Source organism: Apium graveolens, chromosome 3, assembly GCF_009905375.1.
Source record: "Apium graveolens cultivar Ventura chromosome 3, ASM990537v1, whole genome shotgun sequence".
Classification (NCBI taxonomy): Eukaryota; Viridiplantae; Streptophyta; class Magnoliopsida; order Apiales; family Apiaceae; genus Apium; species Apium graveolens.
Window position 1 is genome coordinate 154,841,044 of NC_133649.1, and position 72,089 is coordinate 154,913,132.

The 72,089-nt window shown below is 34.3% G+C and overlaps 4 protein-coding genes and 1 non-coding gene across 8 annotated transcripts in view; 2 read left to right on the top strand and 3 right to left on the bottom strand.

Annotated features, from left to right (window-relative positions):
- Nucleotides 1-18,177: 18,177 nt before the first annotated feature.
- LOC141715804 (small nucleolar RNA R71) lies at nucleotides 18,178-18,284 on the bottom strand. The gene has a single exon (XR_012572553.1). It is a non-coding gene; the product is annotated as a small nucleolar RNA R71 (small nucleolar RNA).
- Nucleotides 18,285-34,053: 15,769 nt separating this feature from the next.
- On the top strand, nucleotides 34,054-44,105 carry LOC141712871 (ubinuclein-1-like). Its single transcript, XM_074515975.1, has 13 exons — nucleotides 34,054-34,405; nucleotides 34,926-35,012; nucleotides 35,178-35,270; nucleotides 35,560-35,636; nucleotides 36,531-37,086; nucleotides 38,855-38,954; nucleotides 39,057-39,166; nucleotides 39,327-39,413; nucleotides 41,037-41,162; nucleotides 41,337-41,474; nucleotides 41,561-41,606; nucleotides 42,283-42,386; nucleotides 43,401-44,105. Exons 1-13 carry the CDS (start codon nucleotides 34,181-34,183, stop codon nucleotides 43,863-43,865), a joined length of 2,214 nt encoding a protein of 737 aa, XP_074372076.1. The 5' UTR covers nucleotides 34,054-34,180; the 3' UTR covers nucleotides 43,866-44,105.
- A 3,676-nt stretch (nucleotides 44,106-47,781) lies between these two features.
- LOC141712872 (1-aminocyclopropane-1-carboxylate oxidase 5-like) lies at nucleotides 47,782-49,448 on the top strand. Its single transcript, XM_074515976.1, has 3 exons — nucleotides 47,782-48,008; nucleotides 48,313-48,539; nucleotides 48,673-49,448. Exons 1-3 carry the CDS (start codon nucleotides 47,907-47,909, stop codon nucleotides 49,292-49,294), a joined length of 951 nt encoding a protein of 316 aa, XP_074372077.1. The 5' UTR covers nucleotides 47,782-47,906; the 3' UTR covers nucleotides 49,295-49,448.
- A 1,175-nt stretch (nucleotides 49,449-50,623) lies between these two features.
- Nucleotides 50,624-51,232, bottom strand: LOC141714658 (secreted RxLR effector protein 161-like). The gene has a single exon (XM_074518163.1). It carries the CDS (start codon nucleotides 51,230-51,232, stop codon nucleotides 50,624-50,626), a length of 609 nt encoding a protein of 202 aa, XP_074374264.1.
- A 5,021-nt stretch (nucleotides 51,233-56,253) lies between these two features.
- LOC141712874 (uncharacterized) overlaps nucleotides 56,254-72,089 on the bottom strand; it is a 16,325-nt gene continuing 489 nt past the window's right edge. Inside the window, exons 1-15 of one of the 4 annotated variants that reach the window (XM_074515980.1) lie at nucleotides 71,071-71,281; nucleotides 70,671-70,910; nucleotides 70,460-70,527; nucleotides 70,291-70,325; nucleotides 70,124-70,202; nucleotides 69,934-70,012; nucleotides 69,058-69,141; nucleotides 68,847-68,977; nucleotides 68,541-68,594; nucleotides 67,518-67,677; nucleotides 61,205-61,424; nucleotides 60,459-60,566; nucleotides 59,218-59,343; nucleotides 59,003-59,054; nucleotides 56,254-56,631 (exon numbers count right to left, since the gene is read on the bottom strand). In XM_074515980.1, the coding sequence (XP_074372081.1) occupies nucleotides 56,479-56,631; nucleotides 59,003-59,054; nucleotides 59,218-59,343; nucleotides 60,459-60,566; nucleotides 61,205-61,424; nucleotides 67,518-67,677; nucleotides 68,541-68,594; nucleotides 68,847-68,977; nucleotides 69,058-69,141; nucleotides 69,934-70,012; nucleotides 70,124-70,202; nucleotides 70,291-70,325; nucleotides 70,460-70,527; nucleotides 70,671-70,833 (1,512 nt within the window). In that variant the 5' untranslated portion in view covers nucleotides 70,834-70,910; nucleotides 71,071-71,281 and the 3' untranslated portion in view covers nucleotides 56,254-56,478. Of the gene's footprint in view, nucleotides 56,632-59,002; nucleotides 59,055-59,217; nucleotides 59,344-60,458; nucleotides 60,567-61,204; nucleotides 61,425-67,517; nucleotides 67,678-68,540; nucleotides 68,595-68,846; nucleotides 68,978-69,057; nucleotides 69,142-69,933; nucleotides 70,013-70,123; nucleotides 70,203-70,290; nucleotides 70,326-70,459; nucleotides 70,528-70,670; nucleotides 71,302-72,089 lie in introns of those variants that run through there. The other 3 variants (XM_074515979.1, XM_074515978.1, XM_074515977.1) reach the window with 3 other exon arrangements.

Below are 72,089 nucleotides of genomic sequence, written 5' to 3' on the forward strand. Positions count from 1 at the left end.
CAGAATATTGTCAAAGAAAAACTTGGAACCAATTGCCAAACTAGATGTACAAACAAATTGTCAAACCTAATTTGAAGGTACTAAAAACATTTAACAATTATCCTTAGACCAAAATTAAACCAAATCATTGAAGAACATAATTGTCAAAGCAAATCTTGCAACTTTGTCCAACCTAATTCAAAGGTACAAATAAACATCTTTACAAATTTAAAGACACAATTCTAGCTCAACTAAGCCACAAACTGAGCATAGAATTTCACTATAAGCAAACAGGTTAACATGTTATAGGAAGCGTCTGACTAATTGATATAATCATGAAAGCTGAATCATCCCTTCTTCCTCCCACATATAACTATTGTTTTCTTCTTTGAGTTCATCAACAGTTTTGAACATTGTGGAATCTAGCTCATTCTTAAGTTCTACTTCTATGGATCCCTCATTTTCATCATCATTTTGGTCATCATACTTTTTAGGTATTTTAATACAACTGACCAGAATTTTTCAAGAGGGTCATCAATGTAACAAACTTTCTTTACATGCTTTTCTAACACCAAGTGATCATTAATAAAACCTAATTTATTTAAATTAACAATTGTATATCCTAAATCATCTACCTTCACTCCTTTGTTCATATCTTCCCAATTACACTGAAATATAGGGACCCAAAAGTGATTGTAGTCCAACTCCCAGATACTTGTGGTTACTCCATAAAATGTATGTGAAATATGCTCGATGTTCTTATCCTTAGTATGCACAACATTATATCAGCATGAACATAAACACCCCTGCATTGAACTTGTCGCATCCCATGACGTTTCTTTGTGTTGTAGTTAACACCATTGATTTTATAGCCACTGAATGTAGGGACATACTTGTTCGGCCCTTCTACAAGCCATATTAGCTCCTTAATTACCTTACTCGTCACATCAAGCAATTCTAATGAAATCTATCCATAAATGAAAAATACTCAAGTAACTGGACATGTGCTTGATATCTTTATATTACAGAAAATAAAATGTCCAGCTAATACCTTATTTTGAAACCAAATAAGGAATGTTTCATTTTGCTTGTTCTTTATCCATTCTTCATCATTTTCATGCAGTGGATATCTCGTCATCGAAAAAGTCATTTGTTCACAATGAATAAAATCAATATCAGGTTTTGTTAAAAAAACATAAATTCAAGGAATAAAAGATGATGTAATTTTTTCTTACTTGAGAAGGAAAAGTCGAAAATTTATGTAAAGTTACTTACTTGAAATATGGGGTTAATTCACTACTATTTTGGATAAGACACAAATGTGCTTGGTGCAAGTCCTTGTTGCTCGGCTTTATCATTATTGCACCAGATAAGGGTCTGGATTTCTCATTGTTCTTATCCCTACCAGGTAACTCAACTGTTGGTTCTTTAAAATTAACTACACCCGACGACCTCTTTAGCAACATAAGCCTCAGCGATACAGCCTTCTGGATGAGCCATGTTTCGTACATATCCCTTGAACGTCTTCATATATCTCTCAAATTGATACATCCAACGCAGGAAGATAGGACCACAAAGCTCAACCTCTCTTACAAGATGAAGTGAAAGATGGATCATTACATTAAACAAGGAAGGGTAGAAGTGATTTTCTAGCTGGCATAAGGTTCCCCCCAATTGAGACTGCATTTTTCCTAATTTATCGACCTCAATGACTTTACTTACAAATTGCCTTGAAAAAAAGACAAAATCTAATAATTGTGCACCTAACATATTTTTGAAGTATTGATCAAAGTGCGATGGGGAGCAAGTGAATGCAACATTATGTGGCAGTCGTAATTTTATTTAGAACAAGTAGCAGAGTGTCCATCGATACAATACCCTTAATGTTTGAACAAAAACCATCAGGTAACTTCATTCAAATCGAGGATGGGCAGACAATATTCTTTTCTTTATGCAATAAGTTCCAAGACGCCATCGGTAACTTCTCCTTTTTCCTGGGTTTTTTTGGTCTCAGCACCATTCTTATTCCCATTTCAGCCATATCAATAAGGACAAATTCCCTATCTTTCGTCTTCCCGGCAATATTTAACAATGTACCGGTTAAAGCCTCGTATATATTTGTCTCTATATGTATCACATCGAGTGTATGACGAACCGGCAAATACTTCCAATACTCAAGTTGATAAAAAATAGATATTTTTTCCAAATTGGTCGAGGTTCCCCTTTCTTCCATCGAGGATGGCATTTTTTTTACCATAAACATGGTCCCTTAGTGATAGTAACCTTTCGAACACATCCTCTCCAGTTAAAGGAATATGATCTGCCAACTTCTCCACAGTGTTATCAAAGGCTAATATTTGCCTTTGATATGTATGATTATTGATTATTGGGCAACCACTTACGATGTCTCATAACCACTGTCTTTTTATAATCATGCAACCTGGTAGATTATACTTCATCAACACAAACAACACAAGCATTATACCCTTTAATAATGTTACCAGACAAGTTTCCTAAGGCTGGATAATCACTAATTATCTATAACAAATTTTCTCTTAGTATGAAGGACTCTTTCTTAAATGCATTGTAAACTTGTTTCCCATACCACAATTTTTATAAATCTTCGATAATTGGCTAAAGGAACACATCTATATCATTTATAGGATGATTTGGTCCGGATATTAACAATCTTAGCATAATGTACTTTCTCTTCATACAAAGCCAGGGTGGGAGTTGTAAAGTGAAAGCAAAATTGGCCAACAAGAGTAATCACTTCCTGATCCATGGAAATGATTAAATCTATCGGAGGATAAATCTAATCGAAAGTTCATAGTCTCTGAAGCAAACCCTATGCCACCTTTGATCGACATCCTTCCATGTTTTTGGTTCAGCCGGGTGTCTAATTTTACTATCTTTTTTCTAGCTCAATTTCATGCCAAGTCATGTTCTTTGCAATTTGAACTGCATTGAACAAATTAATCAACCTTGGTAGTAACGGGATGTACCATAGAATCTTAGCAGGGACCCCTTATACTTCTTCTCCTTTCTCGTTTAAATTCCATCTAAAGGTGGCACAGGATTCAGCTAAATCGTATCATCTTCATCCCTCTCTCCTCGGTATAAGAGATAATCATTCGGACACAAATGTATTTTTTCATAATCCATGCCTAAAGCACATAGAGTTTTTTTGGCTTCACCTAAAGAATAAGGCATATTGTTGCCTTCTAGAAGCAGTGACGCAAGCAAAAGAAGGACATCAAAGAAGCATTTATCAAAAATACCATGTTTTGCTGTTAAATAATACAACTTGACTAAAGCTCTCATCTTCATAAAACTCTTGCATCCGGGATTAAGGAGTTCATTTTCAGTTTAAATATGATTAATAAAATCAGAGAAATTTGACAAAAATCATCATCGTCGACACTATCCTGCCCCATTCTCATGTTTGTTGGATCAACTGATGATTATGAAGTGTCATGTTCTGAAACTACATGACTCTGTACTTAATTTGACTCTCCGTGCCATATCCAGCACATATAGGTTTCATCGATACCATGTTGAAAAAGTTATTCTTAACAATCTGAGCCAGCCAACATTTAGAATGAGCGTAATTTAAGCATGGACAACTAATTTTATTTTTATTATTCCCATTCAGCAATACAAACTTTATCAATTCTTTCACTCCAAATTTAAATTCTTGTGACCTCCTATCTGCTTTCAACCATTGTCTATCCATTGTTTGGTAGCATGGTTTTTTTATGCCATAGGATAATGGACCGATCTATTAGCCGTTGTAATAATACATAAAAATAAGCGCTTTTTACAGAAACCACTATCTTACAACATCAAGTTTTTGACAAACACTGACTACTAAATAAGGATAACAGTTTTGCACACAAGTCGTGGTAAGAAAGAGTATAAACAAATGTTTTTAAAGTAAACCATTATCCTATAACATTCACTTTTTTGACAATCTCGTAGGACTATAAGAAATGATTTTATACACTTGCAAGATGTTTCACAAGAGAAACAATTGACATGATAAAATTTACATTGTTAAAGACAAGTATAAATATTAGTAATAATTTATGAAATAAAGTACTACTGTCGTCGTTTTAGTATCTTGCATCGTATTTATAAATACACTTATATGTTCATCAGTCATTACTTTTGAAGTACATTCGATAACTTTATATATATCAAACTGGTACTTATCAACTTTAACAATATTACATGGAGATAAGATGCCGGCAAAAAAGTGAAGCAAGCCATTTAATGTCGACAAATTTGAATATACTACACGTACGTATATTTATCAGTTGTTACTTTCGAAAAACATTCGACAACTCTATATAAAATAATCGGGATTTGTCAACCTTAACGATATCACACGGAGACACGATATTGGTAACAATGGCGAAAGAAGCGAATTAATATAAAAAATTTTGAATATTTCACCTTTCGCCACAATGTTTATTTGATATAGGGGTTTAGGGTTTAGGGTTTGGTAGCATAGTTTTTTTATGCCATAGTAAAACGGAACGGTCTATTGAACGTTGTAATAATACGTTAAAACAAATGCTTTTTACAGAAACCATTATCTTACAATATCAAGTTTCTAACAAGCACGTCTACTAAATAAGGACAACAGTTTTGCACATAAGCCATCGTAAGAAAGAGTACAAACAGATATTTTCTAAGTAAACCATTGTCCTATAACATTCACTTCTTTGGCAATCATGTGAACTACAAGAAATGATATTGTACGCTTGCAAGACATGTCACAAGAGAAACAATTGACATGATAAAATTTACATTGTTAAACACAAGTATGAATATTAGTAATAATTTATGAAATAAATGACTAGTGTCATTTTTTTAATATATTACATCGTATTCATATATAATACATTTATATATTGAGCATTCATTACTTTCGAAGTACATTCGCTAACTTTATATAAATGAACAGGATTTATCAACTTAAACAATATTACATGGAGACAAAATGTCGGGGAAAAAAAAGTGAAGCAAGCCATTTAATGTCGATAAATTTGAATATACTATACATACGTATATTGATCAGTCGTTACTTTCGAAAAACATTCGATAACTCTATATAAAATAATCAGGATTTGTCAACTTTAACGATATCACACAGAGATACTATATATGTAACAATGACGAAAGAAGCGATTTAATATCAAAAAATTCAAATATTTCGCCTTTCGCCACATTAGGAAAACGATATGGACAATTACTTATTGTAATAATATGTAAAAACAAGCCTTTTTACAAAAAGTCTTATGACATAAAATTCTTGTTAATGTATGAAGGTTTTATATGAAATTTTTATTAATAATGAAATTACTTAGAAATCAATAAAGAAAGAGTTCAAAATTTTCAAATCGTTAAAATATTGATGGATGCAATCGTAATCGTTGTTTCAGAAATATTTCATTTTCTCTTTATTTTCTAAAAATTGTTAGTAATTAATTAAAAATAATTAAAAATAACCGTTAGATTAGGTAGAATACAATCCAAGCCTTCGATTTCCCCCCCCCAAAATTATTTCACTTCCCTTTTTTTCATTTTTGTTCCCCCTTTTGTTCCCCTCTTTATATTTCTCGCTTTTAACCAAAGACTTTTCTATTCTCTGTATTCAAACCAAAACACTCTTCTATACTGCTCCCTCCTAATCGAAGCAAATCCAAGTTACTAATATCTAATCTATTCTTCTCTCTATTCTTGCATGTTTTTTATTAGATTTTTTTATGGTGCTTTATGATATAGTTGTTCAATTACATTCATTATGGTTTGTTAGTTTTTATGTTTGATTCTGATGTTATATTTGGATTTTTGTTCTAGCTCTATGTTATTCTGATGTTTTGTGTTGGAAATAATTGATGATATCAACATTTAAGACTATCAGAGTTTATGATTAGAGTTTAATATCAGAGTTTTTCTACCAGCATCTTTCAAGACTGATTTCCAGGAAGTAGTTGATTCTATCTAGAAGACTTCGATTTGTAGAGAGATATCGGTATAGGACTTTACTTATTGTAGCAATCAATAATTGGATATTTATTAGGATTCCTTATTCACTTGTAACATATTTTCTAGATTGATTGTGTAACTGTGCAGTATATAAGCATATATTAGGTTAACACTATATGTGTCGAGCATTGATATATCATACAAATAACCTGACAGCTCTCAAGGATATGTGTTCATTATTTATGAGAGTATTGTAATCAGTTTTTATTCAATAATACAAAAATTGTTCTTATGTATTGAGTTCTTAATTCTGATTTGATTGTTTAACTGTATTCACCCCCTCCCCTCTACAATTGAATTTAAGGCCTAACAATTGGTATCAGAGTTTGATGTTGATACACAATTAGTTTAAGATCTAGAAAACAATCATTAATGACAGACAAAGAAACTCAACCAAATCCCCCCACCACCAACAGCCACAAATCAAATCAACCATAATATGAGCAGATATGAGGTCATAAAAGTTTCAATCTTGAAGATTAATGAATATCCAATCTGGAAAGTCAAGATGGTCTTGTGTCTAGAAGCAACAGATCCTGGATATCTGAACAAGATTAATGATGGTCCCCAAAGGCCCATGAAACTAGTTGTTAAATCTCTGGTCAAGAATAAAAGATGGTTGACAAGGACAAAAAGGATTATACTCCTGAGGATCTTTCATCAATTATGAAAGATGCAAAAGTTAGACATTTTTTTCATAGCAGTCTCGATAGTGTCATGTCCAATAGGGTGATTGGATGCAAAATTGCCAAGAAAATTTGGGACACTTTGGAGGTCAAGTGTGAAGCCACTACTGCTATCAAGAATAATAGAAGGACAATACTCATTTAGGAGTATGAACACTTTGACTCAAAAGTTGATGAGTCCTTGACTGAAATATATGACAAGTTTTTGATGAATGACTTGTCATTGGTTGACAAAGAATATGATCCAGAAGATTCTAACTTAATGTTTGTTCTTCCACTCCCTGAAAAGTGCGACTTTAAAGTCACATCAATTAGGGAAAATTGTGATCTTAAAGACACATCCCTGGATGAGATTTATTGGATGCTGAAAACTCAAGAATTTGAGATGGAGCAGAGAAGCAAGAGAAAAGGGCCAAGAGCAAGACAATTTGCACTAAGGGTTGAAGAAAAGCCAAGGGAGAAAGCTAGGAGAAAGATCCATTCTAAAGGAAATGCTATTATTGCAAAGTCTAATACTGAGTCATCAAATACTGATGATGACTCAAGCTCTGATAATGATTCAGACTCTAAAAGTGATCATGGAAATGATGAAGAATTTCTATAGATGGCTGCTCTCTTAGTGAAAAGCTTCAAGAAGATGACCTACAAAGACTTCAAGAAAGGAAAAAGGTTTTCCAGGAAAGGCTCTAGTTCCTCAAACTCTGACAGGAGGAACTACAGGAAAAACTCTAATAAGGAGTCAAGATCTGGGAAAATTGACAAGTCAAAGATAAAGTATTACAATTGTGATGGAGTTGGACACTTTGCAGCTGATTGTAGAAAGCCAAAAGCTGAGAAGAAACAAGCCTTGATCACAAAGAAGAAAAATTGCGATGATACATCAGAATCTGATGAGGGTGTCAACTATGCTCTTATGGAAAATGCTGATAGTGAACTTGAGACAAATAATATGAAGGTACCTCAAACTACTTTTTCTTTTGATATTGATGATATTTGTGAACTAAGGCTATTTCTTAAAACTCTGCATGTTAGTTATAGGGATAAAACACTTAAAATTCTAGGATCAGAATTGAAAACTCTGATTTAAAGAAAAGAAATGATCACCTAGAAGCTGAGTTGGTTTTATGTTAGAAACTCAAAAGTAAAGAGATGATACTTTGAATGTTAAAGTTAAACTATTAGAAAAGCATGCTTATCTTGAAAAGAATTAGCTAAAGAAAGAAAAGTCATCAAGCTTTGGACTAATTCAGGAAAATCAACTTAGGGTTTAATAGAAAGTGGTTGTTGGGGATCAGGATTAGGTTATGCTAACAAATCTAATTCTGATGAATTAAATGAAACAAAAACTGAGAAGGTCAAACCAATAGATGCTGATAAAAAGGTAAAACTGAACAAGTCTCTGTTAAAATTTGTTAAGTTTAATTTAAGTACTGATGCTATTAAGTCAGTTGTTGTGCAAGACATGCCTGTATTTCAACAAGACTAAGTCATATTGACAACCCTAAGTAAGTTGTATTGTTATCTTAGTTTGTATTTATACTTGTAACATTTTAAAATCTATAAAAAAGGAGAAGACTGGAGACTTTTTCCTGAAATAGTATCAAGCCTAAGGATTCTATCTGGAAGAAGATCAAGATGATCACTGCCTCAGAAGAATTTTGAAGAAGCTTGGAGTTGAATAAATCTGTTTGGATAAAAATACTCTAAGTCAAGATCTCTACAAGTCACATATTTAGTGTTATAGAGAAGTCATTCGAGAACTCCAAATGACTTATCGAGAAGTCAGGAAAGCTATTAGAGAACTCAGAGAGATATTGACAAGTCAAGAAGATATGAAGGTTGGAGATATCGAAAATTCTTTTCTTCACTAGAGAACTCAGAGTTATCGACAAGTCTACATTCATCAGAGAACTCTGAGTTATCGATAAGTCAAAGTCCACTAGAGAACTCAGAGATATCGATAAGTAACATTCATTAGAGAACTCTGAGTTATCGGTAAGTCAAAGTCCACTATAGAACTCAGAGATATCGATAAGTCAAAATTCACTAGAGAACTCTAAGATTATCGACAAGTCAAAGTGAAGACATGATGCTGAGAGATCTCGACAAGCCAAAGGTTCATTCGAGAACTCAGAGACCTCTATAAGTTAAATTCACTAGAGCAATAGAGATCTCGAGAAGTACAATATACTTATCGAGATGTCAAGATCTCTATATGCCTAATTGGAGATCTCGAGTGATATTCTCAAAGTACAAAATCACAAACCAGTTCAATATCCAAGATAAATAATCAACAAACAATCCAACCAGCTGGATTGACAAGTCTACAAAAAGCAGCTTGAAGGATGTTGTAATACCCCCAAATCCGGGGTCGGGGATCCGGGTTGTCACGAGTTCCATTTCCCTTAACGATACTCAATCTTAACAATCAACCAACTACTGCGTACTGTGACCCCACGATATACACACACACACCACAAGTTATAGTCTCAGAGATGAATACCAAAAATAACACAAGTCATTTTATTCCACAATTATAAGCCATTACACCTCAAAAGGGTTCTGAATAAATTTACATATTCTTTGCCATTATTACAATTCATAAATATACATAAGTCTGGTACATCAAAAGTTGAAAGCCTAGCCTATTGGTAGACCCTACCTCAGCTACAACGGCATCAACGCCTACAGGAAGCTGCGGAACATTTCCTATCCGCTCGCGAATTGGGAGCTTGATCCTGTTCATCTTGTCTATCTGTTGTTGTATGATGAAAGAAGAAAGCAAGGGTGAGCAACAAGCTCACCGAAATAATATGTATAATGGTTAACAATATATGAGCATTCTCATAGCACTCATGAAAGTCTTGGTCAAGAAGAAATGAACCAAGTTGATATCTTAACGCGACCTAAGTCGCAAAATATTCAGTATATATATATATACCTATATACTTTTCACAATCTTTGAAATCCTCTAACATGTATAATATACACAGAGTTCCAATTTATAATTGTATAAAAATATTGTTGCAAGGTGATCTCCTATATCTAACCTTGTCTCAACATTTTTCTTAAAACCTTTGTTATTCATAAGATAATCATTAACTAGATATAAGTTGAAAAGATGAAGTTACAAGATACTCCAATATACTTAAATCTTTTCCAAATACTGCTTGAACTACCACCGTTTAATGTATAAATAGTTCATCCCATAGATTAAGCTACAAGACAAATCTTGTATAGAATCAATCTTTGAAATATCATCAAAATAAAATGAATTTACGAGATACTTCATTTGATGCAAGCATCATTTTGGAAACTCGACCCTGCCAACACTCAACAATCTCCCAACCGTAGCATTTCTATCGAAGTGCTCTGGGTAATGTTGCAGAAATATCCAATTGGATGATGAACTCATTACGGGAGTTTGCCGCACCCGGAAGACCACTTACGATGATCAGTCGCAGTAGTGCAACCCCACCATTTTCTACATGTAGAGGAGAACAGTCGGATTTACTTGTCAATCGAACACTGGACTCCTAAGGAATGGACCGTCTTAGCGGAACTTCCGGGCCATTTGGGCCAGTATAATAAGGCTGGGCCGGCGCCACTCGACCCCTTACGCCACTCCTAGTTCAGATGAAATCTATGACTCTGGAATGCAAAGTTCGTCCCCACTTTCCCCAAGTAGAAACTTGTTGATACGGCTCCACCAAGAAGTTGTATCTAGTTGGAAAGGAAAACTCACCGATATTTCCCAGGCGGTGCCTGTTAATGGATTAACTTATTCCAAGAATTTTACTTCCCGAGTGTTGGGTAAGTAATCAAAAACTCTTGTATCAAAACAGCAACCTTGTTGCGAATATAAAATATACCACAGAGTCGGATCCCTCAGGTTTTGAGCGAGTATTTAAAATCTCCTTCGAAAGGAAGATCTTAAATATAAAAATGAGTTTTGGGATCCGCCCTAACTTTTAAAATCATTTTGAAGACTCGAAAACATTTTTAAGAATGTTTGGAGTAATGCTGATTTAATGAAATAAATCAGTCCCGACATATTAGAAAATATCTGAATATTATTATTTAAATAATATTCCCATAAGGATAATCCTTATAAAAATAATTGAAGTAGAAGTTTTAAGACTCATACTTGAAATGAATAGTAAATAACCAAAGATATACTTATACGAAAGTACGATCTTTATTTGAATAATCGAAAATAAGTTTGATTATCGAAACATTATTCTTTAATAAAATAAAGGATATTATTTAATAAAAGGAGCGGAGTCATAAGCCCTCGAATGAATATTCAAAATAATATTCATTTAATAAAATAAGCGGAGTCATAAGTCCTCGAATGAATATTCAAAACAATATTCATTAAATAAAATAAAGTTATCGAATAAACCTTATTCGATTAATAGTTTGAAAACTATATCTATATATATATATATATAATATACTCGGGAACATCGACTCCCGGTTTAGAAAATGTTCACCTTTGGGTCCCCTATACTAAGGGTATAAGCAACTACTGCTTATCTCTAGCATAGGTATTATACAACTTATAAGCATTTGAATCAACAATTAGATATCAAGATTACGAAACTAGGCATGCATAGAAACCATATCAGCATGCTCCAATATATCGCAAGATTTGCTAATAACCATCATGCATCTATGACAAGATAATGCATATACATATATACATCACAACAACAGTATAACGGGTAGAAAACTTGCCTGAGTGCTCCCGGATAGACTTAAGCTTAGAGTTGGTCCGATAACCTATGAACAACAACATAAGTCAGAATTAAACCCCGGTCGCTTAAGAAACTAGACTTTAACCAATTGAACCCTAACGTTCGTTTTTGCGCTTAATGATTCACTTAATTCGCTCGAGTACCCTCGGCTCCACCATTTTTAATAAATTAACCATTAAGAATTTTAAGGCGATTCTTTCACGAGTACCCTACCAACTGCATAATACACTTTACATAATTGTATTAGTCATTTAAGGGCCTTAACCAAGGTTTCAAAGTAAGGCGAGGGGTAATGGTTTGTTCGCGAAACGCCGTTACTTAAAACGGTCGTTTCTCCTAAACCGTACATCGGATTCAAGCGAACCACATATCAAAACGAAGCTCGTAACATGAAATATCTAATCATGGCAATGGTCAAAACCTAACAGTGAGTTCACGGGTCCTGATGTTAAGAACAAAAGCAGTCTAAGGTAAATCGGGCATTACGACGGCTATGTTTACGCGATTACCAAATTTAAACCATTCCAATCAATTCACAATTCAACCCACAATCACCACTACAACCAAACTTCATCCTTTCTTTACTACAACAGCCCCAACAACTCAAGATTTCCAATTTATACTACTTCTCAATCATGAAATAAGAGCTTACTTAAGTTCATTAACTAATTATCAAGATTTACCATTCCAAAAACATTACAAAACCAACCAATCTCTAAATATTCAATAACCATGCTTCTCATGAACTATACTACTCATAACAAGCTCTTAACATTCAATAACTATGCTAGGTTAAGAGATTATACCTTCCTTGTGAGTAGGAGTAAGTAATGAGCTTGAAACAACCTTGGAAAATCCTTACTAAAGCTTTATCTAAACAAAAACACAAGATCAAAATTTCAAGTTCTTGAAAAATACTATTCACTCTCTTCTTCCATGAATTATAGGAAGAGATTGTGAAGGAATTTGAAGCTTAGATTCATAGGATATCTATATCTATGTACAAGGAACCTTAGATAATTACCTCACTTAATTAACAAAGCTTGGAACTTGAATTTGAGTTTTTCTTTCTTTGAAATGGACAAAGGCCGAGAGCTTCTTGTTGGATAATGAAGGTCAACTTTGTGTTTTGTGTTTTTGATTTGTTTTGCTTGGTTGTTTCCTTTGTTTTGATTAATTAACCTTTTAACCATGGTAAATTTTGTGTGTTTTATAATCAACCAACATTTCCTTCCCTTTTGGTCATGCTTATGTCATCCTCCTATGTCATATTCCCACACTTGTTCTCTTCTTGTTGGTGTGATGACATCATAATCACTAACCTCTTTGATTAACTCCTAATTACTTGGCTAATGATCGCTGATCTGTTATACGGTTCACTTAACTTTCGTTCTCGTTTATCGTTTGAGGGATCATACCCGGGATCTTATTACTTGGGTTTCCTTAACCTTTCTCAATACATTATATTCCTTTTATGATCCTTTCTTATAATCCTTGAATTTAAATCCTCTTTATCCTGTTATTTTTGGGAAAAATCAAAGTGTTCGAATTTGGATTCTGACGATCTTTACATACACTTATATACCATATAGAGTACTAATAAGATCTCAGAATAACAATAAAAGAACCTCTACAAAGTGTGGCATGAAAAGTTTTTTATTCAGCATAATCAGCAAAATCACTATTCATAAGGGTTACAAAAAGTCCAAAATTTTGTGGTTATTACAGATGTGCAAGATCAATGGTGAAGATTAACTGACAAAGAAGATCAAGATAATCATAGGATGCCAAAGATATGTTAAGCCAGAAATAGAAGGATCACTTTTCCTAAAATGGAAATGACAAGTGACAGTTTAGTAAAGGTTAATAGCATGTCTTATTGTACACTGTCTAAACCAGTAGTTAACTGAGTTATAAACTTAACACTGGTCTTTTAGTCAGTTGTAACAATCTAGATAGAAAATCTTGTAATTCTCTCAAGATTAAGCTAACTCTTTAAATAAAGAGCCTAGAAATTTTGTAGCAAAACATTCTTGATTTTTAATATAAAAATTAAGTGAGTTTTGAAAAGATTGTGTTCTTGTTTATTGCATGTTTATTTATTGCATTAACACATCTTCTCTACAAGATTAAATTTACTTTGTTCAACCAAAAACATTCAAGAAAAGTCTAAGAATATTAAAACACATTCCCCCTCGTGTGTTATTCATTTCCTAACAAGTGGTATCAGAGCAAAATCTGAAAGTAAACAGATTCAAGATCTTGGAAGAATGAATACACATAAAATCAGTAGCATCAAAATTCCTACTTTTGACAAAGCTAACTACACTCTATGGAAGAAGAAAATGATGTTGTTCATAAGAATAGTCAATCCACTATATGTTCAGATTCTCAAAAATGGGCCCTTCATTCTTATGGTTACAGTGGATGAATCTACAGATGGAGATATGATAATTCCAGCTCATTATGCTCCCAAGGACCCTGCAGAATACACTGAGCCTGAGAAGGAGAAAGTCTCCATGGATAGTGGCTTGCAGTTAATCTTAATTGAGTCACTTGATAATGTAATGTATAACAACATTATCAACTGTGACACTGCAAAACAGATCTGGGAAAAGATAGAGATATTGTGTGAGGGAACTGAAGAAGTTATGTCAAACCAAAGAAGAATACTGATTTCACAGTATGAGGGTTTTATGGCAAAGCCAAAGGAAAGCATTACTGATGTGTTTTAAAGATTCAATAAGCTGATAAATGACTTGTAACTTCATGACAAATACTATGAAGCTGACGAAGTGAACCTAAAGTTCTTGTTTACTCTCCCTGATCATTTAGAACAGAGAATCTCAGCAATCAGGGAAGGGAGAGACTTGAGCAGAATAACACTAGAAGTTCTATATGGAATTCTTAAAATATATGAACTAGAAATAATTCAAAGGAAATCATTGAGATCTGGTCAAGGACATATTGTAGATGGCTCAAGTGCTTTAATTGTAAATGAAAGCCAGACATCTAATGATGAATCAAGATCTCAAACTCCAGTTGCCTCAACAAGTGAGCAAAGAATAAATGATTCACAGGAACAAGTCATTCTGGAATTGGAAAAAGATGAGTTCTATACTCTTAATGAACTGGATGAGCTAGATCAATGAATGACCTATTTAGCTAGAAAATTCTCTAATATTAGAGTAAAGAAGCCAAGATACTTCAAGAGTAAAGGACAGTCTTTCAACAAAGACAACAGCTGGAAAGAAAAAGGGAAGTACAATTCTGATAGCAAGAATGGCTATAAAACTGGATCTGTTGACAGTTCTAAGATAAGGTGCTTCAATTGTGATGAACTAGGCCACTTTGCTATAGAATGCAGGAAACCCAAGAAGACAAAGAAAGACAAAGCTTATCTTGAACTGGAAGCAAAGTATGAAGCCCTTCTGAAAAAACAGCAAAGGTTATAATTTCTCACTTTTTTGCAGCAAAGGTTATAATTTCTCACTTTTTTTGTTTTTGATACAACTTTGTGTCAACTGCTAGCATAGGGGGTTAAAAGAATTTATTTATTTATTAGTGAATTCGTAGAAGCAATTTGACTTACAGTGAGGATGACATATACGCGATAGAGACCGACTTTGCCAATTTTTTCATGAAACGTTATTCATGTTAAGTTACTATTTAGTAAATTTGATGAAGTAGTTTAAGTTATTTTCATGATGTTTACGGTAAGGAGTAGTATTGAACTTTATGGTCCTTGAATTTGGATGTTAATATCTATGTAGTGATGTTAGACCTGGGATATTTTATGTAATGATGGTAGGGTATTGTATTTGATATGTTTAACGGATGGTTTGCTTATTTTATTTGGTATGTTTATGGAAGTTGGTGAATTGTGAAATTTATCAGATGGTATTATTTTTTGTATATATCTAATGGTATAGTCAAATTTTAAATGATTTGGCTTTTGGTTTTGTAATTTGTATTTGCAAAGGCTTTATGTAAATGGTTAAGGTCTAAAACCATTGCAATGTTTAGTAGACAAGGGTTTAGTAAAAGAAAAATTTCTATTGTTAAATCTATACTAAACAACACTTGCCACAAAATTGAACCATTGTACCAACTACATTCGACAATAATGTTTTCATAAGCATACAGTTGTATGAAATAACCCTATTTAATTGATTAAAAGTATCAAACCATTTTGCCACATTATTTTGCGCAATAGACCGAATTATAAACACCATTGTATGTATGAATGCTAATAGCACTCTAGGATCATTACAAAATAGTTCTAGTTAAGCTTCTGTTAAGTGGCATTTATGACACTTTATTATGCTCTAATAAGCTTTGAATTGATGCATTTATACTCAAGTTGTTAAGTGTTTTAATGTGTTTTCTAGTGTTTTTGCATTTCAGGCAGTATCTAGGTAATCAGGTGAATTAGCATTATTTTGGTGCTAATTTGGTGTCCAGGTGGTGTTGGAATAAAAGCTCGTGGAAAGCCAACTCGAAGCAGAAGGAAAGAGATGAAATCTGAGTTTTTCCCAGAAGGATGGTGCGGCCGCGCTGTGATAGCGCGCGGCCGCGCCATGATTCCAGGAAGGCAGCGCGCCCGCGCTGTGATAGCGCGCGCCCGCGCCGGGTCGTTTTTGAAGAATCTTGTTTCTACTTTGATTCTAAAATGGAAGACTTCCATATTGTTTAGGGCTGCTATATATATTCAAATAAGGTCGTTTTTAATAGAGAGACGTACCAGAACGCAAGGAGAGCCGTAAGAAGACTTCCATATTGTTACTGTTATGCATGATTCATAGATAATTTTACCCATCTTACTTGCCCTGTATAATCATGATAGATAACTTGTGCTTTAAACCTTTATGTTGTCAAATTCTACAGACATGTAGGGTCTCAATATAATTGGTGTCTATTCAGCTTCTATCTCTTTTGTGGATGTCTGTTATTATGTTCTTTGTGCAATGAAAGTTGGCGATTAGCAATTTCGTGTTATCAGATTAGTGTCATCACCATTGTATGTTAAGGTTAAGAACAATAAGGCTATTGAACGAAGTATTTAATGAACTTAAAATCCCAAGTTTTTCTCATATAATTCACAACAATCTTTACTCTCTTAGTTATAATTATTAGTATAAATCGTAGTATAAACAACCCAAAATTGTTATCATTTTAGCATTGGATAATAACCATATCATCGGTGCATAGGTGCATAAATTACATAAGTTAACCAATTCAGTCTCTGTGGGAACGAACTAGAAAAGATTCTATATTACTTGCGAACACGTATACTTGCATGAAATATTAGCGCGTGTTTAAGCCTAACAAGTTTTTAGGCGCCGCTGCCGGGGACTGCAGTGTTAATTTTTAGTTTATGTGTTTGTCATCAGTGATCGTTAAAGTTCATTGACTCGGACATTGTTACTTACATACTTTTTCTTTCTAGTTGTATTTCAGGTAATCTAGCGATTGTTTATGCAAACACGTTCATGAGTTCATAGGAGAATTCTGGAAAAAGACGGGGGAGAAGTAGTAGTTGAACGTAGGGAAGATTTTGAGGAAGAAGAGAAAGTAGCTGAAGAAGAGAAATTTGAAGAACCACCTTTATTAGAGATGGAGGAGCAAGCAGATAATTCTAAGGCTTTAATGGACTTTTCTAAGCCTAAGATCAATGACATTCAGTCAAGCATCATCAGGCCAGCCATCAAGGCTAACACTTTTGAGATCAAGTCAAGCACGATTCAGATAATACAGAACTCAGTTCAGTTTGGGGTGTAACACCCCAGTCCCACATCGAGGAGATTTGGGACTTATGTTCATTTTATAAGGCAAAGTACTACTACTATGTGCACCAACAAATCATGATCTTTTGGGGGCCTGTGGTGGGCTAGTCGTTAACCAAGTTGGCTACATTTGGGACAGTAGGCTTCGGCTTATTTTCGGACTCCTAATCGGGACTTGACCCGATTTTCGAAAAAGGCTCGGGATTTGACCCGGGTTGTCACATATGGTATCAGAGCCGACTCTCGAAAGCTTGATGCATCAAGTTGCTGGAGGTGGGGACACGAAGGCTGGTGGTATTATCCCACAATGGCAAGAGGTCCGTATATGGGGACACGAAGCCAGTCGGTATTATGCCACAATGGCTAGAGAGGAACGATCCGGACCTATGGGCTGTCTATTTCGGGCATGACGAGGACGTAAGGAATTTAAGTGGGGGAGTTTGTAACACCCCAGTCCCATATCGAGGAGATTTGGGAATTCTGTTCAGTTTATAAGGCAAAGTACTACTACTATGTGCACCAACAAATCATGATCTTTTGGGGGGCTGTGGTGGCCTAGTCCTTACCCAAGTTGGTTGCATTTGGGACAGTAGGCTTCGGCTTATTTTCGTACTCGTAATCGGGACTTGACACGATTTTTAAAAAAGTATCGGGATTTGACTTGGGTTGTCACATGGGGGTAATCCTACTGAAGACCCAAACATGTACATCAGGGATTTCATCGAGATCTGTGACACATTCAAGTTCAGCGATGTGTCTGAAGATGCAAATAAACTGCGACTGTTCCCATTCTCTTTGAGGGAAAAAGCGAAGTGTTGGTTACATTCTCTACCACCGGGGTCTATCACCAAATGGGAGGATCTTGCTAAAAAATTTCTCACTAAATTCTTTCATATGGCGAAGTCTGCTGCAATCAGGAATGCTCTTACTCAGTTTGCTCAGCAAACTGGTGAATCTATGTGCGAGGCTTGGGATCGTTATAAGGAGATGCTAAGGAAGTGCCCACACCATGGCATGCCTGATTGGATGATCATAAACTGTTTCCATAATGGTCTAGGTGCACATTCTAGATCAATGCTTGATGCAGCATCTGGTGGAGCCTTATGGGACTAAAAGCTACAATGAAGCTTATGAGTTGATTGAGCTAATGGCAGCCAATGAATACCAGAATCCTATGCAAAGAATGTTGTAAAAAAAGGTAGCAGGAATTCTGGAAGTGGATCAAGCTACTGCTATAGCTGCTCAACTACAAGCTTTGATGATGAAGGTGGACTATTTGGCAAATTATGTTAATCAGATTACTAGCATTTGTGAACTTTGTGCGGGAGCACATGAAACTGAGCAGTGTGTTATTTCTAGAGAATCAGCTCAATTTGTGAGCAACTTTCAGAGGTCACAACAAGCTCTAGCCACTTATCATCCGAATAACCACAGTCATCCTAACTTCAGTTGGAGCAATAATCAGAATGCGGTGCAACAATGTAATCAGCCATATACAGCAAGGCAATATAACCCTCTTGGTTTTCAGCAACTGTAATATGCCCCGAAGCAATAACTTCAACTTCAGCAGCTACCGCAAGCTAATGAAAAATCTGAATTGGAGGAGTTGAGACTCATGTGCAAGAGCCAAGCCGCTCTATCAAGACCTTGGAGAATCAAATTGGGCAAACTGCGAATGCCTTACTTAATCACCAACCTGGCACACTTCCAAGCGATACTGAAGTTCCAGGAAAGAAGGAAGCTCAGGAGCATATTAAGGCAATTATATTGAGGTCTGGTAAGGTTGTGAATCCTGAAGTAGCTAAAACTCCAATTCTTGAAGAGGAGGCTGATGAAGAAGAAGTGCAGAAGGAAGCTGAAGTGGAACCAAGGAAGACTACTGTTGATCACACTCCTCCTAAGGGTAATACAGGGGAGAAACAGATCTATCATCCACCTCCTTATCCTAAGAGGCTGCAGAAGAAGAAACTGGATAAGCAGTTTGTGAAGTTTCTGAAGGTGTTCAAGAAACTTCACATCAATATACCTTTCACTAAAGCTCTTGAGAAAATGCGTAGTTACGCAAAATTTATGAAAGGTATTCTCTCTAGGAATGTGAAGCTTGATTAATTAGAGACCGTTGCTCTCACGGAGGAATGCAGTGATGTGCTGCAACGGAAATTGCCTCTGAAGCTTAAAGATCCTGGAAGCTTCACTATTCCTTACATCATTGGAAAGGTGTCGTTTGATAAATGTCTATGCGACTTGGGAGCTAGCATCAATCGGATGCCATTGTCAATCTTCAAAAATTTGGACTTGCCTGATCCAAAGCCTACTTACATGACTTTGTAGTTGGCCGATCGTTCTATTACTTATCCGCGAGGTATTGTGGAGGATGTCTTGGTCAAGGTGGATAAACTCATTTTTCTTGCTAATTTTGTAATTCTTGATTTCGAGGAGGATAAGAAGATTCCCATAATCTTGGGAAGACCTTTCTTGGCGACTGGCCGAACCTTGATAGATGTGCAGAAAGGTGAGCTTACCATGCGAGTGTTGGATCAGGATGTGACTTTTAATGTGTTCAATGCCATGAAATTCCCTACAGAAAATGAGGAGTGTTTTAAGGTGGAAATGGTCGATACTATGATTAATTCTGAACTCGATCGTTTGCTAAGGTCCGATGCCTTAGAGAAGGCCTTATTGGGGAATTCTGATAGTGAAGATGATGAGGGTGATGAGCACTTGAAATATTTGAATGCTTCTCCCTGGAAGCGAAAGATTGACATGCCCTTTGAATCTCTTGGATTAGAGGAGTTAAAAAGTTCTCTGAAATGCCTCAAGCCATCTATTTAGGAAGCTCCTACTCTTGAGCTTAAGCCTTTACCTGAGCACTTGAGGTATGCATTTTTAGGTGAAGAATCTACTTTGCCTGTTATTATTGCATCTGACCTTTCAGGTACTGATGAGGAAAAGTTGTTGAGGATTCTTAGAGAATTCAAATCGGCAATTGGTTTGACTATAGTAGATATCAAGGGAATCGGCCCTTCTTATTGTATGCATAAAATTCTGCTAGAGGAAGGAAGCAAGCCTACTGTTGAGCAACAGAGAAGGCTAAATTTGATCATGAAAGAGGTCATGAAGAAGGAAATTCTCAAGTGGATAGATGCAGGAATTATCTATCCTATTTCTGACAGTTCATGGGTGAGCTCAGTTCAATGTGTGCCAAAGAAAGGTGGTATCCACTGTGGTGGCAAATGAGAAGAATGAGTTTATTCCGACACGAACAGTCATGGGGTGGAGAAAATGTATAGGATTATAGGAAGCTGAACAAAGCCACAAGGAAAGATCACTTCCCTCTTCCTTTCATTGATCAGATGCTTGATAGATTGGCTGGGCATGATTACTATTGTCTTCTGGATGGCTACTCAGGTTATAATCAGATTTGTATCACTCCAGATGATCAAGAAAATACTACATTCACATGTCCGTTTGGCACTTTTGTATTCCACAGAGTTTCTTTTGGACTATGTGGAGTGCCAGCCACTTTTCATAGATGTATGATGGTTATTTCTCTGACATGATTGGGAATAACATAGAAGTGTTCATGGACGATTTCTCAGTCTTTGGAACTTCTTACGATGAATGCTTGCATAATCTGGGTTTAGTATTGAAAAGATGTGTCGAGACCAACTTGGTTCTTAATTGGGAGAAATGTCATTTTATGGTGCGCCAAGGCATCATTCTTGGGCACAAGGTTTCTAGCAAGGGTCTTGAGGTGGATAAAGCCAAGGTGGGGGTGATCGAAAATCTTCCTCCACCCATATATGTTAAGGGAATTCACAGTTTTCTTGGTCATGCGGGTTTCTATAGGCGTTTCATCAAAGATTTCTCGAAGATTTCGAAGCTGTTTTGCAATTTGTTAGAGAAAGGCGTTCCTTTCAATTTTGATGATGAGTGCCTTGCTGCTTTTGAGATATTGAAGAAGAGCTTAATTACGGCACATGTCATAACTACACCTGATTGGTCTGAACCACTTGAAATGATGTGCGATGCAAGCGACTATGCAGTTGAAGCAGTTCTTGGGCAATGCAGGAACACCATATTTCATGTAGTCTACTCTGCTTGTAAGACTCTTAATGGCGCTCAACTGAATTACACCACTACTGAGAAAGAACTTTTGGCTATCGTCTATGGTTTTGAGAAATTTAGATCATATCTCCTTGGGACGAAGGTGACAGTTTTCACAGATCACACTGCAATTCGATATCTCGTCTCGAAGAAGGACTCGAAGCCAAGGTTGATTCGATGGGTTCTTTTACTACAGGAGTTTGAGTTAGAGATCAAGGACAGAAAGGGGACTGAGAATCAAGTCGTCGATCATCTCTCACGTTTAGAGGATCCAATTGCTATTTTACGAGATAAGTCTTTGATTAATGAGTCTTTTCCCGATGAGCAGTTATTTGGAGTGCAAGCAGAAGAGCCGTGGTTTGCGGATATTGTGAACTACCTTGTGAGTAATGTCATGCCTCCAGAATTGACTCCGGCTCAAAAGAAGAAGTTTCTACATGAAGTGAAGTGGTATATGTGGCATGAACCATTTATTTTTCACCAAGGAGCTGACCAAATCATAAGGAGATGTATTCCTTACAGCGAAACGGGGGGGATCTTGCGAGATTTCCACTCAACGGCTTATGGAGGACAGTATGGTAGGAGAAAAGACAGCATCTCGTATTCTTCAAGCATGGTTCTTTTAGGCCAACGTTGTTTAAGGATGCTCATCAGTTCGTTTTGAATTGTGATCGATGTCAACGAGTGGGGAATATGTCTAAAAGGGATGAGATGCCGCTTAATGTGCTTCTCGAGGTCGAAGTCTTCGATATTTGGGGAATTGACTTCATGGGGCCATTTGTTTCATCTGGTAACAATCAGTATATCTTGTTGGCGGTTGATTATGTGTCCAAATGGGTTGAAGTTAAGGCGTTGCCAATGAACGATACTAAGGTGGTGCTTAATTTTCTTCACAAGCAGATATTCACAAGATTTGGAACTCCAAGAGTCATAATCAGTGATGAGGGGTCATATTTCTGTAACCGCAAGTTTACTGCGATGATGAAAAGGTAAAATGTGAATCATCACATTGCTACGGCTTACCATCCTCAGACTAATGGTCAAGTCGAGGTATCTAACAGAGAGATCAAACGCATTCTAGAAAAGGTTGTATGTCCATCGAGAACAGATTGGTTTTTGAAGCTTGATGAAGCTGTTTGGGCTTATTGAACAGCGTACAAAACTCCGCTAGGGATGTCACCGTATCAGTTGGTTTATGGTAAGGGGTGTCATTTGCCGATGGAGCTAGAGTATAAGGCATATTGGGCTTTGAAGAAATTGAATCTGAATTTGGATGCAGCTGGAAAGAAGAGGATGCTTCAATTGGATGAGCTCGATGAGTTTCGACTTCAAGCTTATGAGAATAACAAAATATATAAGGAGAAAGTCAAGAGGTGGCACGATCGGGGTCTAGTACTTAAATCATTTATACCGGGGCAACAAGTTCTTTTGTTCAACTCCCGTCTCCGTCTTTTTCCTGGAAAGTTGAAGTCAAGATGGTCAGGGCCGTTTATTGTCAAAAATGTGTTTCCACATGGAGCGGTGGAGATTTTTGAGAATGATCCGGGCCAAGCATTCAAGGTTAATGGTCAGAGATTGAAGCACTACTATGGTGACACGGCAAACCGTGAGGTGGTTAGTGTCGTTTTATTGTTCGTTTGATCTCAAGTTCTACGTCAAGCTAACGAAGTAAAGCAAGCTCTTCTTGGAAGGCAACCCAAGTTTGTTGTATATTAGTAAGTAGAGGAAGCAAGAAGAAAAGAGAAAATCATAAAAAAATCAGGAAAAAGAAAAAAATGCAGGGCCAACTTCAGAAGCCTGGCGCGCCCGCGCCTATACTAGCGCGCGGCCGCGCTGATTTCACAGAAACACGGTGTGCCCGCGCTGTTACAGCGCGCGGCCGCACCGGTTTGATAGAAGTAGCGTGTGCCTACGCCGTCCCAGCGCTGCTGGCCGCGCCGTGTCCCGACTTTGGAAAAAAATAAAAGGCAGTTTAAGGGTGGAACGGGAATTTTGTCCCAAAATCAATTCCGAACCGAATTTTACTCCCCCACATCCCATAATTCCCTCTCCCAAATCAAACCCATTACTCCCATTATTCCCATAATCAAATCCCACTTCTATTTCATATATAATTCTCTTTTCACCACCTATATATACATACACCCCATACACAAACTTCTTCACCAATTCAAAACTTCTTAAACACAAATTATCTCTCAAACACAACTCTTATTCTCTCTAATCAATTTCTATGGCACCCAAGAGACAAAGAACATAAGTTAGCAGCAGCACCACCGATTCATCAAGTGTGGGTGGTGTAAGGCTGAGCTTCTCTACTAACGAGGCTGAAGCGAAGTATACTAGGCTTCTTTCGAAGCCAACCATCAAGGAGCGAGGCTTTATGCCATCCGGGAAGGATGGTCAGCTGTTGGAGATGATTCTTGAGATGGGCTGGGTTCCTATTTGCGAGGCACCTGCTGCTGTGCCTATGAGTGTGGTTCACGATTTCTATGTGAACGCCAAGGCCGAGAAGAATGGCTTCACTGTGGTTCGAGGGAGGACGGTGGAGTATAGTGCAGAGGCTATCAGAACTGCGATTGAGCAGCCCGCAAGGAAGCCTGGGCAGGATACCTGGAACCATAAGACTCCAGAGGACTTTGATCTGGATCTTATTGTTGCTACTCTGTGCCAGTCCGACACTCACTGGAAGATCAAGAGGGGCACAGTCGCCGAGTATTCTACGTTCCCGGCGTCCAGCATGAACAGGTTTGCCCGTGCATAGAACGCTTTTATATATGCTAACATCATGCCATCTTCGCATGTGCATGAGATTACTGTAGAGCGTGCACGGCTGTTATGGGGCATTCTGCAGGGTGATTACATAGATTTGGGGATGGTTATCTATCAGGGGATTCTGAAGTTCTTGAGGAGGAGCACTACGGGGTCTATTCTGTATGCGTCCGTGGTGACGAAGTTGTGCGTGGTAGTTGGTATGCATTGGCCCGCACATGAGCAGTTTCAGCTGCCGAGTGCTCCTATCGATAGTACTACATTAGCTATGATGCATGAATGGGATGGAGGAAAGCCCGATCTGAAGGGGCTTGGATATTCTTTTGACCACCTACCTGGTGGGAGACCAGCTGCTGGTCAAGAGAGCAGGACTGCATGGAGATCTCATTTAAGAGATGAAGGAGGACCATCGCAGCAGGCGCAAGAGGAGGATGAAGGATCTGATATGGGATTTGGCTTGAGCATGACGCAGTACAGGCGTCTGGCGAGGAGGATGGATGTGATACATGATATCCATAGTAGGTTTGCACTAGACCTCACCCAGGCATTGGGGACAGGTTTTAGAGCCACCGGTATTGACATCTTGTGGCCAGTTTTTGGTGAGGATTCCGTGTATCCACATCCGGACACACCTGACACTCCACCCGTTGAGGGTGAGGAGCCTGACTCTGATTAGGTATGCCTGAATTCCTGACTATTACCTTCACTGAGGACAGTAAATATTTTAAGTTTGGGGGTAATAGTTAAAGGAATAGTTTGTGTGAGTCTCATATAGTTTGCATATTCATGATAGTTTAGTTCATATAGTTTGCATATTTTGCCATGTAGTTTTTATTTATTTTTGGTAGCTTTTATGTTAGTTTGTTCATATAGTTCACGCATTTGCATTATAACATTATCCCTTAGATAATTTTCTCCAGTTGACTTGTGATATTGATGCCAGTGTAGTGATGTCGTGTTTAGAGATGTTAAGTCATTTTAAGTTGATTTGCATGCTAGAGACACTTGTATTTCACTAAGTCTTATAGGTTGCTTAAGTGCTAGATCATGATCATGGTTTATTTTTTTGTCAAGGTTTAATCGCTTGTTTATATTTAAAATTTAGGATATTCTCTTAATAAGAAAATAACATGGATTTTTAGAAATTGGAGAATAATTGGATTTCATTGCTATTTGTTGTGGCTAGGTGTCAAATGGTTAGTAGCCGGCTCATATTTATATGAGTAGTCTAGGGTTGAGCGAGATGGAGCGAAACGCACTCGTTCAGAAATTGAAAAAAAAAGGAAAAAAAGAGAATAAATGTTATATATAATTGATCACGAGTGAGATCTTTAGTACTCGAGTTATTAAGTTCTTAGGGGACTTTGTGCCTATTGACCTAAGCCTTTTATAGTCTGGGATCCGCTAACCTAACGCTCGCTACATGGGTTCTATTATATAAGTCTTTTGTGGACCTCACTTATTGCACGGTCAAATAAGTATATATATGTTGTTTTGTTTTGAATAAATGCATGAATCCGTATAAAACTCCAATATAAGAATTGAAGTATTATAAGTTATTTTGAGTCTAGCTTTTTATTTTATTTATAACCTTGCGATTGCCTTGTTGAGTAGTGAGTCATGATTATCGATCTAGTTGCGATATTATATCTGTAAGCATTTTCACACACACACGTCTCTAGTTTGTAAATTGATTTGTATGATTTGATTGATCTTCATGCGAGTAACTGCATTTGTGAATATGTTTCTTGTTGAGTGGTTGAGTTATTCCTATTGGAATCGTTGCATTCATATAGTTGCATTCATGTATTTTTATTTCTTGTTCTTTGAGTCTGTTTATGCTTGAGGACAAGCATCGATTCAAGTTTGGGGGTATGTTGAGTGGCATTTATGACACTTTATTATGATCTAATAAGATTTGAATTGATGTATTTGTACTCAAGTTGTTAAGTGTTTTAATGTGTTTTCCAGTATTTTTTGCATTTCAGGACATTATCTAAGTAACCAGGTGAATTAACATTGTTTTGATGCTAATTTGGTGTCCAGGTGGTGCTGGAATAAAATCTTGTGGAAAGCCAACTCGAAGCAGTAGGAAAAAGATGAAATCTGAGTTTCTCCCAGAAGGACGGTGCGCTCGCGCTGTGATAAGCGCACGGCCAGTGCTATGATTTCAGGAAGGCAGCGCGCCCGCGCTGTGATAGCGCACGCCCACAGCCGGGTCATTTTTGAAGAATCATGTTTCTACTTTGATTCTAAAAGGGAAGACTTCCAGATTGTTTAGGGCTGGTATAAATATTCAAATAAGGTCATTTTTAATAGAGAGACGTACCAGAGCGCAAGGAGAGCCGTAAGAAGACCGTTTTAGCACAGATTCAACGAAGATGAAGGAGATCTTGTTTTTACTTATGAATCTTTGTTCTAAGTCGTAACTTGGATGCTAGTTTTCTTATTTGTGAACCTTACTCTTGTTTCGTACTTGGTTTTATTCATTCATTATAAAGACTACATTTATTAAACCATGCTTTCATCAGAACCCACGTTGATGATGAGTCTGATTATGGGCTAATCGTTATCGTGGGGTTCTAGCGGATTAATTTATGGATTTCTTTAGTTAAATTGTTTGTATGCCTTAGTGTGTGGTGATTGTATGATAACTTAGTATTGGTTGTGCTTATTCGTCTTATAAGAGTCGCGAACTTGTAAGATAGCGTGTTAATTCTTAATGAAGCGACAGTGAATTTAAGGATTTAGAACTTGTCATGCTAGCATAGGTTCATGTGTTATTGTTATGCATGATTAGGTAATTTTACCCATCTTACTTGCCCTGTGTAATCATGATAGATAACTTGTGCTTTAAACCTTTATGTTGTCAAATTCTACAGACATGTAGGGTCTCAATATAATTGGTATCTATTCAGCTTCTATCTCTTTTGTGGATGTCTGTTAGTATGTTTTCGTGCAACGAAAGTTGGCGATTAGCAGTTTCGTGTTATCTGATTAGTGTCATCACCATTGCATGCTAAGGTTAAGAACAATAAGGCTATTGAATGAAATATTTAATGAAGTTAGAATCCCATATTTGTCTCATATAATTCACAATAATCTTTACCCTCTTAGTTATAATCATTAGTATAAATCATAGTATATACAACCCAAAATTGTTATCATTTTAGCATTGGATAATAACCATATCATCGGTGCATAGGTGCATAAATTACATAAGTTAACCAATTCAGTCTCTGTGGGAACGAACTAGAAAATATTCTATATTACTTGTGACCGTGTATACCTGCGTGAATTATTAGCGTGTGTTTTAGCCTAACAGCTTCATACAATATTTTGGTCATGAGAAAAACTGTTGTAAACGATGCTAAAACACAATACCTAAAACATCAAGAACTGTTGTCCATACAAGTTATACATTACTTCTTTAATGGAAATCATTATGAGTATATACGAACTAAATACATAAATTGTTGTAGGAGTCGACTCACATAACACTATCCCCAGCCATTGTGCTTACGTACTACAACAGCAGCAACAAAACTGTTGAGGGTCGGTCCCATTGTGTGAATACTCTTAGACAAAGTTTGTATTTAATGTTGTGTTGTGTCTTTGTTACAATGGGCCAAAATCATTGTATGAGGGCTAATCACACCGCGCCCCCGGATAGACAACAGAAATATATTCTTTCAGATAACGGTTGAAAAATGTTATCTGATGCAATAATTCTTGTAGTGTTTTGTCGTTAGTTAACAACGCACGACGATTTTTTTTATCTTAAGTTATTTAGTATTTAATTGCTAATGTGGGCCCCGGTACTTTAACTTACGATAAAATGTGAATTCGTGACAAATATCTGAACTTTCTACTGGAGCAAAAGTGTTTCATCGTAATTGGTATGACAATTTCAATGCAAAAAAATTATCGTATATGCACTGATTTTTTGTAGTGTAAACAAGAAGAAACATGTTAAGAATGGATCCCCAAACCTTCTTGACATTAAGTGATATGTTGGAAAGATAGGGTGGCTTACAATCCACAAGATGATTAAGTGTAAAAGACCATGTCGCCAAAATAATTTATATATTAACACATAATGCTAAAATTCTGAAGTAAATTTTTGGTATCAATGGTGTAATTGTTTCGGTTACTTATATAAACTCTTTCAATAGTTATCAATGTCACTCTGGATTTGAAAAAGAAAGAGCGCCCATCAAGGAGGTTAAATAAATAATTTATGACCTTTATAAATGAGTCAATTAAGTACACAACACTACTCAATTTAAGCGAGTTGAATAATATTGACGGGTACATTCGAATATAATATAAAATATAAAAAAGTTTGTAATATGATATAGAGTTACTTGTAGGGGCGTAATTCGAACCGAGTCGGCTTGTATTCGACTCGATAAAATGGGTCTGACTCAACTCGAACTCGTTATCGAGCTCGAGTTTGAACACATTTTTGGACTCGATAAAATACTTGAGTATAGACGGGGTTTTTGAGCTCGACTCGATAAACTCGAACTCCAACTCATCTCGAACTCGGACTCGATTACTTTAATTTTCTATTTTGTAAATATACATATGTTTGCTAGTTTATGTGTCTTCCAATTATCTAGTAAAATTAATTCTATGAATTAATTTACTAATTTTTTACATATTTACGAGAATTATTATATTTGGTAAAAATTTTAAAGGAATTATTTGTTATAATATATGTATTTATTCCAACTCTTAATATTGACTTCTGTATTTGAACTTTAGTTTCTTCACGTAATAATACTACTTCTCAAATAACTATTTTATACTTAACGATCAAATTATATCAACTCCTTTAGGCTAATTATGTAGAGAATGTAATACCTACTTAGTTATATTTGTACATATTTATTAATAACTCGAACGAGAGACGTTCATATACTTACATTTAAATATTCAACTAATTTTATAAATTATAATAAAAAAAGATATATTTTAATAAATAAGACCGTTAGACTGATATTTATTAAATGTTATTAGCATTATTGAAATGTATCTGATATCTCAATTACTACTTATCAGATAATATAAAATTACTAATAATTCTTGGTTCATGGTGTCAATTTTGAAGAAGTAAAAAATAATTTTGTTCGTTATAAAATAATTATAATTTAATGTTTTGATTATCTTCATATGTTATTTAAGATGTTTAGTTTGTAATAAACATAAAACGCATACGAAAAGTATGTATGAATAGAGGATATTAGAAAATTATTTAATTTTATTAGAAAACTAGAGTATTGAAAAGGTTAACTATGTTATTCTGAAATTATTTTAAACAAAATGATATTTTTTGGTTGAACATAAAAATAAGATATTACAATCAAATAAGTTTCGTGAAATTGAAGTTAAAACTCGATAATAACCCTAATAGGCTCGAAAATGTGGTAAACTCGACAACTCGTTAAAAAACTCGAAAAATTCAAAATCTCGATAAGCTCGAAACTCGCGAACAACTCAAACTCGACTCATTTATTTTACGGGTCAAGTTCGAACATAATATTCTGGCTCGATTATTTTTGGGTTCAACTCAGATCGATAAAAAATGCTTGAATTCAAATTTAATAAGTACAAACTTGACTCGGCCCGAGTTACACCCCTAATTACTTGAGTTGATATCAAGTTGGCGCCTTAAGCAGACTCATATATTAGTTAAGACTACTATTGTATTTGAAGGGTACTAATATATTTAAAATAATTTCAAAATTTATTCCAACATTAACTATAAATGTTTTTCCATCTACGACAATCAACAATACTTGGATACTCACATCCTTCCATATATACAAGGTCTAACCTTCATAATAAATTAATTCACGAACTCGATTATAAAAATATTATTAGATATGTATGTGACTTATGCAGATGAACAAAACTTATTATCGAAAATTTTATTACAAACATCAACCCTCACAATGTAGTTCAAATTTTGAGAGGCCAAATTTATATTGTTAATCTTCTGTTGGAAATAATGTGCCGCTAGAAGCCAAAAAGCTGTCAGGCAACACCCATATTTTTCGTATATTTTATCCATCAAAGTGTTAGTTCGCTGGATCTTCCGATAAGATTTTATCTTATATTTATTACTATAAATATTTCAGCCCTAATATTTTTTGACAATACCATTTGGAGTCGTCCGTAGGAAATGATGCATCTCAATTATGATAAACATACGGAAAAATTTAGGAGATTATTCTGTAATCTGAAATATCACCATAACCCTGTAAATTAAGAAGTAAATTTAACCTAAATAGCATTCTTAGCCTAAGGACCGACTGGCCCTCTCATGAGTACTAGCTGAGGTCTGACTAATCTTTTTTTGGGTGCAACATTATAGCATATGGAAGCTATTTACGGGATGAACGTTTCTTTTCATGATCGAATAATCTTATTTATGAAGTTATTGACCGACTTTAACAATAAATAATATTTCAATTATATATCCAACTATTTCCACTATGTATTTTTATGATGCAATAAAACGAGCGCCGAGGTGATATGTTACATAATGTAGCAGATACTATTGTTGACTCTCCATACTCTACCAAAATTGAAATAATGCATACATCTCCATTGAAGGAATATGCTATTTATCTAATTATGATTATACTTTTTTGATTTAGTTTGACATTAACAAAAATGCTAATTCATGATCAGTTGCATTCAAAAAGGTAAGTCAAATTTTGATAAAAGTGATATACCTTAAAATATAAAGATTTATCTAAAATATGCATATTTATTAACATAAAGAATTCACCAACATGTGATACAACTATTTTCTTTAACAAAAAATATGTGCATGTATCCCTTCTTCATACTTTTTTATTTATTCTTCTATACTTACAAAAAATCTTCTCTTTAACAGATTCTCAAAATTCACCTAAATCTCCTCTCAATATTGATTTTCATTTGGAATGTCCAATATTCTCAAGTTAGACCATGTTTTCAAAATTTACTAAATCAAATGTCTTCATTTTCACTTGAAAGTTTTGATTCCCTTGAAACATCTACACAATCTTTATTTTTCTCACAAAATAACTCGTTACCATAATTTTTAATACTCCTTCATTACACCAACGAAATGAAACACCATACATCATAATACAAAAGTGTACTAACGAATGTCATGTTCATTATTTCAACTATCTTTTGGATGATGAATGTAACTCAACGAAGAAAATAAGAATAACTTCTACAATAGTAAGGATCATTTGGAAGGATATCAAAGTTTGTTCAACTATTATTTTTCATATAAGTCGGTTTATACAAAAAATCAATTCCGAAGAAAATACTGAATGCGTCGACATGTATTTGAACGCATTACAAAAGCTCAAAAAATTATTCGAAGTATTTTCAGAAAAAATTTGATGAGGGGTGCTTTCCAGATATAATTTTTATTTAAAAAAATCGATTTGCGATTTTACAACCTAAAATTTGATTTTATTCTACTTTCTTGAAAGTTGTATTTCTCACTTTGAAAAATAACTCAGGGTGCATTATTTGCATATCGTAGTTAATAATATACACCTTCATATGCAACTAAAATCAAATAAGTACAACTTCAAATTTTCAGTCTCGAATTTTCAATCAATAGTGATAAATATAACTTTGTAACAAAAATCAACCATACGAGAGCTAGGCCACCGGGAGGGCTTTCAGGGACTGGGGAGGGTGGATTCTAAATCAACCGAAATCTCAATCAAAGACAAGTTCTACCAAGGCCAGAATCTGAAAGAGAAGATTCACTTTTTACTATAGTAGAAACCAAATTTTTCAATATGAAACTTAGATTTATTTGTTGCATCGTATCAAACACGTCGTCGACCCTTCAAAATTCAGACAAAATATATCAATATTACAAATAAAAATTTACCAAAATGATCAAATAAAAAACTAACAACACTCGTTGCAATCAACACAAAAAAATACGATATAAATGTGTGTGGGTGTGTGTGCGCGCGCGTGCACGTGTGTGTATAAGAATATATACACATATATCAATCGAAACAATATCATATTTTAATCACATAGAGTGTATTCATAGTTATTGAATTAAGATCAACTACCTTCACATGTGTGGTAACAACTAAATATTAAACTAATTTTATCAACCGACATTAGATCTGTTACATATATATACAGTTAAATTTTCTAGGATGGAAAAATAATAATTTCAGTTTGTAATTGTTAATCAAAATATGAGAGATAGTTGTAGACCTCACAATCATATATATCACATATTTTCATGTTCATGCATTAAAAAATTCAAAATTAAACACTAAAATTTTGTGCAGTTTTCGAATTGTGTTATCATGTTATAGATCAAATTCGGGTCTAAATAGAAGAGATAAGTAAACAGATACGAGGAAAACATATTTTAGCAAGTATTATATGAGACTCGCTCATTTAGAAATAAGTACATGATGATGATGATAAAATTTTAAAAAAGTTTTAAAAGGTTGTAAAGGGGGTAGTTTCCCTCTTTACAAAATCTATTTTAAAATTAGAATTTTTTAAAAAATTTTGTAAAAAATCACAAATGCACCCTTTTTTTACATTAAAAAACTTTTGTTCTCAAATATGTACTTAGACCAGTTTGTTTCGGGGGATTATAAAATTCCGAGATAATAATTCGGAGATAACTTATCCCGCCATTATTACTTTTATGGGATTTAATAATCATATATTATGTTTATTTGTTTGGAAGGATTAAGTTTTGAATTTGACTATAATCATTTAAAATTTTATCCAATGTTTGGACTTGTTAGAGAGGATAAAAAATTACCTCATCCATACTATATTATAATAGCCGAAATGAGGTATAATTTATTGTTTGGTTAACCCCTTATTTTGGTTATCCATTTTCATCACGACTGTTGAATTTTTTTCATCAAATAATCAGAGTCGTTAGATTCAAATACTAAAGAAATACACTCCACAAGTTTTCATGTTCAAATTTCGTTAACAACAAACATTTATATTATTATTTATAAAGATACACGTAAATTTTCATATTCGAATCTAATAAAAAACAAATATTTACATTATTATTTATGAATAAGATATCATAAATCATATACTATTTATACTATTTGAACTTAACTTGAAATTAACACAATTAAATTATAATTATATAATCATTATTTAGTATTTAATTATTTATATAGAATTTTAATAAAATTACATAAAATAGAAAAGAAAAATTATAAACATTAACCACGACCCGTAATCTAGTTTTATTAGAAGAGATTATAATCATATCCTCTATTATAACAAAATAAATATGGAATAAAATAATTTAAAGTATTATAATCGTGAGAAATTACCAAAAATACTACTTTTTCTAAAAAATTTTTTGCAAAAATACGATCTTCTAAAAAAATTGCAAAGATACGTTTTGCAACCAAATATGCTACATAACTGAAAAGTATTGATTTTTTTTGTTGTAATTGAGGTTGCATCGAGTTATATCGGATTGCATGAGGTTGGTTGCAAAATCGTATTTTTACAAAAAAAATTGTAAAATCGTATTTTTATAAATTAAAACTAAAATATTGTATTTTTACAAAAAAAATGTATTTTTAGAAAAATCTCAATAATCATTGAATAACCCTTAACTAAATTTTTTCAAAACAAAAATGAAATTGAAAATTTTAAAGGATTATCCTATTTCACGCTGGATAAAAGAAACATGACGGGAATCAAGCTCTGATTCAATTAACTTACACAAACGGGCCGAGAACTTGAATTAAAATTTTCATGGGCTGAATCCAACACTCTTTCAAACAAAGCCCAAAATAAAACAAAAATAATGAGAAAATAGAAGAGGAAACACGACTACGCTGCTTATTATAGCGGTTACATAATTTTACTATCCCGCGCATCTCTGACAATACACACACACACACATTACATACAAATGCGCACACATATATAATCTTCGCTAATTTCTATTAATTTTTATAAACCCTAGCCTTTTGTAATTGACATGAGTGAAGGTGGCGTTCCACCGCCGAGAGCTCTGACGGACGGCGGTCGGCAGAGATTCGAAGTTGAGTTGAGGCCGGGGGAGACGACGATCGTGTCGTGGAAGAAGCTTGTTAAGGATGCTAATAGAGCTGCTAAAGAGGCGAATAAGTCGGCCATGGCCAAATCTCCGCCGCCGGAAGCGCCGCCGGTTGCGAATCCTGATTCGGACTCTCATGTTGCTCCGGTGATTGAATTGCGCTTTTTCATTTTTTTTTATGTTTAAATTGAATTGTGAATTTTTGTTAAATGTTATTCGTTTATTGAATTATTTTAAGCTTGTGTAATTCGTTAGGTTCGAATGTTTTGTTGTTGCAGTATTTTATTGTTTGATATTTCTGGGTTGTTGCATTGTAAACCACACACACACAGGGGGAGGGAGGGGGAGAGAGAGAGGGAGAGACAGAGAGAGAGAGGGAGCGGGCGAGGGCGAGGGCGAGGGCGAGGGCGAGGGCGAGGGCGAGGGCGAGGGAGAGGGAGAGGGAGAGCGAAAGCGAGAGGGAGGTTTTGATGTTTGTTATGGGATTATGAGTGTCTGCAGATTCCTTTGTGGATTGAAATTTTTGCATTTGGGGTTATTATTAACATTTAATTTTGAAGTTCGAGATTATTCTGTTTGCTATAATGTTAATTTCATGTTTTTAAAAAAAATAATGTGTTTGAATGTACTGCTAACAGCTTATATTTAATTATGTTTGGTTTTGTAGGGAGAGCCCCCTGAAGATGATACCAAGGATGCACCTCCTGCAAGTCGTTTTAGTGCCGTAATTGAAAAAATTGAGCGGTTATACAAGGTATGGTATTTGTTACTATATCCTCATTCTATATGCTATTTTATGCAAATCCCATAAGCAGATATGGATTGATGATTACTGTGAGTATAGTATCTGGGAAAACTCTTTCTTTCATGTTATACCGTTAAATGCTACATGTTGACACTGTTAGTGTTAACTTTTCAGGGGAAGAACAGTAGTGATGAAGAGGATCTTAATGATGTTCCTGATGATGATGAATATGACACTGAAGATTCTTTTATTGATGACGCTGAACTGGTTAGTAGTATTGACATTTGACAATCTTTTATGCATCCTTCATGCAAAGTTGTAACTGACAAGCATGCCATCAACTAATAGTTTTTGGGGAGAATGAGCAGTAGAATGAAGTTCACCCAGATGTACTTATTTCGTTCGTTCCCTATCTGGACCTTTCATCGTTGTGTAATGCAGACAATTTTTATTAAATTAAACAGTTGTAACCACCATTGTTTCGCAATATTTTAAATTATATTATAATGTGTTACCATAAGTTCTAATGCTTTTTTCCTCCTTTCTAATGACGCAGGATGAGTATTTTCAGGTTGATAACTCTGCAATAAAGCATGATGGTTATTTTGTTAACCGTGGCAAATTGGAGCGCATGTTAGTTTCTCAGATTTACTTACTGCATTTATTTTACAATTCACTTAACATTATCTCCTTTATGATGTTATTTATCATACACTGGAATCTTTGTGAATGTGCATGATGTTTGTGGCCCTTTATAATTGGAGTTCGTATGGTCCTTATGTCAGAGCCTCTTTGCATGTTACCTTTGAAGCTATGTAAATGCATACCTATTGACACTTGACACCACGACCTTGGTGCTCAACGAAATAGATCTTTGAGCTAGGGGGTCATATTCATAAATATGATTTATGTGATTGTACACGATCTGAAGGCCAGTTGACTCATAACTCCACTAAGTTGATGTGCTCTACAACTTCCATTATAAATATAATATTTTTTTATATAACATGCTTGATACTTAAATGTATACATGACTTGGATATAGTTTTCTGTCAGATGCAATTTTCCAAAATATTTTGAACTGTGCTTCTCATTTTTTTATAAGCTGTTATGCTCGAATGAAGTTTGTCTCATGCTCGGTAGTTGGTACCTGTCATGGTATTAATTGTCAGACACGGGCGTTGTAGGATTATGTGAGGAGGTCATGTAACATATAGCCTTAACATCTTATTATAACTTGCGAACTTTAAGGATCACAGAAAGTTGTCACCATACCTTCATTGTTCGAGTCAAATTACAGTAGTATTTAGATTGTTTGAAGCACGGTAGCTGACTGACCGACTTTTGTGGATATGGTTATGTATGTGTATTGTGTTAGGAATATACTGGTCTTGCTACTACTTGATGTTCCTCTTTATAAATCTTATATCTCTTTAATTATTTATTTAATCTTCTTCAGATTAGTGCTCTATCTATTTATTTAATAAATATTCCTTTTCTAAATCTACTTTTCTTCTTCTCCATTAGAAATGAGCAGATCGCGTCATCTCCACCCCAACAACAAAAGAAGCGGAAAAGAAAAGATTTGGCAGAAGGGCCTGGAGAAAGCATCGAGGGAGATGCTCGAAATAAACATTTGAAAGTAAGAAAAAAATCTGCAGGAAGGTCTTTGACCTTACCGGAGACAGACTGTACAAATCGTACTCTCGTTATGGCTCTACCATCTGTAAATTTCCAAGATATGATGGTCCAGAAACAGTCAAATTCTTCTGAAGTTATTGTTAAGAAGAAATCTTCCAGTGTGAAAAAGGCTTTACGCCAGTCCCCATCAAGGGTAACAAATGGTGAGGCCATAGCAGAGAAGAAGGGTGACGTATTGGAGGGAGTGCTCCCTGCTAAGAACTGTGGTAGGAAATCAAAAGATGGCAATGAATTTTCTGGTACTTCAAATCAGATGTTACATAAAAAATCAGTGGGCACTGGTGAAAATGTCGGGCAATCATCTCAGCAGGGAGATAAATTAAAAATTGGTGAACAATCAGGAAACATCGTATCTGAGGCTAGGAACTCTATGAAAGCTATGGTGAGTAATTTCATAAACTTTTCTTACCCTGACTTGCATGTTCTTACTGCAAATGATGTTCCGAAGGCCAGTTTTTCCTGCTTGCTTTTTATGGTTATCTAATATCATTTTCGAGTTAGATATTTGACCTGTTACTCTTTTATTTAAAGCCAAAAGGCTCTTTAATTGGTACGTCATAATAGTAGCATGTCTATGGTATTACATTTATGATATTGTTATTATTATTATATGTTACTGTAATTTTGTGACTATTATCTATGGTTCCATACTCAATTTGAAACTCAATAGTAAAATTAAATTTGTGGGAGGAGTTTATTTTTGTTTTTAATCATCGTATACATATAATATTTTCATAACTATTAGTATCTATAATATTGACATTTCTAATTTAGTTGGAAACGGTAGTAAAAGGTACTAACTAGTATGTTTGGGAATAGAGGTTAGCTGTTAGCGGTAGCGGATTAGGGTAAGTTGTTTTTGACTAGCGGATTGGGTAAGCGTTTTTATTAGCGGATTGAATTTAGTTGTTCTGAATGAAATGAAACTGTTTGTTCTGAATGAAATGAAACTGTTTGGCAAATAGTTGTTAGAATTAGTTTATATTTTTATTAGACACATGCCAATTCTTTAATTAAAAAAGCTCCTCTTAGTACCTTTTTCATAATTAACGAATTGGTTCCAACCCACTATTTCAATCCGTTAACCTCCGAACACCAATATTAAAGGACTTATCTAGTTAAACCTCTAATTTGATTCAATCCGCTAATTTTTTCTCAAACCTCTAACTTCCAAACACAGTCGTGTTATATTCATTTCATAAGTATCATATACATGGACATAATTATTAATTAACTAAAATAAATTCATAAGGATATTTATGTAATTCAGTGGAAAATTAATTATTTTATAATATTATAGTTATAATTGCATAACTATTATCTGTAAGTCTATGATACTTACCTTATACATGATGGTTAAATAACAATGTATCATTATTAAATTGTAATAATCTAATTTTTGATTTTCATGCTAGAATCCTACTTAAACTTGCATTATTGCAATATCAAACTGTAACCCCAAATATGGTGTTGACAAGGCATTACCCCAAAGAACTAAATCATGTTTTGTTGAAATGTTGCATATTTAGTTTATGGTACGTAATGTGTTTCTATGTTTTAGTTCATTGTATTGATTTTATTATACTTGTATTCGGGGTGATTAATGAGGATATTGTCATTTCCCACTCGTGAGCAATCTCAGTTCTTTTAACTTACACTAGTCTTCGCGCTACTCGAGCTCATCATCAACAAAGTTGAAGGAATTTCCATCTTTTAATTTTATGAATGCATGGTTTAAAAAGTATTGTTGTATCAAAAGCATTCTGAGCCTCATATGCCAAAATTGTTTATTTTTCTTCATTCCTTTATGTTTTTGATTGTGGAAGGTGTTGCAAGGAATTATAATATTTGTAACTTTAAGGCTAACAAAAATAGAATTCTGGATGGTTTAAAAATATAATTTACTAAAACGATGTACTAATGAGTAACGACGTGACCTAATTTATCAGGTCTCGGCCTCGTGGTTTTACTTTTTATCTGTCTTAATTGTAAATGGTAAATATTTTGAAATAGTTGCTTGCAATACCTGTGAATCAAACCACAAGTTTATTTGCAACACTTTTCAATACCCGTGTTAGCAGGATGTATCTACTTTTTAAGCAAATGTCACTGCCAACTACATCACAAAAAGTCCTTTTATTATCTCGCAGAAGGTTCCCCAGGTTCAGAGGAAGGAGGGTTCCAGTAGCAAGTCGAAAACTACAATGCTTGAAAAATCCATCAGGGACTTGGAGAAGATGGTTGCCGAATGTATGTGCCTACAATGGTAATGAATATTAGGTTTTATGGATTATAATCTTAAGAGCTGACTTTTCTTTTTTGTTGTTTTGTGCTTATGTATGTACTTGACAGCAAGGCCTCCAAGTACAGAGGCTTCAGATGCTGATAACTTGAACCAGAGCAGCAAAAGAAGGATGCCACCGGAAATGAAGTCTAAGCTTGCTAAAATTGCCAGACAAGCGGTATAAGATTGGCTAACATGAGAATGATTAACTGTATCTCTTCACATTTATGTGTTTTCCTTTCTCACAGACAGCTCATGTTATTATTTATTTATTTATTTAATATAAATTACTTGGGCATCCGTAAAACATAAAAACTTGTATACTTGTGTGGTTGCAGCATGCAGCCCATGGAATAATATCGAAGGAACTGCTTAACCGCTTGATGAGTATAGTTGGCCACATGATACAACTCAGGACATTAAAGGTAACATATAATATATTATTGAAGAACTATATACTAAGCATTAATACTTGTGTGCGCGCATGGCGCGCGCTACACACACACACTATCATTTACTCTGATGGGCTTTTTTTTTTTTTTTTTTTTTTTTTTTTTTTTTTTTTTTTTTTTTTTTTTTTTTAACACACACACACTATCATTTACTCTGATGGGCCGCAGACATGTATAGGGTAAAAAGACCTTTTTATGGTAACACAATAAAGGCATCTAAACTGGTAAGTACATAGCCTTACAAGCCACTAATACGCTTAACAGAAATATGCTTGTACACTAATAGTTTGATAATTGCTTTCTGTTACATTTGGTTGGAAGAAATGCAGAGGAATTTTAACTTGATTGTGGGCATGTGTAAATTATTCTTTCCTCCATTCGGCAAGATCACATTAGAGCTCTTTCCTTCCAGATTGTGAATTAATAATATTCTTTCTTCCCACTCATAACCGTCAGGCCATCACAACTCTAACCAAAAATGTTCCACTACTACTACTTAAACGAAAACCTGTTTATTCATATGTTGGTGTCTTCTTTCTTACTGTTGATTAATAACTAGTAAAAAGAAAAAAAGACAAAGAAATCATTAGACTTTTACTTATCCTTCCTAAAGGTTTTGACTCCGTTAAAATATTTTGAACTTTTTCAGGATTTAGTTACGTACGAAAAGTTTGTTGCAAGTCCTTTATTTTTCCTTCCCAGACATGCCTTTAAGATTTGTTGACAAACATCTTTAACTTAGCTAAGCTGGCCTTCACTGTGTGAACTGGAATCTTGATATGGCTTCAGCTGACGGAAACAAGTATGAACCATCCATAATCAGACATGAATCATGATATAGTACCGCAAGGTCTACCGGCAGACACAATCAAGTACACTTAGATCATTCTCACTATCTTACAAGCTTACTAGACTTCTTCATAATTATAAAGAACTATAAATTACCAAATTAACAAAGAAAATATATAAAAATCATCTTAAACACCCATGTCAGACCCTCTACACTTCTAGCTGACTAGCCATGTTGGACCCTACCAGCCGAGCCTGAGAACTCTTTGCACATGGCTTTGACTTGGTTAACTCTGACTAACTCTTCTAGCTACTTAGCTGCTGCACTCCAACATCTTTAGTTCACCTTTATTATCAACTCCTTTGTAATTTTCTTGCCCTCTTTCATAAATACAAAAAGGGAGGTGTTAACCTCCTCCGCAACCTACAAGAGTCAAATAGGCATCTAGCAAACGTTAATTAGATATGAACTACACACCTTCCAGTACGGTAACCCTATATCTCCTTTCAGTACATTAATTTGAAGTGCACTTATCTGTTCAATGAGGTGGAAATACAATGTGAGCTTGCCCATGGAAGATTTTAAAATCGTACTCCCCTACTGTTCTCTTTGGATGAAGGCTAGAGCTATGGGACAGCCATGACTGACTTGTATTTGGATGAGTAGGGCGACCACGAAAGAAGTAATGGGGTGTCAGCTCTGGTTGGCTTGCCTAAAAAGGGCAGAATAATAGTTACATTAGTAGTTTCACCACCTCCTTCCACTACCTGGAACTGTATGACTGATGCAAAATGTTTTTTGTGCAGAGAAACTTGAAAAACCTTGGTGATGTGGGATCATCCGCAAAGAAGGAGATAAATGCTAGGATCGAGCAGGCAAAGAAAGATATTGATGATATGGTTAAAGTTCGTGTCCCTTTGATGAAATCCAAGGTATTGCCCTCGATAAATTTTTTACTTTAACCCCCCCCCCTGCTACAATTTTCTTCGCCTTTTTTTATGCTTACTAAATATGTTATAAGAATTGATGGCAAATATTGTTGTACTGTTGCGCCTATTACATAAAATACTGTTATTGATTTCTAAATTATGTTATCTTATCTCCAGGCTATTGAGCAACCAGGTGGAACATCAGATGATTTTCAGGAAATTGCTACTGCGGATAAAAAAGTACTTAACCGGAAGTTTTGCATGGATGATGCAGTAGAGGACAAGATCTGTGACCTTTATGATTTATACGTTCAAGTACTGTTTGTGATTTTTATCTACAAAAACACTTTTTTCACATTATTTTCAAGGTGTATTAAATGTTTATTATTATATGGTTCTAGGGGATGGAGGCAGACCCAGGACCACAGGCGGACAAACTTTATACCAGAGGTATCCCTATACATACATATAGATATATATTATGTATATAAACATATATATTATGTATGTATAAAGATATATGTATGTAATTTAGTAATATGAATTTATTCCTTCTTCTGCTTGACACATCTTAGAATCATTTGTTGCATTTTATGGAAGTTTAAGTATTAGTTCTTGCATTTTCCTTTGCCAACAAATTTGCTATTGGTTCCAGCTTTAGTAACTTATATGGCGTTTGGTTGGGACGAATGAAAATGGAAGGAGTGGAATAAAATTTGAACTATAATATTTATAGTTTCACATTTTTTCATTCCTTCCTCCATTCCATTCTTATTATCCTAAGCTAGAGTTCCAACACCCTGTTTTGAGAAGGAATGCTCCATTCCTTACCATGCCTATTTTCTTCACAATTTATATCATAACAAATTTGCACTCCATCATCTATTCTCAAATCAACCCTCCAATCTCTATTGTTTTTTCATTAAATTTATTCATTCCATTCTCCCCAACCAAACACAACATTAGTAGTTTATACTGTGCTAACAATAACATTGTAATTGTAACTATTTAATAAGTTTGGATTCATTAGACTTTCTCTTTAGCTGCAGATGTAATATGATGCCAGTTACTGTACTTTTAAGGTTCCTTCTTCCACGTTAATTTTAACTTTTTTTTCTTATGCAGATTGCAGATTTGTGGCCGAAAGGCTGTATGGACAACCATGGGATAAAACATGCTATATGTAGGGCCAAAGATAGAAAGAAAGCAATACACGGATTGTACAAGGTATATCAATCAGCCACCTTTTTCGGTATATGCATATAAATCTAATATCTATATACATGGTGTGCTAAAATCAAAGCACTTGAAGGCTCTCAACTTGGACAATTAATTCTTTATTGATTCTATCAAGAAGGTAGTGTTTCAAAAGAAAAGAGAAGCAAACTTATTTTACAATATTATGTATGTCAATTGCATCTCAACTAGGATTTATGGGCATGGAGTGGCCCACACTAAAGTACACAAAATAAGAAAGCCTTGCATAATTGATTAGCTAACTAGAAGCTAGTTATTCTTATTATATAACCCCTAAAACTGGAGCATGTATATTAGTAATGATCCATGATCATGAGTTACTAGCAATTAGCTTGTTGAAAAATAAATTTTTAGTGGTTATGGTGTTAAAATATTCAACTACTTGAATCCGAGCAGATTCTTTTGGCCACCAAAGTGTGGAAGTGCCAAAGAACCATCTGCATGTGTACCTCAACTGTAAAGATCCCATTGGACGCTACATGTACAATAGGCTTCATTTTTTATAGATTCCTTAGCCATAGCCTTATCCCAGCCATAGTGACAAGCAAATGTACTAGGCGGTAGGCACTAAATAGTACAGATTTCCTTGTAGATTCTACAGGCAAGCTTCAGAAGGTTCTTAATTATTTATTTATATGTCAATCACATCTTGGAGAATTTCATATAGGCATCTGGAGTAGCCTTCAAGAAAGCAAACATTTGGAAATACACATAAAGAAACTAGCCAGTAGACAACCGAGACAGGTAAACAGTAAATTGAAAGTTGGTACTGAAGCCTAAAGTTGGTACTGAAGCCTATTTAATGTATTGCTTATGCCCCTCTTGCATGCACATGTTAATAGCTAACAGTATACTGTAAGTTGGTACTGATGCCCATTTGCTATGTTACATTTACTGCTCTAACATGCAATTTTTATCACTGTACAGTTTACACTGTATTAAAAGTTGATACTGATACCCGTTTACTATGTTATTAATCTCCAGGATCAAGAGAAAATGAAAAAGAAGAAGTTCATGTCAGACAAAGAGGAGACGCGTCAAGTGGAAACTAATTCTGTTACATTGTCGCAGCATGTGACAGAAAAGTTCGTAACTGGACAAGGTACTAATTTAGTTGACAAATCAGTTTCTGGTGTAACCGCAACAGATGCAGCCACAAAGGCTCCCACTGTGGTTGTAGATGGAGGCAACAAGGACAGGCCAAAGCAAGAGAAGTTAAAGGGAAATTCTAATAATTCCAATGATATGAAGATTACTGAATTATTGACGAAAAAGAAATCAAAACGCAAGGCAGAATCAGCATTGGGTGAAACTCTCTCTCGTTCAGACAAGTTGAATTCGAAGAGCAATGATGAAAGAAACAAAGCCATCAAGCAGACTTCTGGGTCTTCCCCAAGAACAAATCTTCAATCAGTTGCTGCTGCATTTAGTTCTGATAATATTCAATAACGTACCATCTTCCTAGTTCGGAGATTTTTTTGTGTAACTTAGATATTTGTTTTAATCATGTTCATTCTTGGATAGCAGCTTAAGGTAATAGATTGCTTATCTTTTAGCAACAAAAAAAAATAGATTGCTTATTTTTGCCTTTTTCTTTTTGCATTTTGTTATCTGTTTTATTAAATGTTAAATACATTGATCAAATATCGAGTACGGTGACCAAGTAGAAGCATTTGATGATTATTATTATTATTATTATTATTATTATTATTATTATTATATTATTATTATTATTATTATTATTATTCATGTATTTGGCTAAATAAAACATGAAAATTCTTGCGAGTGACCTGATCATTACCACAACTTAATCCTGGGGGTAATTTGTATATACTAACGTTTTACCTCATTCATTTTCTCTGTTATATACATCACAAGGTTAATGTACGGTCCTATTACATTAGTTTAAATTTACTGAAAAAGTGGTATTTGATTGAATAAACTGAACTGTAACCTTGTATACTAGAGTTGTAAGTTTGTATTTATTCAACGTTGCCAGGTCACATTTGGTTTAAGCATAATAAGCAAACCAACCGTAGAGGTGCCCTAAATTAAAAACCAACCAAAAGGAATTGGGAGACCAACACGATCTGGATTTAGTAAACAAATATAACACAAAGAAAAGATGTAGAGGTGGCTCTGCTGCGGCTGGAATGGACCATAAATACCCTGTAACTATCTGATCTTACTATGCAAACCTGGTTAAAGAATGTACTTGGGAGTTGTGTATACATGTGCCCCCTAAATTTAAAATTGAATGACATATCTAATAGTAGCTTTGTTTTTCGGGATTTAGAGCAACTCCAATAAACTCCTAACTAAACTTTTAAGTTAAAATTAGCTTTATAGCCCGTGCAAATGCACGAGTATGTTTTACGGCGTGTGAATTAATGTTATTTTGATTATAATTATCGACTGATATATTCATGTTGTTTCAGGATGGATCGATTAACTAAATATCTTTATTTATGAAATTGAGATCGATGTCTTACTTAACGTGTTTTTTCTCAAAATGAACTGAATATGCGGAAATGAAATCAAATATACGATCAAAATATAATACAAATGAAAGCACACATATCTCATTAAAATAATTACAACTCATAAGAATGAAATATTGCGGAGTTAATTAAAGAGTTATTATAGTTGTTTACATGGTACAATTAGTGATACAAAATATAATGAATATGAGGTAATCTTACTTTCCACATTAGAAAATGTAATGATTGGATATGAAAGCCGACACATTAAATATAATATTGTACAATTGACAATATAAATACATTTTTCAATATACATCATTTTTATGATAAATATATTAATAGATAGGTCAGTAATCAATGGTAATGAAAATTGAAAAATGGACTAAATTGGTTGAACTACTGATTTATGATTTATTTAAAATCGAAAATTTATCGAAATGCTAAATCGAAATAATATCGAACATATTTTTATATTCTTTTTAAAATATATAAGTAAAATAATTATATTTGAAATGTGTAAAATTGCATTTGTACATCCATACTAAGTTATAACATTATTTTGTGTGCATTATTTATTAAAATAATAAGAGTCTTGATCATCTTTACGCATCTCTCTTCTTCTTCCCTTATCTTTTCAGCTTCTATTCGGCAGCCGTCTGATTTCTTCATTTAAAATCGTCATTCTTCACCAATTCGATGCTGAGTATATTTCTTATTCCTTTCCTTCTCTTCATAGCTTCAAACCGTGTGTTTGATTCGTCAAATTTTGACCGGAAAAATTGCCGATTTTGATCAAAAATGGCAAAAATGTTGTATGCTCCGATTTTACTCAATAGATTGTTTGGTTGTCTTGTAGCAATTTATCGACGAAATTTTTGATTTCCATACCACTGCAGTAATCTTATAATTCTTTTACTTCTCCTTTTGAAAAAACTTTAAATTGGTTAATGTAAGAAAAAATGATTCACCTTACTATTGTAAAATATACTTGATATTTTAATATTTATTATATATATTCAAAATCTCCAAACCAGTCTTAGTTTATATTCGATTTGGTCATATAATAAGAATCTCAACTTTATTATAAACCCCCCTCATAACCCACTCTTTTATTAATATACAAAGAGAATATCTATTATATTTCTTGAATTTAATACTTGATACACTAACATTGTCATTTTCAGATTAGCTAACAGGTTAAATTTATTTGCTGAAAATAAATTTATTTTATATAAAGTCTTAAAAAAAATAAGAATTTAGTATATATACAGGCAAATATTATTTAAATTTAGATATATAACTATAGGTTGTTAATATTCAATGATAAATGGTAACATATATAAAATTATTAATAGATAGGTGTAATTAATATATGTTATTAAATATAGCAATTATTTTTATTTATTAATAAGGAGTAATAATGATTTAAGTGTAATTAATACATGGTATTAAATTTGACAATTATTTGTATATATTATTGAGGGTTAAATTATTAATTTGGAATAAATTGTCTCACTCAACCCCTTATTTGCTCTATTATATATAATAGATTTGAGGAGGATGTAATAAAAATTCACTCCAACAAACTCCTAAACCTTCCTCAAAAATGTAGGATCCCTTCTATCCTCTTCATTTTTAGGAGTCTCTCTCATCTCTCTATATCATATTTTTTATTAATATATATATATATATATATCTTCCTTTCAACTTTCTCCCAATTTAAAATTACTTTCTTAAAACATTGATGTACATTTAATAATAAAAAATAACTTAAGAGGCATAGATAAAGATGTTGTTGGAGATTATTAGTAATTTTTGTATCTTAAATCATTAGGATGCAATAAATTATACTATTTTTAGTAAAAAATTTAAGAGCTGGTTGGAGTGGTTCTTAAGCTCTTATTTGATGAGTATGGCAATTCATTTTAATATAGTTGGCAGATGTACGGAAATAGAACTTCTCTTATTGCACTGTTATATTTACTCACCTCAGCGTTACTTGACCTCGTCCTGGAGGGTTAATCACAATTCACACTTAGGGTTAATCACACTTACCTGTCAAGTTCTGAAATCTTAACATTTTTTTAAAAAAAACTAGAGAGATACAGAGATAGCGTTAAACAAAACAACTTTATGTAATATATGGTCTTTGACACAGTGATCAAAATGATGTGGAACCTTGAGTGTTTGTTATATATGGTACCCCATATGTCTCAACAATCAGAATCAAATGAAGATGCATACAACAAAACAGCCTGATTAACATACTACTAACTCCAATTAAACAATAACTGTTTAATATGATTAATGAATTATGTGTACCAGAGTTGACAAATCATTAAAATATAGCCTGATGATAACATATTTATTGGAAACTAATTTGTTAATCCTCCTAGTCTCAAGCTGTGCCTACAAGTTAGTTCATATCATCCCTTGCCATGTGAAGACTCAAAACACAATTATTATAATATACTAGTATTGTAGTCGGCACAGATTTGAGTTCTAAGTTAACCCTTTAATTACTTCATAATTTCTTTTTAATGAACACTTATGTAAACCGTCTTAAATAGTATAGAGTTAATCAACAATGGATTACTAGAGTTGTATGAAATCAATCTGTACATGGTTTGCAAAACATTCAATACTAAACCTAGTGAAGTTGATGAAAAGTAATTAGTCAACTAAAGCTTAAACATACAATTAGTCAATTGTAAGTTTTAGTTTAACATTAAGCTTGACCATGATTAATATCTTGATAAATGATCAAGTCACCGCCCAATAACCTTCCTCTAATAGGCTACTACTACTAAATAAGTAGTAATTTAATTGGTTGCAGAGAGTTTGATAAAGATGAAACACAAGGAATAATAATATTAACAAATAGTTGACATCCATGACCATGGGGGCTGTACCAAATGCCTATAAATAACTTGATCCACCCTCTTCTCAATACAAACCACTTGTTCTTGTGTATTACAAACATAAACACCCACTTTTCTTAACTAAAATGGCTATTCCTGTGATTGATTTCTCCAAGCTCAGTGGGGAAGACAGAGCCAAAACATTGGCATTAATCCACAATGGCTGCGAAGAATGGGGTTTTTTTCAGGTACTACACATCATAATTTAAACCATATCTACATACATTGTCACATGCATATTGAACTTCATATATACAATTACTACAAAATTATTATGCTCAAAATGGAAGTTGAGGAATAGCATTGTACGTATTTGTTGAATAGTATATAATCCAGTCGAGTATTTCCTCTGGTTCCTATGACACCTTAAAGTTTTAGATGCGGTAGTTACTTAATAATAATATTGACATACTTGAGGTTTACATTGGATTATAGCCTACAATTACTATTCATGTTGTGCTGGTTGCTAACACAATGTTTTGTAAAATGCAGTTGGTGAACCATGGGATTTCAGAGGAGCTCCTGGAGAGAGTGAAGAAGGTGAGCTCTGAATTTTATAAGCTGGAAAGAGAAGAAAATTTCAAAACCTCGACCACGGTCAACTTGTTGAATGAGCTGGTGGAAAAGAACAACCGCGACAAGGTGGATACTGTCGACTGGGAGGATGTTTATCTTCTTTCAGATAACAATGAGTGGCCATCAAAGACTCCCGGATTTAGGTGAGCATACAGGATCTTTAATTTTTGTAGAGAAAGTTTACTATATATACCTAGGAGCTTTATGGTAAACCATATGCAAGTATTATATGATACCTCTTACGAAAACTAACTTTGAATTTAAATGAACAAACAGAGAAACCATGGCAGAATACAGAGCTCAACTGAAGAAACTGGCACTCAAGCTTATGGAAGTGATGGACGAAAACTTGGGCTTGCCAAAAGGATACATGAACAAGGCCTTTAACGGAGGAGGAGGAGAAGAAGAAACTGCATATTTTGGCACCAAAGTGAGCCATTATCCTCCTTGTCCACAACCTGAGATGGTTAATGGCCTACGGGCTCACACGGATGCAGGAGGAGTGATCTTACTATTTCAAGACGATCAAGTGAATGGTCTTCAAATCCTCAAAGACGGTGAATGGATAGATGTTCAACCAATAAAAAATTCTATAGTCATCAACACTGGTGATCAAATCGAAGTGTTGAGCAATGGAAGATACAAGAGTGTTTGGCACAGAGTTTTGGCATTGCCGGATGGAAATAGAAGATCTGTTGCCTCATTTTACAATCCATCTTATAAAGCAACCATTGCTCCTGCACAACAACTTGTTGAAAAATCAAACAAAGAGGTGAATCAAGATTACCCGGAGTTTGTTTTCGGTGATTACATGTGTGTTTACACTGAACAAAAGTTCCTCCCTAAAGAACCAAGGTTTCAAGCTGTGAAACCTACAGTTTTATCACCTTGTCACTGACAAGGCTTGTTGCTCTGTGTCTGGTATGGCTTGTTTGCCAAAACTCATACATCATAATTTTTTCCACTTAAAAGTCAAGGGGGAAAAAAAGGTTTCTTGTATTGTATTTGTTTCATTATCTTTCTTTTGCATGCTGTAATATTATTAGTTTTTATTTTTCTTTTGCATGATGTAATATAAGTTTGTTAATTACGTAAGATGCCATTACTGAAGTTCACTTCAACTCGTAGTTTGTAGTATATTTTGTTCAACTGAAAAAGATCCTGAGAATCACATTCTAACTGTGATCTCAGAATCACACATAAGGGACTTTTTTATCCTAATATATTAAAATTTTCCGGAAATACTGAATAAGACACTGTCAATTATGATTATGAACATTTTATATTCAGTTTTATCCTATAAATAATTACCGATCTTTATTGATTGCAGATATTCATTATCTTAAAATAAATATCTGGGACTTTTGTTTAACTTAATTTATCTGATGTAAACTCGTCTGTTTAACTTTTTTCAATCCCCTATCTTACAACCAAATTGGCCACATTTTAATTAATAATTTTTTTATCCTTATAATTCAGAAATTAAACATATTTTTTACGATAATTTGATATAATATACATTTATTACAATGTATATGTTATTCAAACACCTAGAGCAATATTTCAATATAATAACTAAATTGATGATAATATTATAATTATGTACTACAGTAACAGTAGTATACAATCACATTCTTTGATTAACTAATAATACAACTACTATTACCATGTAAGCTATATGTAAAATATTGTAAAATACTCGCTATATTATAAACACTAACTATGAAGATATGTAGCTGCTTGAAGGTGTGTATTGCTTCATTCCGAAGAAGGCTCTTTATAGCCAAAATAAGGAACAAATGAATTTAATGCAATGTAAAAATTTCAAGTCTAAGCCTAACCTTACTATTTAATATTTGACAATAACAATCAATTTACAACACTCCCCTTTGATTGTTATTTTGAAATAGATCATAAATTGCCTCGTTAAAACCTTGTAAAAAAAAACCCTATGGGATAAAAATTTTGACGAAGGAAAAAGTGTACAATCTCCCCTTGGGAAAACAAATCATTCTCCGAAGTTTTGTTGTAACAAATCCTTGAGCCAACGCATTCCAATGTTATGTCGTAACTTCCCAAATGTTGAATTCGGTAATGATTTCGTGAATAAATCAGCAAAGTTGTCACATGACCGAATTTGTTGTATATCAATTTCACCATTTTTTTGAAACTCATGAGTGTAGAAGAATTTTGGTGAAATGTGCTTCATCCTATCTCCTTTGATATATCATTTCTTGAGTTGATCAATGCATGCAGTGTTATTCTCGAACATAATGGTAGGACTTTTAGTGATGTCTGGTAATCCACATGATTCCAGAATATTCTTGATGATAGATCGCAACCAAACACATTCTCTACTGGCTTCATGAATTGCAATGAGTTCTGAGTGATTTGTTGAGGTTACCACTGTAGTTTGTTTCGTAGATTTCCAGGAAATTGTTGTACCGCAATATGTAAACACATATCCAGTTTGTGATTTACCAAAATGAAGATCTGACAAATATCCAGCATCTGCATATCCAATCAACTGAGATGTCGAGTTTTTCGGGAAAAATAATCCAAAGTCTGTTGTTCCACGAAGATAACGAAATATATGCTTGATCTCATTCCAATGTCTGTCCATCGGAGCAGAGCTAAATCTAGCCAATAAATTCACAGCAAATGCAATATATGGCCTTGTATTATTTGCAAGATACATAAGTGCACCAATTGCACCTAGATATGGGATTTCAGGACCAAGAACCTCTTCATCATCTTCTCGTGGTCGAAATGGATCTTTATCAGGCTCTAAAGATCTAACTACCATTGGAGTAGTCAATGGATGAGATTTATCCATGTAAAATCTGTTCAAAACATTTTCAGTATATGTGGATTGGTGGAGGAAAATTTCTGTTGACTAAGGGCTCAACTTGTATCCCAAGACAATATTTTGTTCTTCCGTGATCTTTCATTTCAAACTATGTCTTTAGTTATATGACAACATCATTAACCTCCGTAGTTGTTCCTACAAGATTTAAATCATCCACATATATAGCAATAATCACAAAACCAGATTGTGATTTTTTGATTAAAACACATGGAGAAATTTGGTTACTAATATACCCATTCTTTTATAAATAACGACTTAGTCTGTTATACCACATACGACCAGATTGTTTCAGTCCATACAATGATCGTTGAAGTTTAATGGAGTATATATGATGAGATTTCTTGAACTCGTCCATTTTTAAACCTTCTAGGATTTTCATAAAAATTTCACTATCAAGTAAACCATACAAGTATGCAGTAACGACATCCATAAGATGTGTTTCCAATTTTTCTTTAGATGTCATACCTACTATAAAACAAAAAGTAATTACATCCATCACTGGCGAGTATGTCTCTTGATAAACAATTCCAGGCCTTTGAGAAAACCCTCGTACTACAAGTCGGGCTTTATATCTCATAATTTCATTCTTTTCATTTCGTTTTCTTATGAATACCCGTTTATTCCCAACAGGGTTCACACCGATTGTGTTTGGACAACAAGTCCAAATACTTCTCTTTTACGCAATGAATTTAATTCTGTTTGGATTGCGTCTTTCCATTTTGGCCAGTCTTTTCTTCGACGGCATTCATCCACACTTTGTGGTTCAAGATCAGAATTTATGTCTACATCCAATGCTGCTGGAATACACAAATGCATCATCAATATGGCATTACTTCGATACCATATTTCAGGTCATGCACATAATTTATTGAAATTTCATGATTATTTAATTTTGTATCTTCATGGACTGGAATCTCTTCAGGAGATAATACCACTTCAAGGGTATTTGTTTCTTCGGGAGCATGTGCCACTGTAGGGGCAATTTTCTTTATTTTTCTTTTTCGTGATGCAACATCTTTTGCACCGACCGGTCTACCACGCTTCAGGCGTGGCTTTGATTTTATAACCAATTCTTTTGTATCTGATTTTTGAATTGGTATATCTATTTTAGCTGGAGTATTTACTGTAGGTATATGAGATTTAGTTATATTTCTGGAATCGTTAAATGCGTCAGGAATTTGGTTTGCCATATTTTGTATATGAATAATTCTTTTAACTTCAAGTTCGCATTGACCGGTACGTGGATCTAGAAAATATAATCCTGATGCATTCCATGTATGTTAGGATTAACTTTATTTAAATGTTTTCTCCCCCTAATGGAGGAAACATAGACTCGTCAAAATGATAATTTGCATATCTTGCGGTAAATAAGTCTCCGGTTAGAGGCTCCAAATATCTAATTATAGACGTGGAATCAAAACCAACGTAGATAACTACTCTTCTTTGAGCTCCCATCTTTGATCTTTGTGGTGGAGCAATCGGTACATATACAGCACTTCTGAAAATTTTGAAGTGAGAAATATTAGGAATTTGACCAAGTACCAGTTGTAGCGTAGAATGTTGGTTGTAGGAAGTTGGTCTAATCCTAATAATATTAGCAACATGAAGTATTGCGTGACCCCAAATAGATGTAGGTAATTTTGCTTTCAACAACAACGGTCTTGCAATAAGTTGGAGTCTTTTGATAAAGGACTCGGCTAACCCATTTTGTGTATGTATATGAGGAACTGGGTGTTTAACTGAGATTCCTACAGACATGCAATAGTCGACAAAAGTTGCAAATGTGAATTCGTCGGCATTATCTAAACGAATTGACTTAATGCAATAATCTGGGAACTGAGCTCGTAATTTGATTATTTGGGCAAGTAATTTTGCAAAAGCATCATTACGAGTTGAGAGAAGACAAACATGAGACCATCTAGTTGAAGCATCGATTAATACCATGACGTACCTAAATGGGCCAGATGATGGGTGTTTAGGTCCACATATGCCGCCTTGGATCCTTTCTAGAAAAGTTGGGCTTTCAAGCTAAACTTTAGTAGGGAATGGTCGAGTAATCAATTTTCCTAAAAAACATGCTGAACATGGAAGGTCATTGTTGGAAAGAACTTTAAAATCTTTAAGAGGATGACCAGTAGAATTCTCTATAATATGACGCATCATAGAGACGCCAGGATGACCTAATTTTTCATGCCAAAGTGAAAAAAATTTGGATCTATGAGTTTGGAAGCAATGACATTGTGTGACTCAATAGTTCTAATTTTCATCATATATAATCCTGAGGAAAGTGAGTGAAACTTTTCTAAGATTTTCTTGCTGGCTAGGATTAGCGGAAGTAATAAGAAGATATTCTCTATCAGCCTCAGAGGTAGTTTCGATGTGAAAATTATTGAGTCGGATATCTTTAAAACTAAGGAGATTTCTAGTAGACTTACTAGAATATAATGCATTTGGAATGTGTATGTGGGTACCATTAGGTTGGACGAAACTAGTTTTTCCAAAACCTTCGATTATATTAGATACGCCGGAAATCGTTCTGACTTGAGCTTCAGTTTTGGTTATTTGGGTAAAATATTTTCGGTTCTGTAGAATCGTATGAGTTGTACCACAATCAGCAATGCATATATCTTCAGAGTCCATTCTGTATATAATTAAGAAACATAATTTATTTGATAAGAACATAACACACTACATAGTTCAAACAAAATAAAGCACACAATACACACTACTATAGTAATTATATAAAACTAATCTTCAGCCTCCCATATAGGAGTTTCGTTAGGTTTATTCATACCATTAATGCTTATTCCTCCAGTTGTGATTCTCGGGAAATCATCTATATTATTGTTGGCGAAATTTGTTTATACCATTTTCTCTTTTGATTTTTGAGAAGATTGGTATAGCTTAACAAGATGATTTGGGGCATGATAATTACGTGTCTAGTGCCCCTTCATGCTGCACCTATAGCAAATATTTTCAGTTTTTCCTCCTCGTGGTGCCTTTCTTTTACTCTGTGATTCAGATTGCCACTTCCGGTGATCATAGTTGTTATATGGACGAAAATGCCCGTGGCTCCGACCTCGTCCACTGTACCGACCTTGGCCCCGTCCACCTCTATATCCTTTTTCACGTACATTCTGTTGGAATGACAAGTTATTTACTTCAGGTAATGGGGCAGATCCTGTTGGACGGGATTGATGAATCTTAATCACCAATTCATGATTCTGTTCAGCAACGGGAGAGTTGATAGAAGATCCTCAAACTTAGTAAATTTGCGCTCCCTGTACATCTCTACTAAGTTGATATTGTTAGGGTGAAAAGTTGATAGTGTTTAATCAATTTTTCTTTTTTCCGTAACTTTCTCACCATACATAATAAGCCTGGAACTTATTTTGAATAAAGCAGAGCTATATGCTCGGACACTCTTAAAATCCTGAAATCTTAAATTAGCCCGATCATTTTCAGCTGCAGGTAGATAAACTAGTTTATGGTGATCGAACCTATCCATTAGATTTTCCCATAAAATAAAGGGATCCTCGACTTCTAAGTACTCAGATTTTAAATCTTCATGCATGTGGTGTCGGAGAAAAATTATAGAGGTAAAGTTTTCTTCAGCTTGTGGATTTATTTTCCGCCTTTATTGTATCGCTTAATTTCTTTGAACCCAAATGCAACTTTACATCTTGTACCCATGATAAATAATTATCGCCATAAATGTCCAAGGCAACGAACGACAAGCTTGTAATATTTGTCTATACTAAATCTGAATTAACACGAAAATTATTGAATTTTAATTCATCAATATAAATATTACATAAAATCCTAGTTAATCGGGTGCGTTAACAAATACGCAATAAACAATGTATATATCATTATTATCATTGATATTATAAACAGATCTATATATAAAATGACAAATGGATTTTCACCTGCCATACGGGCGTCTGCGTATGCAGATTATTTCCGACCAATAATAAATTAAAGTGGACTAATCCCTGCATAAGTTAATTAGGGGCAAAAAGTTATTATCCGATAAGTATGCAATTTATAAATTAAGGTTCCCACTATACTTCGGTATTACCCAAAATTAAATGGTACCGTAAAATAATTTTAATAGGCGGTGCTCCGGCCATATATATTTAAATTATATGTAGAGGGTGTAACCACGTCTACTCCGGTCATATATATTTAAATTATATGTAGAAGATATATATATAGAGGGTGTAACCACGTTACTCATATATATGTATATTTAAATTAAAATTATATCTTCTCAGTTTCGGCAGGGTTTCGTGCTGATAACGTGTTGTAAAATACTCGTCATATTATAAACACTAACTATGAAGATAGAGAGTAGAGAGATAAATGTGAATCAGTAAAGAAATGTAGCTGCCTGAATGTGTGTATTGCTTCATTCCGAAGAAACCTATTTATAGCTAAAATAAGGAACAAATGAATTTAATGCAATGTAAAAATTTCCAAGTCTAAACCTAGCCTTATATTTAATGTTTTTCAATAATAATCAATTTACAACATTAAACTTATATTTTAATTATTCATTATATAATTTTATATATGTCATTTTGAATTAAATAGCTATGTAAGTTGTCAGGTACACGTCAACACCAAGTTCAATATTGTTCAGTTAACAGACCGTAAGGGGCCACGAATAAATGTTAAGACCTGACAAATCGGATAATCGGGTCGGTTAAGTATTGGATCTATTTCGAATCGGTTCCAGTTTCAGATTATGATATAACTGAAGGCCATTCGGATCGAATGTGATTCGGTTCAAGTCTAATTCAGATTAAAAACGGATAATATTCGGATAAAAATCGGACAAAATTCAGTTCGGATTAAATTCGATTTGGATATTTCAGATCATAACTTATTTATTTTTTCATGTTGTGAGACTTAAAAAAAATATCTTTTTATTAAATATAGTCAGGTTGTGAGCTACATAAATATTCGACAGTCAACTGGCCTAATTAAAGCAGTAAGAAAATCAGGTTGTTCAATCATGCTGCTTAGTGTTTGATGTCTTTAAACTGCTACATTCTAGTGTTTCTACTACAAGAAACATTCTCAGTGCCTGAAGGCAGTATTAACCGGACGTTAACACACTACATTGAATTATAAAAGCTACAGCATTTCTTTTTTGTTAATTAAATCTATACCAATTATACTTTCCCACATCTAATACCTACAAAATTTCAATCAGCCTCGCCAAGTCCATCGCTTCCATCACCTCTCTTGGAGATCGGAGCGAACTTGGAGTTCGGTTTTTTGTTTTGAGAGGCAACTTCAGCATTTTTACGCAAGACTGCTCCAGGTGAAGGGTATGGCCTTTGTTGGAAGAGAGGACCCTAGAATTCACAGTAGACAAAGATATCAGTTTTAATCAAATACTAATACGGTCTTGGTTATTAAAAAGGTTAGATGTGTTAAAAGCAGAACTTCTAAATCTTTTCTTCCATCTATATACACACATAGAGCTGTCTTTACAAATGAGTTAAATATAAAAGTGGTCACTCAACTGAAGGTCATATATCAGTTTAATCATCAAATTTAACGGGGTATCATTTGAATCACTAAAGTAATAATAAATATCAAAGAGATACCTTAAAATATGTGCTCGAGAATTTAAATTTATTTTATGAAGTTCTAAACATTTTTTTTAAATCTTATTACAACCAAATGAAAAGTTATGAATACATAGTATTTTAGATGATTTTTTGAGATTTTTAAAAAATTATCTACTAATTATTTTTATTTAAATAAAACAAATGATTACAAAATTAAAAATAAGTAGTAGATAAATTTTAAAAAATCTTATTATATTATAGAAAATACTAGAATTCATATATTTTCATTTTGTTGTAATATGATTCAAGAAAAATATATAGAACTCCATAAAATAAATTTTAATTCCGAGCACATATTTTGGGTATATGTATGATATTTATTATGACTTTAGTGATTCAAATGATACCCCGTTAACTTTGATGATTAAACTGATATATAGCGTTCAGTTGAGTGACCACTTTGATATTTAACCCCTTTACAAATGTACAGTGTTTCCATGATTCGCTAAAAACTACATTTTCCATCTTGTCCCTAGTCAAATAATTCCCATAACTCAATTGTTTATCATGTCCATATCATACTACAACCAACCAAATTAGATACCCTTTATTCCTCTCTAAATAAACAGCCCCTATTTTGTGATTACTAAATAGACTTTTGAGCAGCTTGTTGCAACATAAATATACATAGAAAGATGGGCCATGAACCTGGAAAAAGTATCCCATGGTATAACATGAAAGGAGAAGGAGACATTTCCCAACACAAGGAATGGATGTGTAACATTCACATAGTATGACTCCATCATTAAAAGCATAAACAATAAAACACTAGACATACAAACCAAAGTTGGCATAAAAGTGGCCTTTTAAAAATTCCAAGCATGCCGAGAGAGAAATAAGATTAAGCAATCGCAAGTCAAATGAGTGGAATATAAGATTGTGAGCGTAGCAAATAAAAAGACATATTAGGAAAGGTATAGGCGTCAAAAATGCAAAGAAAGAAATATTAACCTAAAACAAGTGAAGGTTGTTTTTATGAGCGAGGACATTAAGGAGAGATGAAGTAGTTGTTTTGGTAAGTTATTTAATGAGGCACGAGAGAGGGACTTGAAGCTAGACTCGGCAATTCAGGTCGTGTTGTGTACTTTTGGTTCCGTGTACTCTTGTGTTTCTTGTACTAAATGCTAAACCCGCAGAAAACCTATTTAAAATTCTTGTACTTTCGTGTTTGTGTACCTTCATGTGGTGTACTTTATGTGTAGTGTTTCCGTGCCACACAAAATAGAAATAAATAGATAAATGAAACTATTACATTTTTAGGTATATGTTTACAGATTATATTATATATATTTTATTTATATAATATTTACAAACAATATTATAAAATTATGTAGTAATATATAAATAAATATACATAAATCTTATATATATATATATTATTCTTAAATGTAAATATAATTATAGTGTGTACAAAAGACATACGTAGTGTTCATACATGTAACGAGGGCCTTATATAGTGTGCCATGTGAAGTGAATTTGGTAAAGTTTAGAGGATTAATTGGTGCCGCTGATTGATATTAGGTTGATACAAGATTAAATATTAGGGTCATACTCGACTAGTCGACAAACTGGACCACTGTCGACTTGACTCGACTTATAAAGGTGACAACCATGGTTCAGGATCAAAAAAAGTATGGTGATTGGCCTCTTGTAATTGATAGCATCAGCTTCTTCTAATGCCATAACAGCTCTAAAGAAGCTTAGGTGGAACTGAGCCTAAATTATTTTTAAATATTGTGTAATGTTTCACGTAACTTTTAAAATGTATTGCAACATTGACCTTTAACATTTTAATGGATTGATTGTGTTTGTTTTAGCATTTAAAAAAAAAATCAAATTAGGAAAGATGGGAGTATTATCATTTTGTTCGTTGGAATGGGCATCAGTTATCAGATTCATCATCAATTAATGCACTCTCTTTTTTAAAGTAAAGAATTATGTATTTTATACCACATTGAGGTGGTATTCATTCTTGCCACTAAAAAATATAAATCTTATACTTTCGTAGCATTCTTTTTGTGCTACTGTACCACTACAGCATTATAATGCAAATGTTTGTCAAGCAAATGATGATTCTAGTAAGCAAAATTACCGTAGCTGTAGTGTCAGCTGCTCGAGGTTGTACACCCTTTAATCCTACAACCCTGAAACATTAGATCAGTAAATAAGCAAAGCAGGAGGCAGTGACATGCTTACTACACCAAAAGTTGTAATACAAGGAAAGCATAAATTATCAGACTATTGGACGAGTAGGTTAAGATCAGCATATTAAAACATGTTACTTGAGAAAGAACATGAACAACTTACCAACCACCACGGGGAGCATCAGAATAAGAGCTTGGATCCATGGGATCCAACTCATCCTCCTCTGTGTGAGCACGTTTCCTACTATCCTTTTTTGTGCTTTTCCCCATAGGAGGTTTAAGGTTGGGTCTACAAACCAAAGATACAAGGTTTAAGATAGGACAGATGAACTAAAAAAACTATTATTAGGCTACATAAATGGAGCTCTTAGGCAACAAAAGTATGATAAGCAAGTGTGAAAGAAACCGCTAGCTGTTTCATGCCAAGAAACTTGTGTTCTTTTTCATTAACAAAGCATGAAAGGACTAGGCAAAATCATCAGTTCAGGAGGTAATAAGAAGCCTTTATTATACTGTCAAGAGAGAGCTGGTTATTCAGCATCTCAGTCTGGAAAACATTTACTTATAAGTTATAAGGAAAGTGATGCAGGACAAGGGTTAAAAACAAGTAAAATGATAGATATTTGTGGATTAACAGCAGAAAACCCACGCCTAAGGTGATCCACCTGAAGAAGAATCACTACATCTAGGATTTCTCAACTGCAGAAGAGAGGTTTGTTAGGATCGCAACCCATAACAAGGGAGAAACAATTCTCAGTTCATTAGTCAATCAATTCTGCTTATAATAAAAGATTACATTAGCTTATATTGCCACGTACGAGTAAATCTCTAAACTTAGTCACCAAGTAACAATATTCTAATAAAGGAAACAAATCCCTTCTTATTCTCTATCATAATCTAGAATATTCCTAGATCTGACTATAATATAATATTAAAACAACTTGCATTAAATCTAATCCTAACTAATAACATAAAATATATACAAACTAATATTTTAATTTTTTGTTCCGCATCAGAAAGGGTCTATGATATTGGTGTATTATGTATTTACTTTTAATGCGGTCTCTTTGGGATATATTATATATATGAACAGCCACAAGATCTAGAAATCTAAACTTGATGTGGTTTCGCAACTTTTGAGTAAATTTTTCTAACTAGAAGTTAACAAATATAATACTTAACACCGAATAAAGACACAAATCAAATGCGAGATTACAGGATTTTAAGTCACCTGCAACAGGGTAAAATGCAATTATTTTGTTAAAATAAAATTCATGTGGAAGTGCTCTTTTTTCTTTAATAATCATGGTCACAATTAACAAAATGCACTCAGATGCAAAATCCCAGAAAAAGTCAAATCTAGGAAAGACGGAAAACATAAGCTTTCAGAAAAGGGGAACCTACCTATTCCTGGAGAATGTATTTCCTGAATCCGCTGTTGTACTTTCAGTATGAAAGGTCTGCTGTTCCTTTTGCACATTAATTGATTGGACTTGGGGAAGGTTCAACAAGCTACAAGAACATTAAAGTTCAGTTAACATGATTGGCCAGGCACAATATTCCCTTCAGTAGTAAATTGTTTTCTGTAACTCCAATATCTTTATATAATATAAGGAGAAGAAGAAGGATGCATATAATCGAGCACAAACATAAAAGTTAAAACTAAAATTAATTTATCATAACTTCAAGCAATGACCCTTTTGAAAGATTTAAATTGGCTGTGGGTTGTCACAACTTTGTTCCACCAAGTTTAGTTGTTTCACCTCAAAGTATGCCTCAACATATATACACCCAACAACTTCCTAGTGTTTCTTAACGAAGAAAACTAAGAAACTTATTAGCAGACATGAAATTCGGAATTTCGGCTTTTTTGTGAGTATCGATTATCTCATCACATAAATATGTTCCCTTACTGGAATATTAGATAGGATATAAAAAATGACTATCAAAGAGAAAACAATTCACTAAACTAGTGTTACCGATAATTTAGAAGTTGATGGAAAGTTGCTACTAATGTTACTTCTATAAGTTGATTTCCATAGGCATATGTATTAGGTGAAACTACTAAAGCAAATTTTACAAAGATATTTCAACTTCGAAAGAAACCTTCAACAAAGATAGGAAATAAAAAAATAAGGCTGTCGATGTACCGCGTGCAATGATTGCAGTAGCCCCGCGTCTGTACAAGGCCCACTCCCCACCCACCGCACCCTAAGCATTTCTTGAAGGCAGAAGGCTGATCACCATGATTCTCATTAGCTTCTTTTCCAGAAACCTCGGTATCGTGATTAACAAAGGGAACATGGTGGGAAAAACCAGGTTGCTCCCACTGCGTTACAAAGGTCTTTGTGTTGTAGTAATAGTTTTTACCTGAAAAGATAAACTGTATATTAATACAGATACGTGTGTGTATATATATATATATATCTACACTATAATAAAATAAAGTACAACTGACATCATCATAGTCGATGTGTCAAACTCTCGTTTAACAGATGACATCATTAAATCCTATGTGTCAAACTCACATCAATTTGATGATGTCATCTTCCACTAACAATTCCCCACTCATTTAATTTACTATCAATCTCTCTCCTTTATTTATTACCTCAACTTATTCTCTCTCTTCCCTTTTCTCATTCCATTTCCTCCTCATTTTTATATTCCTAAAAATTTTCAGTTTCCAATATTTATCTTTCCTCCACTAACTTTATCTTTTTCAAAATTTATTTTATTTACACAAATATTCATTGTTTTATTTTAATATTTTATATTTGATAAAAAGTTGAAAATTAATATTTAAAATTTTTGTGCTACTGTTTTTAAGTTTCTACATTTATAATTTTATTCTATTTCTCATTATTATATATTATAAATATAGTATTAATTTATACTTGAATTAAAAAATTTCAAATATTTTTTTATAAAATAATTACAATATAACCGGGCATCTGCCGGGGAACTAATCTAGTATACATATATATGAATATATATATATATATAATCTATTTACATTTATGTGATTCCTAGAACTCCTCCATTTAGATGTTTATTCATCTTCATCTACACTTATATCTATACTCTCCACTTTTATTGCCAATCACTTTGTCCAAACCCTCTTTCTTTCTCCTGTTGACCTGCCACGGACCACAATCCTTAAAATCCCTTTCATGGTTTTTATCAACAGAGAACTGGACAATAATTTCTTATATACCAACAAGGGAGTAAATTTTCATACTGAGAGTATCTTTTCCTAATCATTTAATGCATCACAATCAAAAAGGATTTTTTCATAACCCCTGATGTATTTATTTCACCTTGCAAAATCCTCTTCGAATCCCCATCTTTTGCGGAACATTTTGGTGAGGCAGCTGCAGACCAATTATTTCATTCTTGTTTAAAGAGACCAAATGTTTGTATGAAAAAATTCACGTAATTCTAAGAAATGAGTTTCTTTATGTTTAATTTGGGTAGACGTTTTGAAAATCCTCATATCTATCACTGGAGAGCATTTTTTGTTTTTCATCAGAGGTCATTACAAGAAACTGTTAGGCCAATAGGCATCAAATGATTGAACAAGGCAAACGGTAATGGATAGGGGAATAATTAGCATGATTTGAGGAAATAATGGCTTTAAGGCGGATCTAGAGAAAGGAAATGGAAGGAGAGAAAACGAATTATCCAAGTTTGCTGCAGCAGCACCTAACCAGTAGCCACAATATAAGAAGTTGACATTTCAGAAGAAAAAATAAACACAGCAGCAAAACAATCACCGTCTGTTAATTTTTTCTCAAAATGATGCCCGAGGATGAGTAAATTTAGTTGAATATGTAGTTTAGACAAGAAAAAGGTTCAGGGCCTCTCCCTGATTGTCAGGAATTGGTGGTTTCTGAACTAGTTTGGTAACTGTTTTTTATATTTTCTAGTTATATGAGAGAGACAACAGCTAGTATAGCAAAGAAACAGAGAGAAACAGCAGATTAGAGGCAGAAATAAAGAGATGGAGTCAGAAAATGCAGAGAGAGAAAGAGACAGAACTAGATAGAAACTTGAAGAAGATGGATTTCTAGAGTGAGAAACCCTAGAGAGAAGAGATAGTCTTGTGGAACAAGTTCCATTGTCATATATTCATATTGCATTATCCCAAAATACTAACAAGTCCTGCTATATATAGGCTACCAACTAACTAAATCAGTAAATGACACATATAGCCTCACTATTCCTACTATCCCAAATACTACTATAGACTACTACTAAGCTGATTCCTAACATTCCTTCCCCCTTGAAAATTAACCATGTCCTCATGGTTGGTGGTATTGCACTTTCCATCTTTATCTTCATTCCACCAGAATTGTGCTTGAAAATTAACCATGTCCTCATGGTTTGTGGTATTGCACTTTCCATCTTTATCTTCATTCCACCAGAATTGTGTACATCACTGCTATTTTTTTGTCTTTTCCTTTAATGTCCCGCTCTTCCCATGAATAAAACCTTAAAACCGAACATCTATTTTCCAGCATAGTCATCAACAAATTGACCTCATACAAACAACTTTGATATCATCCGGGATCAAAAATTGTGATTGCTTTACAATCCACTAGAACTCCAACATAAAATTGCAGCCGAGTGTTTCCAACTGCCTTTCCAGATACTTTTACTGAAACCACATCTTGACTTGCTAAAATTAAGCAAGGATCACACTGCAACCTTGATCCGTCTAACTGTTTAGTCAAGTTTTCTGAAACTTGAAGCTCTGGTTTAGCTCTTTTGGTTGGTGCAAACCTTCTTTCATCTCAATTGATGTTCTTCTTAAATCGGAATCACCTATTTCCTCAGCATGTATCTTCTTCGGCACATCTGCAAACATTGCAGTAGGAACAGATACAAAAAATTCTGAACATCATTTGGACATTCCAATCCCTTAGCACCAGCAGCAGTGGCTGCTTCCAAGTTATGCTTTGCTGAGAAAAATTCTCAAAGTCCTAAAACTGTCAAGATTAGTTCCTCAGAATGCCAATCCTCTTTGTCTCCCCAAGTACTTCATCATAGTCAAGATTAGTTCCTCAGAATGCCAATCCTCTTTGTCTCCCCAAGTACTTCATCATACCTTGAATACTCTTCATAATCTTCCAGCTCGTCTTTTCGATCAACATTTCCCACCTTTGTAGGGTTAGGGTTTGGCCACTTCTGTGTCGTATTTCCTAAGCCAACAGTCTTAAAGACCACTAATCCATCTTCAAACTTGGGAAATCTCAAGTTGAGATGTTGTATGGTTTCTGACTCCTTGGAACTAGGCTTTTTGTATGTTCCTTTAAATTTGTGGACACCTTTACCTTCTGACAGCTTGTCATGAATCTGACCTCCAGGATAAAAAATAAGCATGTTCCCCTTTCCAAAATTGCTAGATTTCATACCCAAATTATAGGATAGTTCAGCTGTTGGAAATTTTTTTACAACATTCTCGTCAAAGAAAGCCTCAACAGTTTTGTAATAGTGGGAATCACTGAAATTACTTCTTCCAACTGGATGGGTATCATCTCATTTTTCCAAATGTTATTGTCCTGCCCTTGTTGGAAGTCTTGTATGTTTAGAAGTTCTGCCACCTCCTCTGATCTTTCACTTGTGCATATTTCAGATTGTAAGGGTTTAGACAAATCTGAATTATCTCCTTTTAGTGCTGTTAAGATGAAATCATGCTCAGGCCAGAACTCTTGGCCCTCTCCTGGTTCTTCATCATAGACAGGTTTTTCATCATAGACAGGTTCTTCATCCAACAATTGCTTACAATACTGTGAGGACTCAATGACTTTAGCTTCTTCAAACATGGGAAAACTCAAATTGAGGTGTTGTAATCTTCCTGTGCCCTGATTGTCACTAGACTTACAAGCACTGTCCTTCCTTCCAATCTGCCAACCAAAAGGATTAACAACTCCATCCTCATTCTTCTGAACCTTCAATTGCAGAATTTCTACCATCATCTTCCTGGCTATCCCTATTGTAGCTTCTAATTTCTGCAATTTCATGTTAGTCCTTTCCTTGTGAGCTGCTATATGATGTTGTAACATGAAGACAGCCTCGTCAAAGCCTTTATCTCCTTTCTCTACTACTGAATCAATCACCATTACTACTTGCACATGTAAACACCACAAGTTTTAATCTAACTCCTCACATACAATATTACAAACACCTGGAGTGCAGTACCCACTAACACACTCTAACTCACTAAAAAATCAATCTACACACCACAACTGTTCAATAATTCCACAGATTAACACGATAACACTCAAAATTCTTCACTTGACAGTTTTCCTAACCTTTCTTAACAAATTGTTCTCAACTACTCAACTACTTCACACAACCAGGCAACCAGCAATGTTCCCAATCACACCAGACCACTATTGACACACAGCAACACTACAACTTCAATCTCAATAATAAACTTGAGTACATTTACTTCTAGATACTAAATCAATTCACATTCACTTTGCTAAGGCAATTACTCAAGCAACTGCTATATACTTCAAAATTGTAGATCACTCCACAATTCTAACAGTAGTTCAGTTCTCCTTCACTCGGGAGAAATATCAAACACCTTCAGTGCACTACTTAATTTTGCACAAAAATCACAGCAATACTTGCACAACAACAGCACACAATCACAACACTACCTTAGTACACCAATACACCATAGATCACACAACAATTCACCTTATCAACTTTCAACCTCAGCAATAACAGTAGAAGTGTTTCTAATCCAGGTGCAAAGTCAAATCACAGTCAAATTACAGTCACCTCTCTTAGACAATTACTCAAACACCTTCAGTGATATGCTTCAGATTATACCTCAACTCAATATCTGAACCAGAAAACTCAACTACACTCATATTTTTGTGATTTTTCAATAAGGAATGAACAAAACTAGTAACAACTATTATAAACGAGATAGTAACTACCGAATCTCACTTCAAATCAACGGATCTCCTCATCACAACTACTGATCTGCAAGGAATTGAAGAGAAACAGAGTACCTGAACTGATTGAGCCATAACTTGAAAATTACAGCTGCAATTACTACACTTCTACAACCGCTTGACTCGTTTTTTACTAGCACGACAAGGATGAAGCAGTGGTTGGATCAAAATATGAGCTCTGATACCAAATTGTCAGGAATTGGTGGTTCCTGAACTAGTTTTGTAACTGTTTTTGGTATTTTCTAGTTATATGAGAGAGATGCTAGATATAGCAAAGAAACATAGAGAAACAGCAGATTAGAGGCAGAAATAGAGAGATAGAGTCAGAAAATGCAGAGAGAGAGACAGAACCAGATAAAAACTTGAAGAAGATGGATTTCTAGAGAGAGAAACCCTAGAGAGAGAAGAGATAATCTTGTGGAACAAGTTCCATTTTCATATATTCAAATTGCATAATCCCAAAATACAAACAAGTCCTGCTATATATCGGTTACCAACCAACTAAATCAGTAAATGACACATATACCCTCACTATTCCTACTATCCCAGGTACTACTATAGACTACTACTAAAGCTGATTCCTAATACTGATCAGGAATGAAAATACTATCTTTTCTTTCTATAAGACTATAACAGATAAGAAAAGTTCTATGCATTATGGATACATCAAATAGGTCAGAAATGTTGTAATTACACATGCTAAAGTTAAATTGTGGGCACGTGACAACAGGAATATGATGACAGAAAATGATGCTGCACCAAATAAATTTGCTGCAGGCACTACTGACCGAAACCGAATTTATTCTATTCCGCCAAATAGCAACCGGTAAAAATATAATACACTGGCCAAGGAATAGACATGGTCTAACATAATATTTGAACTTAGCAAACGAATTCTCGCAAGACTCTGCAAGAAAATATACCACAGAACTTTTTAGGATCTGTTTCAGCCAACTGAATGTATTCATTATCATCACAAGATTATGATCTTTGATAGCCGACTTTCCGGACTTCCCATTTAATGAATCGTGGCATCATGCTAGCTTTGTTTGATGTCTTACATCAAGGGACCATGCTAAGATTTTGTTAAAATAGGAGTTACTAGGAGTTAAAAGACTCGCAAAAGCTATTCTATTACTCGGAATGTTAAAGACCTAAGATTTTGTGCAATGTCTTGCCAAAGTTTAATTTGAAGGTGACATATTTCTGATGGCTAAAGTCATAAATTTAAGACAGTAACATCTACTAGAATCAACATAATTTTAGTTCTAGACTGGAAAAAAAAATTACACCCTGAACTCAAGCAAGACCAAGTAGCAAACCACCACCCTTGGGCGGCAGAAGATCAGTCCACAGAAAATGAACACCTTGTGACTGTTTACTAAACTTCATGCAGATCTCTTTGTAGATATAAATCAGAAGAGTATTAAAAAACCAGATGCAAAATTTAAGTACTAGCCTAAAATTAAAACTAGCCAGATGCATCACATACCAGTTGTTTCGTCGAATAGCACTTGCCAATCTGTAGGAAGTGGTGAAGAAGATGGTGGTTCTGAATTCAGAGAAGCCTCAACAGGTCTTTCCCATTGACTTTTACCAGACTTCTGATTATAATAATAAAGTGAACCACTTGCAGGGTCACATGCCTCAATCTACATAAGTAGACAAAATTGCAATCTTAGTAAAAACAGAATAATGAATGATTTGCAGAAATCATATTTAAGAGCTAATCATAACCGCAACTGCCGGGGAAGTCAACGCAACAACAAAAGAAACCTAACAAATTACCAAGTTAACTTAGTTCGCAGTGCAAACATATTGATCTAACTATAAAGCTGTAAGAAAACCTCCCTAAAAATACAAACCAAAATCCGAGTCTGGAATCCCACCCTAGTAGTCCAAATGTTTTACTCTGCTCCTCGAACCTTGATATGTATAAAGCCTCTGATTTCCTCCAGCTCACATGTTCTTGTCTTTGCGTGAAACAATCTAAAATTATTAGGTTCTACTTCTATGAATCTATTTAGGCAGTAAACATGCTAAAAAAATTAGTTTACATTCTCCAAATTGAGGTCTTGTACTAAATTTAGAGCCACTTGGAAAAATAAACTTAACAGAAATTAATATTTATACCAATCTAATTTATTTTGTTTACATAAGATTTAGTTTTCATTAACGTATTACAAAATATTAGCCTATGAAAATGTACAATCCCACTTCAATATTCATGTTCCACTTCAATATTCATGTTCCAAAATTGTATCTCAATCTTCTCAAAAAGTTCATTTTTTGATGTAGAGGAAAAGATTATTATTTTTCTATTTCCAGCAATGCCATTAGATTAGGTAAATAATGAGGTTGAATTTTAGAATCTCACGCTCGAACAGGATTTTAATATATTCCAATAAAGTTCTAAAAGCACAACAATGTTAAATCTATTTTAAACTATTAAAAGAAGAATTATATCAAAAAAAAAACATCGCAGTTTAGAGTTATTACTAGGAATAATATATACCCATTCTGGTGGCAGATTTTTCGGCGTCAGATTTTGAGGAGTTTGAGGCGGAGTCTGATACAGAAAGTAGCCAGCGGGTAGATCAGTGAACAATCAAGCATACATGGATAAATACAAATATCACATGATAAACGGAGATAAGAACAAGGTACATATAGTTCAACAGTTCTGGCCTTTGCAAATGCCTAGGTTAAACCCTATATCTTAGTGTAGCGGAGAGAAAGATAGTAAATAGTGACAGGAAAGTTGGTAAACAAATGACTAAATGAGTGTCCAACATGCACTAGAAGAATGAGCAGAATTCACCTTGGCTTCTTCATCTTTTAAGATTCCCCTTGCCCTCAACTTCAGCTTAAGGTACTCTGGCAACTTGCTCTCCCTCTTTTCAGATCTCACATCCTGCTCCAAAATTTTCACGCCTGCTACATGACCATGCACTTCAAACAAAAGTCAATTTTCAGAAGACATATTATGATAACAGAAAGAGAGCTTTGCTCTCATTCTCAGCCACGCTTACTTGGGGAAACAATATTAGGCACTGAAGCACCCAAGTAAGCACCTCCACCTGGTACGCCATATCCATTTCCAATTTCCGAGTTACCTGATATAAAAGCCAAGAGTTTTGGTATCTTAGTTATTAATTTTTGTCCAACCCCATTCTTAAAGACAAAAGGTTACTAGATTGTTTTATTAGTCATGATACATAATGGTCCACCTAAACAGGGATACTAACGAGGAAACGGACCATAAACAACAATTAAGATACAAGATGCAAATACTATATCAACAAAAATCCAAGTTTCGACTATAAATTCATAAACATGCATTATCTCCAATAGAACATTGCTACAGTTAATACAGGATAACTGCATAACTTTTAAATTCTTTGTCTACTCAAATATATTTTCTGGTGGCCTGGTCTACAATAAATACTTTCAAAAGTCAGATTCACTACTATTTTTTTTATAATTTATTCATGCAGATATTGTAGGTCAACAAATTTGATGTAAAATTTCTGTTGTAGAGGAAAGGAAATAAAAAAGGGAACCAAAAACAAAGTCAAAGCGACCATTTAGAGGTATAAAGTAATTTAACCTGGACGCCTTAACCATAGAAAGGCCTAACTTCCTCATAGAAGTGATCAATTAGACCAAAAATGACAAACAAGACAATGCTTATTTCCTTAACAAGAGTTCGTGAGTGGTGTGCAATTGGACATTTGAATCATGTGTGTATCTTATTTAATTATTATCTGTTCCGAGATATAAATAATAATCAGGAATGCAACTCTTGAACTTGGATACACATTAATTATCAAATCTAATGGTAAGTCCATGTGAAGTATTTCAAAAATAATAATGGCAGCGTAATGGAGAATATAGAGGAGAAATACCTTGCTCAGCAATGCTAGTCCTGCCACGTTTGGAGGCCATATCAGCACGATGCTTTGTGGTCATTTTCAAAAGATGTTCCTTTTATGTTTAAGGAAAGTTTGATCCATCAGAGTGATGCATAATATGTTGTGACTGGTGGTCTAAAAATGTTAACATTCAAAGGTCAAGAAGAACAAATCAGATAAATACCTTTATGGCATTTTGATCATGACGTTTAGCGATAATGTCACCATGGTCCTCAGGAGGTTCGGTTGCCCCTCTCCACTCTCTAAATTAGAGTAATCAGATGTCATGTTGCGATATGACACTTAATTTAAAAGCTATATAAACATATTAATAAAGAGAGCAGAAGACACCTTTGACCATGTATCACTTTTTGGACAGCAGTTTCCTAAAATAGATTCAGAGATACTCTTAATACTCCAATAAATTAATTCCCCGCAATATATGTACAAACAAATTACTCATATGAACCAACATATATTTACATATCTACATATCTACGTGGTTCCTCTACAGACTTACTTGCTCACGTAGCACAGCATCCCGTACAGCATTTTCAATATCATCTGAAGGCACCTCCAAGCGACTGTCTGAAAAAAGGTTTGCCCCTTTAGTCCGAAGATGAGAAAATACTTAACCAGTTTAATTAGGAATAGAGTAGTCAATCATTCTTATATTAGCTATTGGTAGGTTCTTCTGTCAAAAGTGAACCCACAGCTAGGGAGCATCTTACCTGTCTCGTACAGTTTTGGTGGTTCCTCCTCCAATGTGTTTTGAGCAGATTGTAATGCATTTTGTTCCAAATCTTTGTTCTGGTTTCCATCCAAAACATTTGCTGATTGTGGCTGAGAAACATTAGATGTCAGAGGAGAAGCATGTGTAGTGCATGTTGACATAACTGAACCTGGAGGTTGTTGGAAGTTTTGAACAGTGTGGGGTCCATACTGGCTGAAATTGTTGTTTTGAAAGTTTCCTGCAAATTGATTTGAAAAAGAAAGAGAATGTTGTGTAGGATCTAATCTGGGAGAAGAATTAAAATGTGGATTAATGCGCTGAGGAGCCAGAGCTACATTTGAGGGGGGAACAACACTGTGACTGTTATATAAATATTGATATTGATGATGGGGATTTACATTGTTCTGGAAAGACTGGGGATAGGAAGTAGACATTTTCACGGATTCCACTGAGTTTGGTATGTAACTTGGCACGGACGGAACACCCGGAGGGAGAGGCTCATTGTTTTCACCCATAGTATTTTAAAAATTATCTTAATCAAATCAGCTCAGAAATTACAATGTTTGAATTCTTAAAGCAGAGGTTAGGCTGGAATGCCAGGGAAGATCTCTACTAAGAATTTATTCCACCTGCAGAAAAAACTTCTCTAAATGGTTAGAGATCAAATTGCATTTATTAATAATACCATTTTATAGTACATTAATATTTTATTAACGGTTTGATGCCAAAAAGTAATTGTCCCAAGGGGTATAGACTTTGCCGTTAACCTTATGTTAAGTAAGCAACATAAGTGAGTGGAATTTTCCAGCACTATGTTGCACCGAATATTCTTTTTTGGTTGTACTACCTGTGTCCTAAACTCAGACACGGGGTTTCCCCAGTCAGATTCTTTGACTGTGGACACTTCTGAAAGGCCATATATAAGATGAATTTATGATGCAAAAAGAATAATACATGACAGAAATATAGTAAAAATGAGAAAAAGAAGACGTTGAACATGCAAAGTCCTTCACGGAATCAGGTTAATAGGGCTTTTACTATTAATTTCTGGTATAAAATTTCATCTAACATATTTGTTCACTAAATAACTATGTTGGTTAATAGTGTCCTATCTCCAATTCAAATATCTACAATTTGACACTCAGAAGTCAGATGTGTTGTATCCGACCCTAAACTCTAACATAGGTCTAGATAATAGAGTATGCACATACAAAGAATTTTGTATAGATCCGAAACTTACTTACGGCAGACTATATTATATATTATATAGAACTCCAAGCAGGTCACATTTCATATTTACTAATTACATAGGAAAACAAATTGATTCTCGATAATTATACAAATAATTACAATATCTATCATATACACTCTGACCTTTCCTCTGTTTTAATAACAACTGGACTGGATAACTAACATG

What these genes read in the sequence shown, in the direction of transcription:
- LOC141712871 (XM_074515975.1), top strand. Translation starts at nt 34,181, where the DNA reads ATGAGTGAAGGTGGCGTTCCACCGCCGAGAGCTCTGACGGACGGCGGT. An exon ending in TTATTGATGACGCTGAACTG is followed by an intron (nt 35,271 to 35,559) that starts GTTAGTAGTATT and finishes CTAATGACGCAG; the next exon opens with GATGAGTATTTTCAGGTTGA. An exon ending in TCCCTTTGATGAAATCCAAG is followed by an intron (nt 41,163 to 41,336) that starts GTATTGCCCTCG and finishes TCTTATCTCCAG; the next exon opens with GCTATTGAGCAACCAGGTGG.
- LOC141714658 (XM_074518163.1), bottom strand. Translation starts at nt 51,232, where the DNA reads ATGGATAAATCTCATCCATTGACTACTCCAATGGTAGTTAGATCTTTA.
- LOC141712872 (XM_074515976.1), top strand. Translation starts at nt 47,907, where the DNA reads ATGGCTATTCCTGTGATTGATTTCTCCAAGCTCAGTGGGGAAGACAGA. An exon ending in AAGAATGGGGTTTTTTTCAG is followed by an intron (nt 48,009 to 48,312) that starts GTACTACACATC and finishes TGTAAAATGCAG; the next exon opens with TTGGTGAACCATGGGATTTC. An exon ending in TCAAAGACTCCCGGATTTAG is followed by an intron (nt 48,540 to 48,672) that starts GTGAGCATACAG and finishes ATGAACAAACAG; the next exon opens with AGAAACCATGGCAGAATACA.